Consider the following 72,089-nt stretch of genomic DNA (forward strand, 5'->3'; position numbering starts at 1 on the left):
AATCAATACAGCAAACTTCACTGTTGTCTCATTTTAAGAGATTTCCACAGCTGCCCCAACCTTCAGCCACCACTACCCTGATCAGTCATCAACACTGAGACCCCAGCCTCCACTGGCAAAAAGGTGATGACTCACTGAAAGCTCAGATGATGGGTAGCATTTTTTAGCGATAAAGTATTTTTAAATTAGGGTATGTACACTGTCTGCTTGTTTCTTTTTGACATAATTCTATTGCATAACTAATAGACTACAGTACAGTATAAACTTAACTTTTATATGCACTAGGAAACCAAAAAATTCATGCGGCTTGCTTGCTTGCTGTGGTCTGGAACAGAACCTGCAGTTATCTCCGAAGTTTGCCTGTGTAATCTCTGCCACTTGATATTTTACATGGCCTATCTGAGCTTCATTTTATCCATAAAACGTGATTAACTGTCTTAAAAATATGAACTTCAGGGGATGGTTGAGGGTATTTAAAATCAAGTAACTAGTGTACCCGAAACAGCCCCCCCCCCCGCCCTTGCCCTCTAGCTCTTTGAGACTTTATGCTTCCTTTATTCTTACCTTTTCAAAACCTTAAGGGGGACGGAATGTGATAAGATTACTCATATTTAGATGCAAATAACTGATAAGACTTGAAGTGTACCTGCCCTTGTATATGTTTACTAGGAGCTAAAGGGAATCTTTAACTGCGGAATTTTAGGAATTAAGTAATTTTTGAAGGAGATATTCATTGCTCAGATATTCACTTCCCCATGCTTTCTGTTCCAACCCTGGAAGTGGAAGGCAGTCTGCATACTTAGTAGTCACCACCCAAGTGGGCAGTGGTGACTAATAAGTAAGATGGATAATTTTCTTGGTAGTTCAGTTTTTGTTTCAAAAGGCACCGGGTTTCTTCTGTTTCTTATTTAAGAAAGAAGTGCCTACTCTCTAACTAGGAAGGGCAAAACTCCCAAACAGAATATTATCGCTATCAGTGACATTGGTTTAAACATTTTTTCCACTCAACTAGGGGAAGCACTGGCATAGGAATTAAGGCAGTACCTGTACGGTTGCATTTGCTGTGTAAATATAGAGACTAGGTGAAAGGGCTTTGCTTCCTTAAGGGGAAAGATCACCTTCTTGTAGGAGGTAGAGGGCACAAAACATATATTAAGTTCAATTTTTGAACCCTCCTGAAAGGACTATCATTTATCTTAACCCAGCACCACATGTGGGATCAGCATTCTGAACTGAAACGTCAGGTTTAGACCATGGTTCAGGATTAATGGATAGAAAGCTTTAGGCAAATAATTTGCTACATCCTAGACTTCTACCACTCTTGCTCCATTATAACCATTAGTCTAATAGCTAATTTTTAAGTCAGTCCTCCTAGCAGTCAAAAGTGGCAAAGATTGCTACAAGGTTCATTTTGCAGCTGAGAAAAATAGGCTTGGGTGACACATTACACAAAACAGTGGTTGAAACAGATTCTAGCTTAGGCAGTCTGTTGAAACCAAAAGCAGTTTACATTTTTTAAACTTGCTAAATTAATCAAGCCAGGAGGCCTTTAGACAAAGGTGGCTCTAATGCCATGGCAGTCTATACAAGCATACCAAAATCTCAGCCTGCAAATACCTCAAGGTTGTGAAATTAAAATGCTAAGGACAACCAATCACAAACAGCCAACTAGGCTTTAAGCTGTAGCCAATCAAACAATTTTCTTGCTTTTCCTCTCCCCTTTCTTTTTATAAGTCTTCCTCCTGGCTCCTCTCTGTGGAGTGGTCCTAACTACTTCCTGTTTGGTAGTTTGGCCTGCCCTATTCCCATTGGTTTTTGCTCAGATAAACTCTTTAAATTTTTAATATGCCTCAGTTTACCTTTTAACAAACTTTAAGACCAGATGAAATTTAAGTTTCTTGATCCATCTTATTTCTCTAATCATCATCCACATCTTCAGTTTCTTCACTGTGGTAGGTACTTTAAATGTATTATAGGTTATATAATATTTAATCTTTTAATGTCAGGATTTAAAGGTAAGCATTGTTATCCAGTTTTTATACTTAAGATCATGAATCTCTAAAATTGTACAAAGCAAGGGGTCTGTGCTTATAAGCCCTCCAATCTTTTCTTTTCTTTTTTCTTTCTTTTCTTTTCTTTCTTTCTTTCTTTTTTTTTTTTTTCCCAGCAAAAGGTCTCACTTGTTACTAAGCCAAAGCACTCGCTGAGCAACACTGACAGCAGGAGAACAAGCAATTCCATCTCTCTCAGAAGACACCTGTGGCTGTTCAGACAGCAGTTGTGTGTTACAATTTAAGTGATATGGTGAGGTGCGAGGCCGTGATGCAGCACAGATGTGTGCTACTTCATATGCGAGGCTCCCTATAGACTTGGCTTGGTTCTTCTCCAATGGCTTCTCTTGGAGTTGTTCCTGATTTTATTACCAGTTTTTATGCAAATCCATTGGGGAATGGGTTGATTCTGCTTCTCTTTCTTGGCCAGGAATCTCTTGATCCTGAAAGTCTTGTGAGAAGACATGGTGAGGAGCAAATTCAACTGCACATAGGATGGCAGACAGGAGAAAAGCACAAGCCCCTCAGTCCTTCCAGCCTCCTGTCTCTCTAGTTGGGAATAACTTGAATCATCTCAAGAGTGGAAACTCACTGTCATGTCTACTCTTGAAAATCTTTGGGTGATAACACTATAAATGAAAAGGACACCATGTCTCTTTTGTTTAGGAATATTGACTATAATAACTGCTGGGTAATTTAATAATTTTTTTTCCAACTCTGCTTTTGTAAAGATCAAAAAGGAAATACCAACGTTGACTGTCCATAGTTTGCGTTAGTATAAATGGGTAGCAATGAAAAGAGTTCCACACTACGTGTACGTATGTAGTACATAGGGGTGTACAAATACACCCGAACCCTGTCTGTACTTCTTCCTAGTTTTGTGATTTGGTATAAACTGAAAATAAAATAGTGCCATCTGGTGGAGCTTAGATGATGTGGACGTCACACCTTCAATTTCACTTGACTCAGTTTTATTCAGTTTGATAGTCCACATTCCTGCACTGGACTAGGTGACCTGCAGGGTGTCTGGTCACAAAAATAAAAAAGATATGATGTATGCCCTCAAAGAACACACAATATTGCCAGGCTGCTGGCATGGAAATAGCCAAGGATATACCTTGGGCAGATTGCGGTGCTGAGGGGGACTGTGCCCTAGAGGAGGTGATGCTCTGGGTGGAGGATCCTTGCCTGAGAAGTAGTCAGGGGCAGAAACAGTGGACCAGAGAGGGCATCATGAAGGATAGCACAGAAGTAAGAAAAAACATTGGTTTTTCAGAAAAGCAAGTAATTTGTAATCTTAGAACTTAAAATTTGGGAAGCAACAGAGACAGAAGATGAGTCTGCAAAGTGATCCCAGCCTGGCCCCAGAAGGCTGGCCGAGGTTGCCATGCTGAGAAGATTGCAGGTTACTGAATGTTTCTAAGTGGGGCGGGGAGATAAAGATTTAGTAAATCAGGCTGTTGGCGGAGAACAGGAGGTTTGAGACGGGAAAGGAGGCTGTGGTTGCTCAAGCTTCATTTCCCATCAATGAGGGAGAGGTGGTACAGAGGAAGGACATGTGGTACTGGACTAACATTCACCAAGAACCTCAAATATAGATTTTTGGTATCATCTCCACATGAGATCATACATTCAGACTCAGAAAACTGACAGGTTTGAAAGAATACATTATCAAATGATTTTTAAATTTGTGTTCCAATATTAACTGTATTTCTTATAATACAGTCTGAATATTTTATGTCCTGTAATTATCTCATGAATAGCACAATTTTACATGTATTGAGAGCATTATTCAACTTAAGAGTTTAATATATACTTTATGTTTTACAACTGATTTGGCTTTTCTTTTTTCACTTGTTAATATACTGAAAGTTTTAAAAAGTGAAAATATCTAAGACTTTTCTTAAATTATGGAAGAATCCAGCTAGGCAGTGTTAAAAGGATCAGAGAAGGGGAAAAGAATTGAAAAATATTTTGGAGGATGAATGAGCAGAGATGGTGTGGATGAATTATAAAGATAGGGTAGCAGATGAAGGAGAAAGGACGAATACAAAATGACTCCTAGATTTCTGCCTAAATTTCTCATGGGTGGTGGCACTTTTAACTGAGTCATAGGGTAAAGGAAGATGAGGCATTTTTATGTAGGGAAAAGAGACAGTTCCATTTTGGATGTATAGAATTTGAAGTTCTTGAGAGTGAGTCAGATGGATTTGTCTAGCCTGCAGTTAAGTATGTGGAATGTAGCTCACAGCAGGGCTTTGGCTAAATGTAGACATTTGGGAATTAGCGGCAGAAAGAGAGAATTGTTGAGATCACCTAAGGAGAGTTTGTACTGTTCAAAGAGCAGCAGACTGAGGGTGCCCCTTGGGACTCTCCTTAAGTCTGAAAGACATTTTTATAAGGGCAATTGGCTTCTCTTTCTTGTGATGACTGTGACACATAAAACTATCTTGATTCTGCAAAAGTTTTGTTTAAAGGGAAGGGGGGAAATGCAGAGTAAAGGGGAAGAATTTAAAATTCTGTTAAACGGTCATAGAAGTATTTTGAGTAGAAACATAAAGAAAATAAGGATTCCGGTTAGAGAGAAGGAGGAATAATTGGAGAGCAGGAAATTTCATGGAAGATTTATGAGGCCAGAGCAGAATTCCTCAGTTTTACCATCTTGATTCAGTGTCTTCTATCATTGCCAGAAGAGAGGCTAAGGATAAACTTTTCATGGCAGTTTAATGAAGAAAAATGAAGAATTTGGAACTGGCTTCATTTTTTTCTATTGGTAATAACTGAGCTGATTTCTCAAAATGGGCACACAAGGAAATTATTCATAGTAGGATGAAAAATGCCCGCCAAAGATATCCAGGTTCTAATCACTGGAACCTGTGAATGTTACCTTTTATGACAAAATGGGTTTTGCAGTTGTGATTAAGTTGGGGATCTTGAGATGGGGAGGTTATCCTGGATTATCTGAGCAGGACCTAAACACAATTACAAATATCCTAAGAGACAGGCAGAGGGAGATTGACAGACAGAGGAGAAGGCCAGGTGGCAGAGCAAAATCAGGGCGAGAAATTGTACCCTTTTGGCTATAGAGATGGAGGGAGGGACCATGAGCCAAGGAAAGCAAGAAAGGAAACTCTAGAAACTGGAAAAAGGCATGACAAGGAATCTCCTTTAAAGCCTCCTAAGGGAGCAGAGCCCTGCCTACACCTTGATTTCAGCCCAGTGGAACTGCTTTCAGACATCCGTCTTCCTGAATGTAGGAGAATAAATTTGTGTTGTTTTAAACCATCAAGTTTGTAGTGATCTGTTACAGAAGCAAGCAGGAAACCGAAACAGTATTTTAAACTCATAAAATAATTACTGTAGAGATCTCCCAAGTTATTAAAAAGAAACAAACAAAAAAACCAAAAACGTTTTACTTAAGCAGAGAGATGAATTTTTCTTTTTATATTTTGACAAAGTGCAAAATAAAGCCTCAAAAAAAGTGGGCATAGTTTCAATCTTATTCTCTAGAGAACTTCGATACATGAACTTTACCCTTCAACTGTGAGAGATACATGGTAAGTATAGTTGGCCATAGAGATACGGAAGCAAATTGAGAAGGGCTAAGATTTGGTGCCCAGGACAGGCTAATAATTTGTCAGCCATTCAAATTGTTAATGAATAAATATACAGTGTATTCATTTATTTAATGGGCAGGGTCACTTCCATTTTAGAGTTTAGATTCATTTAAAAAACGTTTCTGATCTCATTTGATCTGAGAGGGACCACTTTACATTTTGCCATAAATAGAAGGAGTTGTCTGTGAGGTCATCAGAACCTTTTTTTTTTTTTTTTCCTGAATTTTCCAGTGATGTCTCCCATACACTTATACATTGGTAACCCAGGTCCTCTAGCCTTCTCCCTACTCAGATTACAGAGTAATGTTAATGGTGTAAAACATGCGGTGCCCTGGGTGTCCAGAGGAGACAGAGGTTGTGCTGGCTGTGTAATGTGAGCTCCGAAAGGGTTGGCAAAGATCCTATCATCTTAGTGTTCCCTGATTGCACTGCGTTGACATCTCCAGCCCTTTCTGGGGGCTACAAGTCATCCCAGCAGGCAACTAGACACATACATACGAACAGGAGCCCTTTATGTGTCAGATAGTATAATAATTAGAGTGACGACTTCATGAACAACTGTCAGGCTTATTTGCACTCCCAAAGTTTTTGATTAGCAGCAGTTTTCTATTCCTCAGAAATGTGTTCTACTTAAAATTATATGTCAAGGTATTTGTTTAGAGTGATAAAACTTGTCCTAAAATGTTAATAACTGATGAAATGGAGGAAGGGTATGTCAGTGTTCATGTTTTGCTTTTTCAATTTTCTGAGTGTTTGACATTTTCAAAGTAAAGTTTGGGGAAAATTGAGAGGTAAGGTGTAATGAATTTCTGAAATGCATTAAATCTATGGGTGAAGATATGTCACTGTTACGTATGTTCTGATCACTGGGAGGCATCAGGATGATATACGGACGACTGATGAAACAATTTGGAGAGAAGAAAGAATTTTCTTTGGCGGAGGGAATGGGGATTCTAGTGTTTCCGCAGAGTACATTTTGTGATACACATCAACTACACACTCATTGGAATCTTTGTATGTTGTTGTATTACTTTTAAAATTCTGTGTTAGTCTAATTAAACAAATCTACAGTGTTGGTGATAAAGATATAATTCAAGCCTGCATGCCAAGGGGCATTGCTGACTTGAGTCCAATTATTGTAATGGATATCAGTAATTATCTAAGATAAAGTTTATTGAGTTTTTAAAACATTAATGCCTCTATAAAGAAGGTAAATTATAATATCCAATAATGAATGATAGGGTCTTACAGTGCCAAAAATGATATGGAAAACAATGTATGATTGCTGAAATATATCATAGCCACATTTTGTTCTTTCTAGTACAAAATCCACTATGTCATCTGCAGATGAACATTCAGGGTTGTAAATTTAGCTCAGTTTTCAAAAGAAAAATCTTTCAAATGTATAAATCATATGGACTGTCAATAAATTATTTTGCCGTGCCCTTAGGTTTTCATGAATGTTGAGGTTTAAGTTCTGGGACTATACTGCCACCTAGAGGAAATCAGTTTTAAGTATCATTTATTTGCAGTGCTTTTCCCAGTTCTTTGTAGATCAAGTTTCTGCAGTTGTGGCTGGCTTACTTACAATGCTTTATCTTTTCCTTCTTTTCTAAGCAAACTTTGAATTCAGTTTCATAAGAGTATCTCATAGTAAAATTTATAGCGCAACATGGAAAAGAGAGATGAAAAATTAACAAAATGCATCCATTAATGGAATAAGAATTTATATCAAGATTAAATTGTATCCTTGTCATTTATTAATGTGCTATTGCAGATTCCATAGTTGCTCTATGAAGCTGGTAATTTGAAAATAATTTAAAAAATTTGAATCAAAATTTTTTAAAGTATTATGTCATGTATTTGGAAGAATAGTGTTGGTACAAAATTATGATATTATATGTGTATGTCTAACAATTTAGGCCTCATTGTTCTATGTCTATACATGCATTAACATGTTATTTATGTACTTTCAATCTAAATTGGGGAATGCATTCCCCCTTAATTTGGAAAACTAGATATACGTAGTCTCATTCTATCTTAAATATATGTTCTCTTAGGGCTTAAACAGAAACATCACAGTCACTAAACAGGATGTATTCAATGTATAGAGAAGAGATTTGTCTTTCCGTGATAAAGGGAGATAAATACAACATGAGTATGGGAGAGATCTATTTTGAGGTCGCCTCACAAAGCTGTGGAAGCACAAAGGAGGCAGACGGTGCAGCCACAAATGAGGCTTCTGAAAGGAAATGTTGCCAAACCCAGGAACTCCCATAGCTATTTGCATAAGTGCTAGCAGAGTTCCTCAGCCGATCTGGCCCTGCACCCCAGACGCGGAAAAGCAGATGAGGCGGCAGATGACTGTTTCCATTGCCAGGGTGTGTGACCCAGCGAACATCCCCCACGTTACTTGCTAAGTAATGAGGAGGGGCTTTAGATATGTTCCACAATTCAGATGGGCCTGCCAGTTGGCCCCTGGGCTTCATTCTGGGTTATCCATACACAGCAGAGACACTCAGGAGGCGATGCAAATGAATCAACAGACAGCACCGAGGTCCCAGCAGCAGCAGGCGAGGTACTGCCTATGCAACAGGGCGTGATGACAGATAATTAGCTGTGACATGCCCCTCGATGGCAGTGGGATGAGAGCGTTCAGTTGGAAACCAGTGTGCAACATGGCTTCATGAACCACGAGATTTAACGTTGGAGCATAAATTCTTTTTTGCCAGACTAGTTTTTAAGGAGGTTGTTGGGAAGAGTTAAGTTTTCAAGATTCTAGGAATGAGAGAACTTATTAAGCACCTACGGCATTCCAGGCATTGGGAGATGTACTTACCATATAAAGTCATTTTTAATGTTCTAAAATTTTTTGTTTTGAAAGAACTGCCTTTCTATTACAGATAAGAAAATTGAGGCATAGAGAAGTAATGCAACTTGTTGAAGGACACATAGCTAATAGATAGAAGAGACATGAGGCCAACCTAGGGCTGTCTGGGTTCAGAGTTGGTCCTATCATTTGCCTACTTCAATCAGATGTTGTGTCCTTTTTTAAAAAGGAATTTAATAGACGGTCCCCCCTTTATCTACTCTGGGTTTACTTGGTTTTACTCAACTTGAGTTAAAAAATTTTTTCTTGTGTATTTGACATTTTTATATCATGCTATTTTTATTTCTTCTTTAAAGTATTCAATTGGTTATTTAAAAAAATACTCTAAAAGACGCTATTGGAATAATTGGAACAATTTTATATGGACTGTATGTTAGAAAATAGTATTTTAACCATGTTAAATTTCCTGAATTTGACAATTGGATTGTGGTTATGTAAGAGGGTGCCATTCTTCTTAGGGGACACACAGAAATAGGGACAAACAGTCACAATATCTGCTATTTACTTTCAATCTTGTTTAGGAAAAATGTTAATCTTGATATGTACACGTGTAATATGAAAACAGAGTGACAAAGAAAATGTGCAAAATGTTGATAATTGGTAAATGTAGGAGACTGTATGCAGGAGTTCGTTGTATTCTTGCATCTATTGTCTAGGTTGGATGTTTTTCAAAGTAAGTTAAAATGAATTGATATTCTTTTTAGCCTTCTATTAGGCCAGTTTTTCTTTGACAGCTTTAGGTGTACATTTGCAAAGTTAGCCATGACTTTCATCATGTGTAGTCGCAGTGACTGAGTGGAGCTGATTCCCAGAGCTGACTAGCCCTTTCACCTTTGTCACAAATTATCAGTGTCTTTGGTGCTGGCGTAATCATCTATTGCATGTGAAACCATTTGGGTGATCTGCCACTCACTCTTCATTTTGTGGCCCGGAAGGGCCTGATGATAAGTGATCGCCATGAAGGAGGATAATGTATACAAGAGAGTTCTAGTCAATAAGAAGACACATTTTTGTCATTATTATTCAGTTGGGAATTTCAGCCATGTGGAGGTTATTAATCTCACAGGCCATTTTTCCACCAAAATGAAAAATTGCAATTCTTCTGTTTTCAAGGATCACATGAACGTTTTTTTAAACCAGAAGAGGAAGAGCAGGTGTCTTCACTGTTCATTTCAGTTGGAGACATTGGATGTGCATAATCAACATTTTGAAATGTGTTCAAAGCTGCCATCTTGTGGTCAGAGTCTGTTCAATTTTTTGCAGATGTGTTAATGAAAGTCTGACTAAATCCAGACTAGAAGGAAAGAATATTGCAGAAATACGTTTTAGCACACGTCAGAAGATCTATTTTGATGCCTACATAAAAAAATACAAGAGTGTATTTCCACGTGTAATTTACTTAATCAATCAATGGATTGATAACAGGTCTTACTCATTTTGCTAAGTTTCTTTTTGAAAGCCACGACAGATTTTATTTATTATTCTTTCTTTCCCTTTTCCCCAAATTAAAAGTCTAACGTTTCCTGTTTCATAGGGGAAAATTAAGGTTAAACTTCTGCTTAGTGACATAAATTTTGAAATCAATCATTCTTTACTGAGATTTCAAAAAAAGTCACTCTTTTCTTTAAAACTTCCTTTCAAAAAGTCAAGATTCATGAAGAACTACAAAGGTCCTCTGATCCCATTTTCCCCACACACTTCCTGGATACAGTATTTTTTCAGCTCTTCAAATTGATTCTTCTGATTTTGCCTCCTTGCTTCTAAACAATATATTTAAACTTTTATTTCTTACCTTAAAAAAAATTTAGAGGTAGCATGTTTTAACACTCTACTGTGGATAATGAAGATTCAGCTTTTATCATAGCCCTGTTCAGTTAACTTTTCCAGCAATTTTCTCATCCTGTGGGTTTCAGCTTAATTTTCACTTTAGCTGACTTTCTTTAATCACCTATCTAAATTAGATGCCACCCCCACCACCAGCTTTTTTTTTAAGGAAAGCACACTGTGTGTTTCTTTCATTTTGCTATAATTATTGTGTATCTTGATTGTTTGCCTGTTAATTGCTGTGGCAATACTCCCAGCTGCCATAATTCCAGATTCTTTCTCTCGTATCCCTTACGATTAGGATTCGGAGTTTATTCAGGATAGTGACCAACCAACCAAACAACAAACCGCCGACAATAAAAAACTCCCTCAATTTTCTATACTCTCCTGCCGTGTGGTAAACATTTTTTTTTTAAATTTATTTATTTGTCGGCTGCATTGGGTCTTCGTTGTGGTGCGTGGGCTTCTCAGTGCAGTGGCTTCTCTTGTTGCGGAGTACAGGCTCTAGGTGCATGGACTTCAGTAATTGTGGCATGTGGGCTCAATAGTTGTGGCACATGGGCTCTAGAGCACAGACTCAGTAGTTGTGGCACACGGGCTTAGTTGCTCCACGGCATGTGGGATCTTCCCGGAGTAGGGATTGAACCAGTGTCCCCGTGTCCCCTGCAATGGCAGGTGGATTCTTAACCACTGTACCCTGTGTGAATCCCTGTGTGACAAACTTCTAATGCAATATAGGCAGAATGTGGGAGGATATCCATTTCTGAACAAAAAGAACATTTCTATGTGGGATAGATATAAAGTCTAGAGATGTAGCAGCTATTTTACAGCACTGACAGTATAAATAAAAAGGTAAAAACCATACACTGAAGGTAGTGGAGAAAAGTTATAAAGAGCCTGTGCTCTTCAAGGCATCATTGTGCTATCTTACTTACCTCAGGCTCTGCCTTTCAGACTTCCTAGTTTGTGAGAAAATAATGCGTTCCTAATACAGTGCATTGGCTTTGGCATTCTCTTTCATTAGATCCCAAGCTCTGAGGCCACGAGCACTATGAAACTTGTTTATATTTGTAGCCTTAGATCAGGCTTTCTTAACCTCAGCACTACTGACCTTTTGGGCTGGATAATTGTATGCTTTCGGGGCTGATCTGTGCCTTGCTGGATGTTTAGTACCACCCCTGGCCTGTATGCACTAAATGCCTGTAGTATCCCCCACCCCAGATGTCTCCTGGGGGTAAATTTCTCTCCAGTTGAGAACGATTGTCTTAGATGATAGGTTCAGTGCCCAGGATATAGTGATAACAGACACTGGCTGTATTAACAAGATAATTAATTAACTGGATGTGAGGATTGGGAGAAATGGTAGAATTCAAGGGTGACTTCCAAGTTTCTCTCTTGGGCTAGTAATTGTATCATTGTATCTCCTAAAAGATGGAGAGGTATGTTCCCATTTGTCAATGTTCCTCTTATACCGTGTGGCCTTTAAGTCAAATAAACACTCCCGATGTGACTCACACCACAGACTTCTGCTTCTGTATTGGTGAAGCATCATACCTTAGCACTTCCATAGTGTTTCTTTCCTCTTTATCCATCACATAGCATCCCCGCCCATTTTATTGGTTGCATTGCACTATTGCCTTATATTGACCTTGAAATCCACTAAAATGTCCTGCTAGTTTCTGTCTTGTTCTACCTTTTAATTTTTCATGTGTGCTTTCAAAGCACGAGATTTTGCATTTTTCCTTTTAAATTTCATCTCTTTCATATCAAGCTCTGTTCTTGGTTTGTTAATATTAGCTCTCTCTGCCCAACTTGATCTTCCATTGGTGGGTTGCGTGTATAACAATTTCAGCTAGGAAATGGCAAAGAACAAAATACATGTTGTGATTGGGTCTTCATGGATTGAGCTCACAACGAATGTCTCATAACCAGTCCTTGGAACAGTTATTTTAATAGACAAATCTTCTTTTTCCCTGCATCCAGTTTTAAAGATTACATGGAGCTGTAAGTGAGCACCATCTCTGAAATCTGCTTATAGGAAAGAAGACAGGATATAACGTCAGAGGGACTCAAAAGTAATAGCTTTTCATTCTTGATTATATAGAGAAGTCCAATCAGGCATTTTTACTCGCTCTATTTAGACTATAAAGCTCAGCTCAGTTTGTGGCATTGGCACGCAATGGGTGCATGCAACAGGAAAGAGTGGGTTTAAGTGGATGCAATGTGCTTTCCAGTGAGTACATCATAATTTCATTTACTATGTTTTATAAGAGGCCTGGAGGACTGAGAACAGTGGAAAATCTCCAAGATTGCAAGAGAGTATTATTTGCAATGAATAATATTGCATATTATAGGAGGAGTAAAGTTCACCTGATCAAGGTAAGTCTTAAGATCTCACAGAGCTGTAAAATAAATAGAAAGAAATCCTTGAGTAAAAGAAAAATAAAGCAGCACATTTAGGGGGAAATTATCAAAGCTATATTCATAAGATAATGGCTGTAAGCTCTCTTAGAGTTAGGATTTGTTAGAATTAACGCTTATGTTTTGGGACAGGCTCTTCTCTCTGCCACGAACTGCTTGATATTAACTAGTCTCTTATCTTGTACTCTGACCATTCCAAACCATTCTTCTTCATAGTTATTTATAAATATTACCACCACTGCTATCTTTCTCAAACACTTTATTTGTGATTGTCCCCTGTTCCCTCATTCTAAATTTGGAATTCAAATAAAATGAATTCGAAATTTCTTAGGATTGCACATAGGACACTGATTTTATTCCCCATTTATCTTTCTGCCCCCCCTCCTTGAAAACCATGCTCTAACCACACTGACCTGCCTTATATTTTTGAACGTTCCATGCTCTTCCTAACTTCTGTGACTTCGCTCATCCCGTCACTTCTGGACGGAATGCCCTTCTCTACTCTTATATTTGGCAAATTCACTGATATTCCTCAAGGCCCAAGTCAAATGTCATCTCAGCTTCATATTCCTGACTCTCCCCTCCCCAAATCCATAGTGTGTGCTTGATATATTGTTTATGGAATGAGTACTTAGTAAATCTCAAAAATATGAAGTGAGAAATTCAGTTTCATTGATATTTATGTAAAAATAAACCTTACATTATACAATAATTTATCTAAAAAGCTTTGCGTACATGATGTTTTAATAAATCAAAATGTACTTGAGAGAACCACCTGAGTAATGCTCTTTGAAAGTTAAAACAATGCTATTATATACATTCTCTTTCACTAATACCTTTTATCTGTTTATCTTGTGTACATAGCCTGAAGATTGCTTAATATAGGGAAATCCAGTAACCAATCAGATGTATATAACTTTAATCGCGCTTCTGTTTTTTGAGTTGGGAATATCAGACTACCCATTTTCTATAGTGTATGATTATTATTGATGTTATTTCTTTTTACTGATTTTAATTAAAATATTTATATAACCAGCCTATAAGAGTTCTTCATTGAGAATATTGTTTCAGTAATACAAGATCAAAAAGAGAAAAAATATTTTGTTAAAAGATAGGAAGAAATTAATGACATTCTTGCAGAATTGTATAGAAAAGGGGGACTGATATAATATTTTAGTATTTTATTTTGAAAATATATAAAACGCTGGTAGATGACAAGACAATAATAGTATGTGAATGAAACGCAATGAACTCATGCTATTTGTAGAGCATTGTGACGCGTATTCTCTACCTTTATGCCTTCCTTGTGGACCTCCCAAAACTAGAAGAGGAAGTGGGAGGTGAAATGTATGGATGGGTAGTTCTTTTGTCAGTGAATTGAGAGGTAGGAGAACACAGTTGCAAGCACAGGCACTATTAACAGTCTTCTAAACAAAGTAAAGCTTTTACCTCTCTAAAGTGTGACAAAGAGTGTGATTTTGTTGTGGCCTTGAACCTTAAACTATATAATATAGGCTGATGCTTATAGGGAAAGATCCGTTTGAAAAAGTTAATTGGGATCCCGTTTGTAACATCACATAATTAATTTAAACTACAAATGTAGCTTCCTTTATATCCATTGGTCAGTGTCAACGAATGGAAATGTATTTACATCTTAACATTGTAGAAATGCCTGCTCATTTTTTAAAAAAAATTTTTATTGAGGTATAGTTGGTTTACAATGTTGTGTTAGTTTCTGGTGTACAGCAAAGTGGTTCAGTTGTGTGTGTATATATATATATATGTATATACACACACACACATATTCTTTTGCATTATAGTTTGTTCTAGAATATTGAATATAGTTCCCTGTGCTATACAATAGGACCTTGCTGCTTACCCATTTTATGTATAGTAGTTTGTATCTGCTAACTGCAACTTCTAATTTATCGCTCCCCCACCCCCTTTCCCTGTTGGTAACCCTAAGTTTGTTTTCTGTCTGTGAGTCTGCTTCTGTTTCATAAATAAGTTCATTTGTGTCCTCCTTATGTATTTTAATCAGGGGTTTACTATCAATCATGATTTTTCTTTACAATATTAACAAAGGACAGCAACTTACTTATATTGTCATATAGTTGGCTTTCAAAACATGCCCCAAATCTTCATACTATCTGCTTAAATACCATGGAATTGGTACAACCTACCATTTTACGTAGATTTGAAAAATAGAAACCATTGAAAATATTGTGACTTTCCCCAGTTCTGGAAAACAAGATCTGGAGCTTTTACTTCTACCATGTGCATGCATAAGGAAGGAAGTAACAAAACGAAAGAAAATACAGTTAGTAACGCAACCTATTATTTTTCAACCGTGTGGTTTTATGATACTAATGCATGAGAGAATATACCACTTGTACTTAGACCACAGACTGATTAGGATTCTGCATTCTTTCATATTCTTCAATATAGTGTTGATACTGATCAGTAAGGAGAGGCTGGTTTGCTTCATCCATCTTGCTTCTGGCACGAATCAGACAAGAAGCACCCACAAAAATGACTGCAACCAGTAATAAAGCAGCAACGACTGCTATGGTAACAATCTCAGAAATACTAAAGTCCCGACCTATTTGAAAAAGAAAATGAGAGCAAAAAATAAATAGTAAAAAGTTGCCACCCCAAATTGGATACCCAAAATGTAGGCACTGTTTCAAGTACTTTACAAAACCCTCATATTTAATTTTTATTGACTTCATTGCCTATTATAGTAACTGGCATCCTCAAAGCACTTCCCCATTTCTCATAATGAGTGAGCCCTATTGGATAGTTATATCTGTTCTAAAGGTGAGGAAATATGGCTCAGAGTTTGAGTCACTTGCCCAAGGTCATTTGGCTAGTAGAAAGTAGAGTTGGTTTTGGAGCCCATGTCTTTCAGGATTCAAATCCTGTGCTGTTTCACTGTACCCTGTTGCCTTTGGTAAGAAAGGGATTTAAAATTGTCAGAAAGTTTTGAATCTCAAAACTTCAGAAAAAAACAGCTCAGAGTATCTCACTCCATCTCTTTTTTTTTAGGATAAATAAATGGAAGCAACATTATATAGTAGAAAAAGAAGGACATATTACACAGGGCTAAGCTCAAAACTCATTCTCTATGCTTACTAGAAAGGTGATCCTTGACAATTACTCTCTCTAAGCCTGGTCGTCCTTATTTGTAAAATGAGGATTTTAATACCTTCCTCAGAGGGTTGTAAGGATTAAATGAAATAGTGTGCTGTGTAATCAGCTCAATACCAGATCAGAGTGGGCTCTCAACAAATGTTAAATTCAGTCTCTGTATCCCCAAATAAAAATTCAAATGAGAGCTTTTAAATTCAAGGAGAAAACTGGATTACTTTATCTCAGAAAACTGTGATTACTTTAAGGGTGACAAATTTGCTCTCGGAAATTTCCACAGTAAAAATACATTTTCAATACTCACTTGGCCATTGAACTTCATAAGTGTATCCCAGGTTGTCTGGAGCAGTAACAAACATTTCCATGTTGGTAATTGGAGGCCAAAATGGTACCATATTGTACCGTCTGTTATGTCCAATAGGGGCATTTTCCAACGGAAATGTGGATATGTCTAAAAATATGTCAGACACCTTGTTAATAGACATACTCAAGCTAGTATTAATACATTACTATGTTCTGAAGGTGACCCAAAGTATTCAAGGATAACATTAAAAATTCTTTCATATTTTACACTGAGTAAAGACATAAAAACATTTCACTACAGCAGAACAGGGAATTGCATAAAACAGAGCTCAAATGCTTTGAGTATAGCACTAGCATGTCATCCAATAGAAAAAGAAAGTTGAAAAGTAAGGAAGTTTTAGTCTTTTCTTATCTATGATGATCATTAGTTTTTTACTTTTAAGTTACAGAAACTAATTTGAATAAAATTTATTAAACTTACTTTTCAAAGCTAAAGAGAAGATTGGACCTGTAATTTGCTGTAGTATCATCTATTTTTTAAATTTGAGAGACACTGTACCTAATGGAGGTTTGTCCTTGACTATGACTATTTGTTTTTAGTATTTTTCATTTTTCTGTTCAGTTAGAGAAATAAATATTAACTTATTCCCTGGATTTTACTCTGTTAGCAAAAAGCACTTAACATTTTGAGTCAAAGTCCGAGAATTCTATTTATCTCCTGCCACCTTTCATCTTTCTGCTTAAATACAAATCACAGGCATTTATATTATTAGTAAATTTCTGTTATCAGAGATAAAAGGAGTGATATACTCTGTGGCGAAAGATCATTCTTTGTTGTTGTTGTTTATATTTATGTTGACACAATTAGATGCAAATGCAGTGTCACAAAACCAGAGTTGGAAGTGGGTTTGGACAGAACATTAGTGGGAATACACTTAGAAGAGCTGGAATATGTGAGAAAGCTAGTGAAGTATTAGATTTTCTATTTGCAAGAAGTATATTACCTGGACAGGCACTGTGATCCTGTGAAGCACAGGAGGGTGTTTTAGCATCTACTCTGAAGAAAAATTGATTATAGAAATGGCAGGTAGTGTTTATATTCTTGTAACTTTAAATTTAGTTACTTTAAAATTTAGTGATTTTAAATGTACTATGAATTAATGATAATTAAGGATTTATCCATTGAAATCTATTGAGCTCCTGCTAGTGCAAGGCACTGATCTAGGCACATGGGGTACAGCATTGAACAGAAGACAAGATTCTTGGCCTCGAGGCACTCATATTAATTGTTTATTAAAGATAGATATTAAAGCTAATAACTTAGATCATTTTTTTAAACTTTCCATTTTATCTTTACTGAATCATCCTCAACCCAGTTTAGTTTCAGCTGCATAAAAAAGTTATGTCCATTAAAATAAGTGGAGGAAAAGAAGAAGAAGAAGAATAACAATAACAACTGGATTGCAATGTTACTTCCCTGTCAGACCCTTCAGTGGCTCCCCATCTCTTAGAGTTAAGCCCAATGTCTTTAAGGATCTGCCCCCCTTTTTCCCTCTGACCTTGTCATCTCCCTCCATTTTCTCCCCACTCCCCACTCTGCTCCAGCCACAGTGGCTCCTCTGTTCCTTTGTCTTGGGAGCATTTTTCTCCACATATTTACACAGTAATCCCTATCTCCTTTCCTGATTTTACTTGTCTACAAAGACTCTCCCCCATCTAATATACTCTATATTTATTTACATACGCTTATTGTCAGTATGTAGTTTCTGTCTAGTTTCCAGACGTGTATGTGTAACAAAAGTTTGTTTTGTTCATTCCTAAACCTATTAATTTCAGTTATTTGTTATTGAAATAAAAGTGATATAACAAGACACATAAATTGATAATTTTATGATTGTAAAATGAGAAGGATGTTGTTTTATAATAAATGAATGGAATTCTTTGGAAAGATTTATTAAGAATGAGTGGCTGTGACGTTGCTATAGCATTACGAGCGTGCAACTATGATTGTAAAGGGTTAGGGAAGCATTATGAAAGTTTAGAATAATACTGTACTCAGACTGTAACACAAGGGTTGTTAATTTCTTGTTTCACTTTAAAGAAACACACTGTAAGTTATAGATAATTCATTATGGTTGTATGTATGTACGTAAATACACATGAAAATTTAGGTGGAACTCCAATTAGTGAATTCATAGAAGATTGATAAATGAATAAATATTTATATTTAAGTCACTTATTTCTTAAATTATTTTCAGATGAAACAAGCTATTTTGACCAACTCATCAATTAATGGTGAAAATCATGTTGGATTAGAGACTTCTACTGTATTCTCTCTCTCTCTCTCTCTCTCTCACACACACACACACACACACACACACACACACACACAAGCACGGAAGTAAAAGACGGATGAATGAATAAATGAATCAGTAGATAGTTAGTCTCCAGCATTATGTTTATGTGGATGATGAAGTAAAGGCACATAAGCCAAAATTTAGAACCCTTTTAAAATGTGAAAATTTATGATATTTTAACCAGTCAAAGCACATTCATTGTTTGAATAGTAATACAACCCTCTGAGCTGAGTGAAGAGAGAGTAGCCTTTAAATAACATTTTAAAGAATGCATTAAAATGAACTTAAAAGAGATTTTCTATGATGTGAAATAAAAACCAACATTAACTTTTCAAGTTGAATAAAATTTCCATTTGCAAGAGGCCATAAGGTAATAAAAATCAGAACTGTGGGTTATGAGTGTAATTTTTCTGTCTTTTGGGGTATCAAAGAAGAGCTCTTTAAGGTTTTTGCCTTCATATTAAAAAGCAACGAGGATGTTCATTGGAAGATATGAGAAAGAAAAATTGGGGAAACATGGTAGTCATCTTTCCGCGGTAAAAAGAAGCGATTACCTTTTTAGTCCTAGTGAATGTTAATAAGTATCATCTTAAAATTACTATTCTGAGAGACTTCTCATCTGCCTTTTCAAAGCGGTAATATTTGGAAATGGCTAGATATTAGAGCTATTTTATCCTATTGTAAAGTGTAGTTTAAATGTGTTGAGTGCTTAGGCTAAAGTGATAACTGTGCCATCTGAACAATTTCCTTTGCTGAGCCTGCAAAAAGCATATGAAAGAGTCTCACCAGCATTGTATCTCCTCAGCCATTCATCAAAGACAGCATCGGTGAAAGTATGTAGGAGGACAAAAATAGGATCATTGGGAGATAAATGAGTTTGTCCCCCTGTTCCGTTCAGGAATAGGTGAGCCAAGTTGTGAAGGCTTCGCACAGCAGGGTCGTACCTTCCTGTGGGGTCGCTGTAGCCTAGATGTAAAAATAAGGGTGAGAATAGCAAAGACCATTACAAATATCTAACTTTTCAAGTCCAAAGCAGTCATTATATTGGGAAACAATTTTTCCTAAGCTTGTCAGGCCAATTTGTACCTTGGTGTAATAGCACTGCTTCTTTGTACCTATGGTTGGTGACATTTGTTTGCTGGGCCGAGAGCTAGGTTAGTTTGAAGCTAGTGGCATGACATTCTAAACGTAGCCTCTAGGTTAAAAATAATGACCTGCAAAGGATACCAGTCAAAATATATAGAACACTCTATTTTGACAAGGCTAACATTGGTCTACATGGAAATAAAGATAGTGGAAAGCTCTAGCTTCTACAAAAACTGCTGACACAATTGCGAAAACACCACTCTGATTGTCCTGGAACTTAAATTGCCAGATGTGACTTTAGTCTCCTATCTTATTCCTTTTGAATGACTGTCAGCGTGTTTATTTTTAGAAATTTATTTTTGTGGAGAAGTTACAATTTCTCAGAGCTCTCTTACCATCTCTGTACTAGTTTTAAATATCTGAAAAGACTGCTGTCAAAACATTTATGGAAGTTTTGAGAATGATCTCTATTCCATATGCATATCTTCTCCAAATACACTTTCACATTATATATATTTCACATATGTATCATATGAATATTCCCATTAGTATATATTCCCACATAGTATATATCTATTACATGCAATATATACACTTCTCATATTACATATAACATGTATATTTCCCATATATACTCCCATTATATATTGTTCATGTATACATATTAGGGATGAGACAAGGATAGATCACAAACAAAAACAGAGGATCTCTGGTGTGGGATGGAGTTATAAGTGTGTGTAGTTAGCTTGGAGGACCAGAGCAGGGAGAGCAGAGAAAGGCTATATATTATAAAACAGAATTAGAATTTGAAATATATTAGCTCGCTTGTACAATTATAGTTATTTATTCATTTATTCTTTTTTTATATGTTTATTCCATTATTTTTTAACTCATCAAACATTTAAAGATTGCCCATAATGTACATGGCAGGTGGTTAGGCACTAATCTTTTCATACATTCTGTCAGGAAATCAGTATAATTTGTCTTTCGATTGGGCATCAGTAAGACACAATGTGCAAATTCTTTATGAAACCACTATTTATAGCCTTAGTTTATAAATACCGGCTTAGTCAAAATGTGGTGATTATTTATTGAGTCATCTCCAAGTCAGTACATCATATGTAGTTATTAAAATTAACACAAAGGCAAGAATGGCATATAATTTTGATGATAAAGGGGAGATAATTGAAAATAATTATCAGATCTATATGTCAGATATCTTAGATCATGGAAAGAGAGATCTATTCCTTTTTGGGGGAGACGGGGAGGGTGGTCTAACATGTGCAACGCTGTGTTTAAGGTAAAATTTGACAATAACAAGTTTATAATAAACATGATTCTGTCCTTTTAAAACTTTAAATATGTATCATGAATAATTTAGAGGTATCAAAATTTATATTACAAAATAAATTATTTTATAAAATAATTATAAATGAAATATAATTTATTTTAGAGGACTTAGAAAATTTGCATTTGAATCTGTGCTCTGTTACTAAATAACTGGATATCTTTGGAAATTCATTTTACTTCTTTGGACCTCAGTTTCTCAGCTTTAAAATACTCTGAATTAAATATCTCTAGATGCTAGTTTGAATTTTTATAGATCTTAAAAAAAAAAGTTTGCAGGGTGATACCTAAATAAAACATATGTCCAAACCAGGCTTTACTAGATGTCAACTTATGTTCAGGATTTTTTATTATATTTTTTAAGAAAAAAATTTAATAATCACTCCGTCTTGAATATTATTTGCCTATAGTAAAATGTGATATAGTTATACACATATTGGCCAACTACCTAACAGAAATTTGAGTTCAAATACCTTATAGATATTTTAACAGAATCATTTCCGAGGGCTTCTCCTATGATAAAAAGAGTTTCAAGGTCTCATACTTTTCTTTAAGAAAGTTCTTTTTTTTGGCGGAAAATTGTGACTATAGCATAATAAACACCCCTATTCACATAAACTCGCAGGACCCATACGGCATTCAAAGGTTTTTTCAAAGAGATTTGAATTTTTATACTTTAGTTTTTCCTGTGACAACTAGACCAGTTCAGAGCACCGATTTCGTTTACTTGCCTTCCACTGTGTTTCGGAAACTGTTCGTAGAATTGGAATAAAAAGGAGGTGTGTCAAATAAAACAACTTCCAAGCACTGAGCGACATCCTGTGGTTCAGGAAGACGTTGCACCATTGGTCTGGCCACATTTCCAGCTGGATTCCTCCTAATTGGCCCACCCTCGGTGCCTGGGAAAAAAATGGGGTATGTGAACATGTATAGAACATTCAGAGAGCTTAGCTTTGCTTTTTAAATTTGTATACATAGCATGTATACTGAAAGACAGGTTTTCCTTGGTAGAAAATTTTTAAAGCGCATATTTACTGGCATTAAAGTGAAAAAACCTAAGTTATCATGTCTAACTTCTGTGAATAGGGAAAATATGTGATTCACAAAATCATCTGAACATAAAGATGACCACAATAACAGATAGAGGTCCTTGTATTTGTTAAATCAACATATGCTTTTTTTCAAGATAACACATTAAAATGAAAATTCCATGAAAAATTAAATTTTGCTAACATAATCTCAAACCTAAAGTGTACACTGAAATCCATATTTCACACACATGTGAAATTTTGTACTTGAATGCTGTCTTTTTCAAGTCTTCAGAGAAATAAAGTTAAAACAACCTTAAATCTCTTTGGGAAGCAGTCTGTATTTCAATCAACACATATTTTTCAGCAATTAATGTGAAAAATATTTGAAAGATTTTGAAGGACGGTAAGATAAACAGGTAAACAAACAGCTGCTATACTAGGGTTAATATGTATCCCTAGGGATACAAATGCCTTTGGGGAGATAGGGAAGAAAGAGAAAGAGAAATAGGGAAGAGAGGGAAGGAGGGAGGGAGAGAGGGAAAGAGAGAGAGAGAGAGAGAAAGTCAATTCTTCCCAATTGGGTGGCTTCAGGAAGGCTTCGTTAGGTAGAGAGATTTGCAAAGAGCCCTGAAGGACTGAGGAAAATTGCCAGAGATGAAATAAGACAAATTTTGGAAGTCAAACATTTAAAGCAGAGGTAATAATAAAAGATGATAAGCTTCTTCTATGCGTAATATAAGCCCCATTGGAGCACAAACTGTGTTTTTGATCACCAGTGTATTCTCCAGTCTTGATCTAGCAGCTTATAATCAAAGCTAAATAGTTGTTTGGTGTATGTTGATTTATGAAAAGATCAGATTGATTGTACAGGAGGGCCTGTTAGGTGAACAGCTTGCCTAGGGTATGTGGCAATGTAAGGGAGTAGTGGATGGCGGGAAAGATAGGAACCTAGACCAGAACTGTTTTATTTATTAGGCCAGTGAAAGAAAAAAGGAAAATAACATTTTATTGAACACATGTTAATGTGTCTGATATGGTACCAAATGCTTTAATAAGATAGCTTATTTAATCCTCACAGTAATTCTTTTCTCTCTCTACTTCTGTTCTCAGATGAAATTATCCATTCCTGTGGTTTCACTTATCATCTTTTACAGGGACACCCATACCTGTACAGCTTTAGATCAGACCTTCCTTAGACATCCCATGCTTATGTCCTCATCTGCTTTCTGGACTGTCTCTCTCCAATATTCCATGAATGCACCAGTATATTTGGTATACTGAAAGAGTTGATTATTGACACCTAACATCTTCCAGCCACTAAAATATCATTTTTGGTTCATCATATGAAAAACATGCTATTTCTTCACAATGCTTCTTAAATCTACTTTCTACTTCACACACTCTGAATTTTTCATTCATTCCTGCATGGAAATCCCACAGGACTCCAATCCATAGGATGTTAATGGTATAATGGCAGAAGTTGTCCGTGTGCAAAGAAATTAAAAACAATCACAGGCAGAGAGAGATGAATGTTTTGGTATCTAAAGATGTACTGACCCTCAATTATATCTCATTCAGCATGCCAAAGTTTTATTCTAATTTTTTTAAACTTCTACGGAATCAAGTTTTATGTACAGCTACTTCTCTTATTCCTATATACAGCTAAATAATCTTCTAATGGTGAAAAATCTACTTAATTTCTTTGTTCTATTTAAAATAGTCTCTAAGTTTACAAAGTAATTTAATATTTTATGCTTAAAAGAATATGTGCAGAATAAATGTTTTGAGTGTAATAATAAAACTAAATTCCAATAATTCTAGTTTTTATATGGAAGAACAAAAGTTCAAAATAGCCAGACATGCCTGAAGAAGAAAAATAAGATGGGATAGAAACTCTGATAATTAAGATCTTGTGTTAGTAGCAAGGGAGATGGTAAAAATAGGATCCAAGGAAGACAACAGGAAGCTTCATGAGAACTGATCCACACAGGACAGAAACTTGACCTGTGGCACAGGTGGCATTCAGACTACTGGAGAAAGGATGCTAGGACAACTGGTTAAGCATTCTCTTTTTGTATTTACTCTGGGAGAGCTGGAAAGAGCCTGTTGGCAGACATCTTCTGTACAGTATCTTTCTTTTATTGAAGGCATCCTCCATGTCACCGTTTGGTTTTTAAGCTTCTGACCAGATTAACATAATAGTAAAAATAATATAATAACATAAAATAATAGTAATAATCATTATATAATAATCGTAACTGTTATTATTATTATTATTTGTGTTTTTTATTCCCAGGGCACTTCCAACTCTTACTGCATATTTCAGATGTCCTAGGGAAACATTTTCTGTGAAATTCCAACACAAGACACATGACCACTAAGCAGTGCTGAGCTTACTAAGAGGATTAATTAATGCAACATTGACATTTCCAAAATAAGAAAGTGAGCAATGCACTGACCAAGTTGTTCAAGGAAAGCACTGGAAAATGTATAGGCCCTTTCTTTTTCCCCTGGAGCACCTCAGATTGCCTTGAGTATCCTAGGTATTAGTGAATATTTATACATCGATTCTCCATAATAAAAGTGGATTTTAGTCTGAAGTCCTTAGTAGAATGAAGGGCGTTCTGGCGGCACATTTAATTGGTTTACCTAATAGGGAATTCTGAATCCTAGTTGTCATTTTGGAACTTACTGTTACAAAGGGTTCCCAGGGTATCATAATCTTCCAAGTATTCGCAGACCACTCGCCATTGAGAAAAGACAGAATTCGGGCTTATGAGAGTGGAATCAAAGTTGCTTCTTGATCCCATCAAGTCATCAGTGCAAATGTCACAGACGTTCCTCCCGGTGGCAAAATTCCAGTAAGGAAGGGAGAAGGAAGGATTCTGCAACATTTCCTAGATCACAGAAACTCTGTTAGCATTCTCTGCTTTTGTGTAAAATTCTCCCTTTGCTTGGTTTACTGCCTGGCAGTCTGTTTCTATTAGTTCTCTTCAGCCACTTAGGAACCACTTAGTGTGTCAGTGGTGTCTGAAGGGCTAGAGGACTTAAATACCTTATTTAACAAAGCCTCTAATTTACAAAAAGTCACTTAGATATTAGAGGGAATGAAACAACCCATCATACAGAAGTTTCTGCAAATGCTTTGGGGAGGTGTCTTCCTTTTCTTTTTTAGGCAAATAGTTACATTTCTGTTGGTTATACAAAAAATTATCAATAATAACTTCTACTCTTTGCCATTTCCACTTCCTTCCATCTTCCTGTCTCTAATTCAAGAATCACTAACTCCTGGTCTGGCACCAGATCCAGCCTTGAGATATGTTATGTGAAGCAGTGCTTTTTATTTTGTTTCTGTTTTTTATTTTAACTGGAAGGACTTTAGGCATTTAGATTCTGGTTTGGCCACAGACTCCAGAGGCTCTTTCACACTTGCCTTATCTGCCTGGGCACTGAAGGTGTTTTACTTAGAGACCCCTATTTCAGAATCTAAACTATGAAGACTCAGACTTCTGCCGGAAACTAATATAGACACGAAATGCTAAACGGAAGCAGGATATTTCTCTGTGCACACTGTTCTTTACACCAGAGACCTAGTTTCCATTTAGAACTGATCTCAACAATTCTAAAAATTCTGGACTCAAGATCACACGCTTATTTTATTGGGTTCCTTTAAACATATATTTATTGTACTTGTTATTTCTCATTCCTTTAGGCCTTTGGGGAGCTATATTTAGAGTGTGGGGTATAAATGTAGGATTGCCATTGTTTTATCTCACCTCATAAGCATTTAGTACATTTCTGCTTTTTTACTTTTAAACCCTTTCTAGGAAGCATTTCCTTGTCCTTGGGGTATTTTAGAGGGTCAAAAGCTTTCCGAGGTATCCCCAGTTATTGTTCTCCAGGGCTTCAGAGTCCTCATTTAGAAGCCATTGTTCTGGTTCACAAAAACTAGTGACAGCTTCTAAGGGATCATTAAGAGTCAGTTTGTGGTTCCGCAGCTGGCATTTGGGAGCTGGAACATATTCATGTGGCATTTCAACTGTGCATTACATTCAGATTGTAATTTGTTGAATCCCTTGTGCTGTTGGGTTTTAAAAATGTAAGTCATAGAGGTTGAAGTTTACCCAGGCAAAACTGAAGGTTTTAGATACGTCCCACCTGCCCTTTCATTTTGGAGTGCCCGTGGGAAAATGACTTGAAGGCAAGAAGCTCTGGAGTCGATTACAAATGACAGATTTATCTACTTGTAATCTACTAAATGTCTTGAAATCGTAGCTATAAAATATGAAGTTCAGAGTATCAAATGAATTCATTTAGTCACTCTCAAACTGCATGTGGATGGGCTACTTACATGTGAATATTTTGTTCTGTATTTTAGTGCATTCAGTCTCTCCCTTCTCACCATTTATTTTCTTGGATAATGCTGGGCACGAGCATACTGCAAGTCAATATGTGAATCTGCCCTTGGATATTTTTAGATTAATTTTTAGGTTGTAATTTGTGGGGAGGGATTCATTGCTGTTATTTCACCTAGAAAGCAGATTCAGTTTGTGAATTTCCTAACTGAGATCTAAGAATTTTAAAAGGGTTAGGGGTTAGGTTGGGGTTAGCAGATGTAAGCTGTTATACATAGAATTGAGAAACCACAAGGTCCTACTGTATAGCACAGAGAACTATATTCAATATTCTGTGATAAACCATAATGGAAAAGAATATAAAAAAGAATGTATAGCTATGTATAACTGAATCAGTTTGCTGTACAGCAGAAGTTAACACGACATTGTAAATCAACTATACATCAGTAATAAAAATTTGCTTTAAATTCATTTAAAAATAACAATACTTTTCTTAAAATATAGAGCAGTTAGTAAAATAAACAATAGGAAAGTATTTATGTTAACAGATACTTTAATATGGCTTTGGCTTATCTGATTAAAAATAAGCAGGAAGTAACTGTGTTTGGTTTGAGTTTCACTTTATGCCAAAAAAGTCACTGCCTTTTAAATTAAAACGAAGTTTGACCTATGGGATGTCGTTAGTAGGTTTCTTTTATAAGCCTTAAAGTGGTAGGGGTCATGGAAAAAATGGAGTTCAGTTAAACTATGACAATAAAAATGAAAGTAATTTTTTTTCATAATTTAAACCCTATACCATATCAGAAAGAATCATCAACTTATACAATGAGCTATGCATTTGGGACTTGGAAGATTGAGCAGTTATACACACTTGCCTCATCCAAACCAGGAGCAGGTATTGGTTTACATTTGAGAATGGAAACATATCAAATGAGAGTCCTTCATTGCAAAGTATACGAGGATTATTTTTTCAATGACAGAGCTGTAGAATATGTCCAGTGCTTTAATTCACACCTACAAATGGCTCAGTGGGCTCCCTCATCATTGATATGACTTTTTTTTCATTTCACAAAGGATAAAGATTAATTAATAAGGAAGTAATTAGCATAGGGAGAAACTTAACAGAATGCCAAAGGTAGATTAATAATGCGAAATCGCTTTGTCATCGCCTCCTTTGATCATTAAGAACACAGTGAATTAATGACCTAGAAACAAAGCACCCCCTCTGTAAAGGATGTGAACATGGCCACGCCTCACGCCTACCTGCATGTCTCTCTCCAGCTGCAGCAGGTGGTACCTATGCCACGTGAGAAACGCTGGTCCCTCGTGAGAGAAATCCACTTCACCAAAGCTTTCCTGTCCTGCTCCCAGGAAAGTCTTTTTGACTGAGTAGTAATGCGTCCAGACAAAGTAGTTGTAAATGGAAGTGTTCTCAAATTGTGGCGTGTTGCCATCGGGCCCCAGTATTTCTTCTGACCTCCTGGTGGCGATGACAAACTGTGGGTGAGTGGTGCGCTTTGCCATGTCTAGGGCCTGGACAAAGCGGTTCTTTTCTTCTGTACTTAAGTCCAGTAGGTTTCTCCTGACTTTAGGGATACAAAGTTCAAACGTGAAAATATCTGCCATGTGGCCATGAGTAGAGAATGTGCACAATCGTCTTGTAACACCACATCTTGTTTACTCATGACTGAGAATTTGCAATTATGCTTTACAAAATACCCCGTGCTAACATCCCTTCTTCAGGCCTGCTTTTTCTCTCTCTTCCCCTCCTTCTCTTTCTCTCTCCAACCTACTCTAGGATTCCTGTGAGCTTTCCTTAATCTTACCATGGACTTTATGATTCTATGATCCTGTTGTATTAATTTCTGCTCATTATTGGCATAGCTCTTGGAATTCTCCACTTTTCTAATGTCATACATTTTGCAAAAACACGGTATGTGCTGTAGCATAGTGGTTAAGACTGGAGCCTCATGCTATGACGCTGCACACATTTCTCTAAGCGTCAGTTTTTCATCTGTAAAGTGCGTGTAAAAATATCTGCTTGATGGAGTTGTAGAGATTAAAGAGGACACACACAAAAAGCACTTAGACCAGAGCCTGGCTCAGAATAAAGGCTCACCCACAACATAGAGAACAAATTTATGGCTACTGAAGGGGAAGAGGGGAGGGATTAGGAGTTTGGGATTAACTTGTACATACTACTATATATAAAACAGATAACAAACAAAGATGTATTGTATAGCACAGGGAACTCTACTCAATATTTTGTAATAACCTATAAGGGAAAAAAATCTGAAAAAAATAGATATGTATAACTGAATCATTTTGTTGTATACCCAACATTGTGAATCAGCTATACGCCAGTTAAAAAAAAGGCTCAGTAAACATTCTGTGGAACTCCTGGTCCCATGTTTGGCATAAAGAGAACAATCCAATACTGCTGGATGTTACTATTTACAACTTTGTCATTTGTTGTTATTTAGGCTGCAGGCCAGGCTGACCTTGTAAAATGGCTGAGCTTGATCATCAGAGTGAGGACCGTCTTTGTGGTCAGCAAGGGTTGTGGGAGACGTTCATGGATTAGAGCTGGACAGATCTCAGGGTGAATTCCAGCTTTCTCATGTACCAGCTACGTGAACTTGACCTTTCCGAACCTCACAATTAACACAACTATCTTGCGAAGTTACTGAAAGGTCCAGTCATCAAGCACCTAGCAAAGTTCCTCGCGTAAAGGGCTGCCCAACACATCTTTTGAAAGGAAACATTATTAGTCAGAAGACTAGAGCTCCAACTCCTTAAATCAAATACATTTCTTAGCCTCTCTGAGCCTCCACGTCCTCAGCTGTGAAAAGTAAGCCTTGAGCTTTATGATTTCTAGGAGTTCTTAAAGTTCAACTGATTCAGGATTCTATTACGTGTGTTGAGTTCCGTGCAGAACTGAGCATCCGCTCACGCACCACTTACTTGTGAGAACTCTCCGGTCACAGGCAGCTCCTCTCCACCCAGGACGGCAGGTTCCACAGTTGTATCCTGAGAAATTGCCATTGCAGTGGCATGTCCTGTTGAAGAAGCGTGTGGGCCAGCCCTCTCGGTCATCTCTGCCATCATGTGGGTACTGGGGGCCGTGGGGGTGGGAGTCGGCTGTCACTGCCTCACACCTGCCCCTCCCCGATGAGGAGCCGCAGGGGTCAGTCCCAGGCCCAGACAGTGGGGACAGGTCTGGGCAACACACGCCATTTCTCAAAGCCTCGATGGTGACACATTCTCTCGGGAATTGAGCCCAGGCCGGCTGGAAAAGAACCAGGGCCAAGAAGGTGTAGCCCAGAGAGAGGAGTTGGCGAGCTTTCATTCTGCTTGAAGCAAGAATGCAGTATAGGCTCTGGTTTTCAGCCCTTTGTGGAGAAACCGAGGCACATAGATAAAAATCAAGCTGAAAAGGAAAGAGCAAAATGGAATTATGTAGGTTTTTTTGTTCTGTTAGAAATGGCACGAGCCCGTTCCCAACCCACCTTCAAAATGCTTTTCATATTTGTAAAACATTTCAAAAACTAACAAAAATAGTGATTTACCTTTAAAAATTTGACAGGTATAATACCTGCATAATTAAATCCCGTCCTAGTCATTTAATTTTCTTCATTTTAAATTTCTATTTATATAAAAAAATACTTATCCTTCATGTCATTTATCAAAAGCACTCATTAACGGGTCACCAACATTAATTACCTTTATCCATGGAGTTGAAAGAAGAATTGGGGGCAGATTTCTAGCAAGTTAATTTCCAGAATTTTAAAGTTCCCTCTATCCTAATGGAGTTTTGGCGGGAATCCACCCACTCCCCATAGAGTTTCTCTCCGGTACCTTGAACTCCTGAGGGGATGCTCTGCTGAAACTCTCTTAGAACTGCGTGTTTTATATTTGCTTGTCACCTGATGTCAGAGCTGTTAATTGCTTGTGGGTTTCTGTCTGATAACTAATCCTAAATCTGTTCACCCAAACTGGGAGGGGCTGGTCCTCTTTTCCACCCTTTACTAATCTCTTTTCACTTCAGTGAGTTTTTCTGCCCTTGAAGTATTTGGTTAGCACATGATTGCCTTCCCACTGATTTCCTTGTGATGCTTAAAGTTTTAAGGAAAGGTCAGAGCCACTAATTTGGAATACAGTTCAGAGAAACTAGAGAGCTTTTGTTTTCATTGCAAGAATTTTATTTTTTCCTTTGATAATTTATCTTGAGAGGATAAAATGAAATCACTTATCTTTTCTTCGTGATAAAGGGCTAGGCTAGTGCTTGTACCTGATGGTAACTTTTGATTGTGTTGCATCTTGAGAACAGATGGTGCCGTTCTTAAAATTTCCAGAGAGAGTAATTGTAGTAGAAAAGGCATCAGACACGATCATACCAACTCACATGACATTGGCTGTCATGGTGCCTGCTGGTATTGACAGTTGGGTACTCCAAATCCCTCATTTCCATTCGGGTGGTGTTCATCTCTGTGGCAAAGCGTCTCAGGGTCATTGCTATGTCTGCTATTTAGAAAATGACCACCATTTTCCTATCTTCTCTGCAAGCGGTCTTAAGTCAGTGGCACTAAGGGTAATAGATTCATGTATTTCAAAAGGAATTTTCCTCTGGAGTTGAGCCCCATACATATGAAGTCAATCTTCAAAGCAAATCTTTAGTTTGCAGTACATAATTACTGTGTAAAAGGTATCAGAATTTGTGATCACAGTTAGCGGTCCTATTTGACTCTCAGCCATAAAATTGTCCAGAAATCTATATAAAGGACTTGGGTATATGGTTACAAACAAAAAGCCAACCAAGGCTATGTCTACAAATTAAGATGAAAAAAATAAGAAGGGATTTCCTGTTCATGGCCCCTTGTCCAGGCCATCAATGTGATTTATTACAACCATGTCTAGCCATGGTTATTAAGATTTGTGTCTAAAAATCTAAAGCATTATTCTTTTAAAATTTATTTTTATATTTTGGTCTGTTTTGTATACATCAATATACTAATGTGAATACATATTAGGATATTTCCTAAAATGTTTTTTAAGAAACACAGCAATCCTGGTTAGGACCTATCCCATGCATAGAGGCCAAAAGTCTTTTTTTCTTTTTTGCCTTGGATCTCTAGGATACTAGAATCACAAAAATGCTATCATCATTACTATATAAGTAGGCTTCAGTGACCAGACTTTTTTTCCCCACTAATACTATATATTCAAGTTGTTACATGTAGCAGTATTTTATGTTTTTTTTTAATGTCAGTTTGATATATCATTGTAAGAATATACTCTCTCTCTCTTTCTGTGTGTGTGTGTGTGTGTGTGTGTGTGTGTGTGTGTGTGTGTGTGTGTGTGTGTTTGTGTATCTCCATTCTCCTATTAATGAACATTTGGGTTATTTTCCAGGATTTTTTATTTAATTTTTTGGTCTTATGAACAATGCTGCTGTAAAGAGTCTTGTGAATGTTACTTTTTGAACATATATAAGAATTTCTTATGGTAAATATCTAGGAAGTGGATTGCTAGTCATAAGATTTGTGAATACTTATGTTAGTTTTAAATTGTTTTCCAAAGTGGTTGTATCAATTTATATTCCCAGCAGTAGTGCTTAAGATTTCTTATTGAATATACAATGGAAAAAAGACAGCCTCTTTAATAAGTGGTGCTGGGAAAACTGAACAGCTACATGTAAAAGAATGAAATTAGAACACTTCCTAACACCATACACAAAAATAAACTCCAAATGGATTAAAGACCTAAATGTAAGGCCAGACACTATAAAACTCCTAGAGGAAAACATAGGCAGAACACTCTATGACATATGTCAAAGCAAGATCCTTTTTGACCCACCTCCTAGATTAATGGAAATAAAATCAAGAATAAACAAAGGGGACCTCATGAAACTTAAAAGCTTTTGCACAGCAAAAGAAATGATAAACAAGACAAGAAGACAGCCCTCAGATTGGGAGAAAATATTAGCCAACGAAGCAACAGACAAAGGATTAATCTCCAAAATATACAAGCAGCTCATGCAGCTTAATACCAAAAAAGCAAATAACCCAATCCACAAATGGGCGGAAGACCTAAATAGACATTTCTCCAAAGAAGACATGCAGATGGCTAACAAACACATGAAAAGATGCTCAACATCACTAATCATCAGAGAAATGCAAGTCAAAGCCACAATGAAGTATCACCTCACGCCAGTTAGAATGGCCATCATCAGAAAATCTAGAAACAATAAATACTGGAGAGGCTGTGGAGAAAAAGGCACCCTCCTGCACTATTGGTGGGAATGTAAGTTGGTACAGCCACTATGGAAAACAGTTTGGAAGTTCCTTAAAATACTAAAAATGGAACTACCATATGACCCAGTAATCCCACTCCTGAGCATATACCCAGAGAAAACCATAATCCAAGAAGAAACATGTACCATAATGTTCATTGCAGCACTATTTACAATAGCCAGGATGTGGAAGCAACCTAAATGCCCATCAACAGATGAATGGATAAAGAAGATGTGGCACATATATACAATGGAATATTACTCAGCCATAAAAAGGAATGAAATTGAGTTAGTTGTAATGAAGTGGATAGACCTAGAGTCTGTCATACAGAGTGAAGTAAGCCAGAAAGAGAAAAACAAATACCATATATGGAATCTAAAAAAATGGTACTGATGAACCCAGTGACAGGGCAAGAAAAAGGATGCAGATTCAGAGAATGGACTTGAGGACATGGGGCGGGGCGAAGGGGAAGCTGGGACAAAGCGAGAGAGTAGCATTGACATATAGCCACTACCAACTGTAAAATAGATAGCTAGTGGCAAGTTGCTGCATAACATAGGGAGATCAACTCGATGATGGGTGATGACTTAGAGGGCCAGGACAGGGAGAGTGGAAGGGAGTCATGGGAAGGAGGGGATATGGGGGTATATGTATAAATAGAGCTGATTCACTGTGGTGTACCTCAAAAACTGGCACAACAGTGTTAAGCAATTGTATTCCAATAAAGAGCTTTAAGAAAAAAGTTTTCTTATTGGTTCACAAACTTGCTAACACTTGCTAATAATAGACTTAATTGACATATAGATTTAGATATTTCATTCATCTTAATAACTAATATGTTTTAATACTGTTCTTATGCTTTTATTCCTTCTGTTTCTTTTATTGTAAATTTTTTTCATATGTATTGCCCATTTTTTAAAATTATGTTTTTTATCTTTTTGCTAGATAGGACTTCTTTATGTATTCTGACTTCTAATCTTCTGTCAGATAGATATATTTAAAATATTTTATTCTAATTTATGGCTTAAGTTTTGCTTTCTTGACACACTTTTCTAATGATTAGTAGTTCTTAATTTTAATGTCATTGTATTAATCTTTTATTGTTAGTAGGATCCATATGTTGTTTAAGAAATCCTTCCCATTCCGCAAGCAGTGAACTGTTTTTTAATATTGTCTTTAACATAAAAAATTTTAAATATTGCCTTTCACATTTCAGTCTTTAAACGCATATGGAATTGGGTCTTGTGCCTGATGTGAATAGGAATCTCAGTTAAAATTTTTATTCCACATCAAAACCCAGTTTTTCTGAGCACCAATTATAGTCATCTGTAATATCACCCTTTCAGATTTTTGTGTATGAATGGATTTGTTTCTGGCATTGCTGTTCTGTTCTGTTGGTGAATTTGAATATCTCTGTGTCAATGTTATATATTCTTTTTTTAAAATATTTTTTTAAATTGAAGTATAGTTGATTTTACAATGTTGTATAAGTTTCTGATGTACAGCAAAGTTATTCAGTTATATATATATATACGTATATTCTCTTTCATATTCTTTTCCATTATGGTTTATTACAGAATATTGAATATAGTTTCTTTGCTATAGAGTAGGACCTTGTTGTCTGTCTCCAAATGACTTCTTTCACTTTAGTTCCTGAGTGATAGTTTTGAAGATGTTACTGTGATGTTTTCTCATTGACATTGAGGCTACTTAGAAGTCTGCTGTCATTCTTACAGTTGTTCTTTTGTAAGTTTTGTTTTCTCTTTCTCTGCCTTCAAGATCTTTTTGTCTCTGCTTTCATAGGTTATGTAAAGAAATGGATTTAATTTTATTTATTCTACTTTGTGTACATTTTGCTTTACATATTTGTAGATTCATAACTGTCAGTTCTGGAAATATTTTAGTAATTTTTCTCTTCGAATTTTGCCTCATCTCCATACTCTGTTTACTTCTTCTGGACCTATCATTAGGCATATGTCCTCATTCTGTACTTCTTATCTCTTAACCTATCTTTTTATTTTGTATAAATTGGCAAGGTTAATGGTTTCCATTAGAAGATACATATAAGTTGTTGTGTAACTTAAAATATTGTCATATCAGTCAGTTGGAACTACCTCAGGTCAAGTGGAAATTGGTTTTATCATTAAAATTATATTAAAATACATAAAGAAAATAATACCCATACTCTTTGAGTCAGCAACTAAGGCCTGAATTTATTAGAATCACAAAACACAAGCTGGGGATTTTATTATTATATTACAAAATGACTGTCTTCCAGGAGGTTATGGACTAGGAATATGTCAGTATCTTTAACAGGCAGTTCTATCACCATAAAATTTGATCTTAAGTCCCCAGGCTCAATGTTTATATTAATAATTTGTGTTGTTTTTCTGTTACTGCACAGTTGTGGGAACAAAAATGAAAAGAATAAGGCAAGTTACATGAAAAGTCATCAGATAAATATCCAAAACTATGTTTGGCAGTTGAGTCAGACTAACAGCATCAATTTTTGCTATTTATCACTTTATCAAATAGTGAGTAAGTTGTGCAACAGGTAAATGGGAAAAGGAAGAGATCCTTTGGGAAAGGAAGAATTATTAAGAAAATAACCTATTATACCTAGAATCGCAGAATGGAGAAGTCCTGATGCCTTATAGTACACAATTTTCATCACATTTTTATAGACCAGTAGGCAGAGATCTTGTTACAGCCAAAGCTGGGTAAACTGGATTGAGCTAATGATGTCTTAACTGCTAGTTGGCCATACTAGATGGCTTTAAGGTATGAATTATTAGATTTCAGAAAAAGATGATTGGATTTTTCCATCTTCCTATAAGTTTAGGAAGCTTATATTTTATTAAGGTTACAATTTACAGGCAAAGGGAAAAAATTCAGATAATTTTTTATAGCAGTCTTTTTGATTATATAATTATACTTACTATGTATTACATAATTCTGTTTATTATGAACAAGATTTCATAGAAAGCAATTTTTTCCTATAAAATGAGTTACTACTTGAATATTTTTCTTTTGTATTGTATTTCTTAGTCAGAAGCTATAAATAGGCTTCCACAAGCTTAGTTTCTTTGTTTTCAAAGGTAGCTCAATGTATCTTCTCTGGCTTCTATGCTAAGATAACACTGTACTCTTGTTTCTATAACATGTGTATAGTACCCCCTGAAAAGTGTATATAATATACTGATATACAGTGCATTAACTTTGCATAGTATTTTATTCTTTCAGAACACTTTTTTTGTTTTTTTGACTGCATCATGCATCTTGAAGTATCTAGTTCCCTGACTAGGGATCGAACCTGGGCCCCCTCCAAAGGAAGTGTGGAGTCCTAACCACTGGACCGCCAGGGAATTGCCAAGAACACATGTTTTTATATCATTTTTTAAACTTTACCCAATCCTGTTTTATTGACAGGGATATTAGAAAATCCTAAAAATTGGTTGGATTTGCTATTCCTAATGTGGACTCTGAACAGAATAAACAGATTAACCTTGAAAATATGATTTTTCCTTCAAATTTTTGTCAGAAAGCTGCCACATAAATATTATAAAAACAAAAACCAAAACAAAAAAACCAAACCCTTAGAAGATGACATACAGGAGCCACTGTTTCTTTCTCTTTGTTTCTTTCTCTTTGTTTCTTTCAAACTGCATCCATCAGCTGGTCTAACAGAGTCTCACTTTGAGCCATTTTTCTCTCTCACCTGCCCTGTGGCAAAAACCTAACTCATCCCCTTACCTGCCATGCTTAATTGCACAGGAGTTTATTTTCCACACAAGATTTTATCTTTCACTCAGCAGCCTGAGAGAGCTTTTTATTACGGATACCTGATGAAAACAAAACCCATCAGTGATTTCTAAACATGCCTAGAATAAAACCCAAGTGCATACAGAAGCCTACATGATCTGGCCCCTCCAATCTCTGACGACCGCCACTCTCACTGCCCTCCCTGGTAAACTCTTTTATTCATTACTTTGTTCCTTACACTTACTATTCCCTCTGCCATGTCCCCAGGTGTTTGTGTGACTTGCTGTGTCATGTCATTCAGGTCTCTGTTTCGATGTTACCTCTTCAGAGAAGCCTTGCCTGAAAACCTCACCTAAAATAGACCTCTCTATCTCTAACCCCATCATTCATTACCCTTTTTGTTTTTTAAGGCTGTCTTATTCATAGTACTAAACATTGCCTGAAATTTTTACTACTTATTCATTTTTTACCTGTTTATTGCTTGTCTCACTCATCAGAAGACAAGTTTTTGTCTTTCTTTCAATACTGCCTGAGAGACTTCTAGAGAGCCATATAGCTGTATTTAAACGAACTAGGACTAGACATCTGACTTATTTACTCTCAGTCTAGTAATTAATCGGTACTGCCACTAAAAGGAATAAATATAACCCACCTCCAGTATTTTTATTAGCTACTATTCATGAACATCTATTATTTCCCTAAGTGCTGTGCATATATTATCTCTCATTCTTGAAAAATATTATTAAAATGTTACTTTTATTCCTCTTCTTCAGGATGAGGAAATAGAGGCTTCTAGAGATTAAAAACTTAAAAAAAATTGTGTAGTTTGTAAGTGGCAATTTCAAGTTTTGAAGTCAAATTAGTTTGGTTCCAAAATGTTTGTTTTTTGTAAGTACTGCTCACATTCTAAAAAAGAAGGCTGGAGAATGGAAAGAATGTACTTTGAGTCATAAAATATACCAGCTTTTCCTTAGTGAGCAGGTGCCTTTGTTTCTGAGTCTCAGTCCCTTATCTATAAAATATGTGTAATAATCATATATAACCAGGAGAGTACAGACTATCGATGCTAGTTTAATAAATAAGTGAATGAAGATAGAAATCTTAAAATAGCTGAAAAATACTGAAATTAATCTTATTCATAATTATCTTAGTTGACACAGTTTATACCCTGCCTTCATTATTACCAAGTATCTGATCAGTTTTATGAGTAATTCTGTGAAACAAGAATTTCAAGCATTGAAGAAAGAGGAAAAGCTGAAATGGCAATCTCTATTGATTGTGGAAACTTAGCAATAGACCACCAGCAGTATACTCTACCACACATACTGACATTATTCCTCAGCTTACAAGTGTTTTCTAACGTAGGAGGCATGTGCAAAGTGTGAAAAGAAAAATACGTCTTTGCTCTTTGACCAAACATTGTGGAATGGTTAAAATGTCATACTCTAACAAAGCTGTTCAGAGCATAGGTCAGGAATCAATGTCACAATACGTGGGCAACACTCCTTGGCCCCTTGCAGAAATTATTGCTAAGATTTCTTTGATGGAAATTAAGTTTTATACAGTAATTTTGCCTTATGGGGTTAGCAGATGCAAACAATTATATACAGAATGGATAAATAGCAAGGTCCTACTATATAGCACATGGAACTATATTCAATATCCTGTAATAAACCATAATGGAAAAGAAAAAAAAGAATTGGGCTGTTCAGAAATACACACATGGGCAGCATATTAACACTTATTAGTAACCACCATCAATGTGCATGTTATATATTCAGAGTGGATGGGATGCTCATATCTCAAAAAAAGGACTGATTCTTCCATCCTAGTTTTTCCTTTGACGTCTTCTGATTGTCATTTATAAAAGATGTAATCAAAAAGCTAAATGATAAAGACCAGAAATTTAGGTTAAATTGAGGAGAAAAAGAATTTCAGGAACACCTTTATTTTTCCAGAAAAATTGTTGATGAATATTAATATATTTAGTGATCATTGGTGGCAGATGATATTGAATATACTCATTGTCCCATTGGATTACATGTTATTAAATTATATGCTTAGTTATACTAAGCTTAGATTAATAGCTAGAATTCCAAAGGCATTAAGGCAACTCAAAGTCATCTGTTAGGCCAGTCATGTGTTTTTGCCACATGGAGAAGCTTAAATTCCTATGAAAGCAAAGAGGGAGAATGTTAGGGCTGTGTTTTTGTGTCTTTGAGCAGAGATTCAGTCAAACATAACATTGCTAATTTAGGGCAGAATATTTCAAGTTGACATCTCAGACTATGTAGTTTCTGATAAAATTTGCTATTAATGTCTTCATTGAGTTTTCTAAACTCAATATTGCAAATACTGGTGTAGGGCCAGTTAACAATAATTCGATTTCTGTTTAGAGAAATTCTCCCTTTCTAAGTTAAGATTAAAGCATTTAAACTGTTTCTTTTACTGATGATTTCTATTCTGCTTGTACAAATGACCTAGTAAGAGTTCCCCACAAAGAAAAATTTAAATACATGTGTGTTAGGTGTCTAAGTCAAAATAATAGAAAATACTTGTTTTGAGAGTGAAATTAAGTAGTGCATTTGTTGTGTAGTTAAAATTAGTGTAGTCATTTCCAAAAATCTTTGTATCTGCACTATAATATTTGTAAAAGATAAAGTTTCCATTATTTTGCAATATTTAAACATATCTCTAAGGTTACTATCATGATTATATCCTTGTATTTAGCATCTAGTGTGTGCTAGAGACTGGAACAAGGCTGATGTTCTGAAAACAACAGGGTAGTACAGCCATCATACTCCAAGTGCTTATGAAATAGTTAAATATGTATGTAATGAGCATATTGGCTCACTTCTTACTTTTTAAACCATATTTTGGAACTATGTAGAAATGAGCAAAATATCAAGTCTATATAATTGATCAATAATGTTGAAAATTTCTATTAGAACTTCTATTATGATATCCATAATATAAAGCATAAGAATAGTGATAGATTTTCTAGCAAAATAAATATTTAAGAACCCATAAACCTTCTATAGTAGAGAAAGTGTCAATTAATACAGAATGAATACTAAACCATTTTTTCTTATTAACTACTTGAAAAAATTCAATGTATGAGATGTAATTTTAATTTATAAACATTATTAATGATAGTTACATATATATACATTATAGAAAATATAAATATAATATTATATATATTATGTACATAGAGATATATTATGTAACATATAATAGTATATATATGTATGTGTGTTTGTGTATATATATGTGTATATATATATAATTTGTGGAAGTGACTGCTTTATCAATTTGGAATTTAGTCTCTGTATCTAATTTTGATGTGCATGTAGAATGGCCATGGAGTCTTATTTCTGAGATACACCTTGCATAATGACATGAGAGAGCCCCATAACTTCTGTGATACACCAATCTGGCGTCATGGGTAAGGTGAGGTTAGAGCCTGGGTAGTGACGCTTCTTTCTCCTCTTCTTTCAACATGATACCTTTTGCAGAAAGGAAGGATGATTGACTTTATATTTTTAACTCTAGTTACAGTTATAGAGAAGGCTCAGACACATAGCTTATTATAATCGTTAATTTCCTTTTCATGTGAAGGATAGATGGATGTTTCTAGTCAGAGTGGTTCTCCTTCAAGTGAGAGAATTTATATTACTTCCATTTTGTGAATCTTATATCTTCACCACATGGTTTCAAAGATCACCCATGCATATGTGCATCAGTATAGTGAAGAGGGAAGGAATATGGATTATAAATAAAAGAAGATTTTTTTTTATAGGCCAGACTTGAAAGTAGCTTTCATCACTCCTTACAAAATTCCATCAGCTAGAAATTAGTCATTTGGTCCCACACTATTACAAGGGGAGCTGGGAAATATCATCTAGCTCTTTCCCAAGGAAAATGAGGAAATAGGTTTGATGATTAGCTAGCAGTCTACATGCCAGTGACCAATCATTAGCTATTTTGAAGGTTCCAGAACAGCCAGCATAATAATTATAAATATGTATTTATTGTTCTAGATGGGAGATCTATCATATTTTTGATATGTAGAGCTCATTAGTGATTCTGTTTTCTTCTCTGGTCCTTTTTTTCTCTGACTTATGTCCATACCACTCTTTAGAAGTGGCCTGACAGAATTCCTAAATAAATGGTTATATCTGATGGGTAAAATTCCTCATATATCAGTCAATGCTTCAACCAAAAAAGAAGAGTAGGAAATTGCTCCCTTCCTCAATGAGCCTGCATCTAACTGTGGAGGCAGAATTTTGATCCTCAAAATGTATTTGCTGAAATGCCTGGTAATGACTATAGAGGAAATGGAAATTTAGTAAAGAGTTAGATCATTATGGATTGATTCATGATCAAAGTTCTTTTTCGGCTCGAGTATGAAGAAAATGTAGTATGATGCTTTGAGATTGTAGTGCTGCTATTGTGCCAAGGCAATACTCAGTGCTTATGTTACTGTTACTTAATTGGAATAGATGTCATGTGTTTGTAATATCATTAAGTGCAAGGTAGCACACTGCACTAATGATGTCATGATAACTGCCTCCACAAGGAAAAAGCACAAAAGGAGATGAGGATCTCAGTGACTCATAAGACAAAAAGAGATTGACTGAAAAACACAAGTAAAATTCAAACCCTAGTCTAGTTTATAAAATTTGGGGGAATTACATGGGCTAGAGAAACCAGGGACATTTCCAAATGTGAGAAATCAATTATTATCCCTTAGTTTTACCTCTGTAAGACAGGAAGTTGAAACCAATGGTTCTTCTCAGTGTTGGCAAAATCACATTTCCCACTTGAAAAACACTTCTGGTCCCTATTCATAAATAATGCAGTGACAAGATTTACAAAAGGTGTGGCTGTCCTGTTGGAACCATTAACAAGACATTTTAATGTCTTCACTAAAATGCAACAAAATTAGTGCTACCAGAAATTAAATACTGCTAACCAAAAGAAACTCCCTGAGATTTGGATTCAACTTCTCTTCCTTATTGCCCACTTAAAGTTCAGTTGGTAATTTTCTTTATTTGGTGCTTATAGAACTCTCACTAATAAAGGACATTAGAAAATTCTAAGACCAGAAAAAACTATTAGCTTAGGTAGTTTCAGAGAAACATTCAAATTAGAGAGGGAAAAGATCTGGAAAACATACCGATCAATTAGAAACAGTATATTCAAAAATACGTGATTGGGGAAGCTCAGAGTGGTTAGCTCATTGCCTTTAGGAGGAGATTATTTATTACTTGTCAACCAAAAGACAAACTTCTAAGCATGTCCCTGACCTGTCATTTTGGTTATAAAAGTAGCTTCAAGTGTAAAAGAGAACTAACCCAAAGCCTCAGTAACATAAATATTTTAAGCCAAGTTAAATTTAAATTATTTTCTATCTAATAAACATACAAATCTCATGTGTAAGAATGATCATGTGAAAACACTTGGAAAGAAGATCTTTGAAATCCTATACAAGGTTGCATTTTTAAAAATTCCTTACCTTAAACATTAAAATTAAACTTTGAAATATGCAGATGGAGAAGTGAGGCTCTTGAAAGACATCATCGTCCCATTTATTAATAAAATAGGATGACATCTATACGCAGTCATGGATCGAGGAAGACCAACCAGTTTTGATGCAGCAGGTTAATTATTTGTCTACATTTCAAATAAATGTTTTTCATTTAATTAACTTCTATAATTTTCTTATTCATGTCTGATTCGTGAGACGTTTAAGCAGTTAAAATTAGGGGATGTGGAGAGAAATACAAAGCGCGATCAGTGCAGAGCGCCTGTGTGTACATGCGTGATTACTGCTGTTGTTTCCTAGAGTCAGCGCTGAGATGTTTAGATGGCTTAGCACCCCTCTCTCCCTCCCTCTTTCTACACAGACACACACACACACACACACACACAGACACACACACACACACAGACACACACACACACACAGACACACACACACACACACAGACACACACACACACACACACACACACACACACACGCACACACACTCCTTACCCTGAAACTTGCAAGGCCCATTTTATTTTGTTATGCAAATTAAATGTAAGTAAGAAGAAAGAGTTCTTCTGTTTGTTTTCTTTTTTGAACCATGAGAAGTTTGAAGCGACAATCGGTTTTGTTACTACTCTCATTAAAGATATCTCCTTCATTTTTAGATCACCTTCCAGAAGTCAGACAGCGGTAGAGACTCCCCTGCCCTTTCCACTTCTTCCCCAGAATCAAAATCTACCGTCTCCTTCCTCCCTGCTCCATCTGATAATCCAAGGGACCCGGACATCAGAAGTTACACCAAAAAGGGAGGGAATGAGGACGTTGAGAGCACCGAAGGGCTGGCGGGGGGTGGGGGGGCGGAGGGCATCAGGGGAAGGATGTGGAGGGTCCTGTAAGGTGGCTGTAGAGGACTAAGTTAGGAGGGTGAGCATCTGTGTAGGAGACGGTGCTCAGATACATGGTGTAGACTAGAGGAGGCACCCTCAATCATGGGTACCCTGTAGACTCCGCGTGGTTGAGAAACATCACTTGACTTTAAGTTAAGCAGATGATTAAAATAAATTCTGTCTTTAACTGGGTGAATTTTATCAATTATGGCTTTTATCTGAGAGCACTCTACCATCCTGCCCTTTCACATTAGAGTCACAGCACAAGGTTACCAATGCTATCAGTAATATGAGTTAATTTTTGCTCTTGATTATTTTGGAATGTTCAGTATGAGGGGGTGGGAGGAAGCAGTAGTCCTCAGGCAGAAATGCACATCCATGGGAAAAAGTGAAGAAAAAAAATGTTTTTTTATGGGTCACATTGAAAAAGTGAGGCATTGTAGCTGGGCATGCTACTTATTACAAGTATTTTTGTGCCTGTGTATTCACATCTATTACTCTCAGCATCTAGAAATTCTTGAGATCTACAAAAAGGCCTTGTTAATGTCAACAGTGACTTCTTACCTTTGTAAAATATTTCTAAGAATTCTTAAGTATGACTTTATGTGCTTATATAGACTCTAGAGAAAAAGCATTTTGTTTATATTAAGGAATGAACTATTATCAGCACTGCTTATTTTATAGTTTCTATCTTTCAAGGGCTCATTAATTTCTATTTTTCAATTTTTATGTTTGCTTTCTGCTTGTTTTATAACTTAACTCTTTATTTAGACTGTTGATAGTAAAGACGTGTGTGGATTAACCATTCATTACGGACACTTTTGTCTCTGTGGACATCCAAATGGGTAGGGAACTGACACTCAGAAAGTTCCTACAATATTGGGGACAAATTTGTAGCATAGTTTCCATTTTATCTTCACACCGACTCTATGAGGTAGATATCCTTACTCATAGAGGTTCATAAAACTAAAATAATTTGTTCGTGTTTGTATAGCAGTAAAGAAGCAAGCTGGGATTGAACACGTTTTCTTATTGCCATTTCCGGCAACATTTCCACAATGTTACAGTTAACCGTGGCTGTATTATTATACAGTTAGAAATAAGCAGGACAGTTGTAGGCAGAGTGTGGGGATGGAGCAAGCAGAGAGGGGATTATAAAAAGCAGTCAACTGATGTCTGTGGGACTGAGAAGTTGGTTGATAGAAGATATGTTTCATTTATGAGCTGTGTTAATGACTTGTATTAACCATTACAGACTATAACCTTTTAATATCAAACTCCTGTCTTACCCTGGGGTAATGTTCCAGGTGCTATTTGAGACTCCTTTTAGTCAGTGGTCATTATTAAACCTTTTCCTATAATTTGAAATGAGCTCTACCAGTAGGTTATTTTCTCATTCAGAATTATAAGTAGGTCAATAAAAATAGAGCTCTATATCCTTTCTGAAGTACTCAATGATTTTCCTCCAACATGCATGAAAAGTTTTAACGAACAAAATAGAAACCTGATGAGAAGGAAAATTAAGCCCAGATACTAATTAGTAGGAAAGATCAAATGGGAAGCAAACAAAACTTTCCTTTTGACTAGATGAAGCATGTTAATCCAGTTATAAAACAATTTATGTTCTGTATTCACAGAATACATATATTCAGTATTCCCATCACTTTAATCACTGAATTTCAAAAAAAAAAAAAAAAAGGTCTTTAAAGCATTCGGCACTGCCATTGTGGCAGTTTATTATTTTTCTAAACATAATGTGTACACTGAACACTTTTACCTGGCTAGTGGATTTAAAAATTTAGCTCCAAATTGGTCAAAATTATTAAGCTTTCTTTTTTTTGCAATTAGAATTTTTCCACATAAAATTATTCTTTCAAAATAAAAGTGACACATATACACAGCAAACAGAATAAAAAGCAAACATTTCTTTTTGTAGTAAACAAACAATCAATCCCCTCCCTGCCCCCAGCTCTACTGTGCCTTAATTTCCATCTCTTGGAGAATAACTTCTAAGAAATTGAAAGAAAACTAGTTGATTATATGTTGTAATTTTCCCTAAGCATTCTTAGCTTTTAAATGTGATCTATTCGTTTCTCAAGTATTTGTTTATTCTTCATTCTTAAAATAATTATGCCTTCTCATTTTTAACCTTATTTTCTATAATTGTTTTTCTTTTTTTAAAAAAAAATAAAGTACAAGCATTGGCAGTGATAGCCACAGAGTGGAGCAAGTTTTAGGAATTGTAAGGACACAGATTTGAGTTCAACAAGCTCAACAAAGATGAAGATCTTTAATAATGAGCCATGAGTCCCTCACTACTGAATGCATTCAAGCTGAGGGTTGATGAAGCTCTAGTGACATCCTGAAAGAGATTTTTTGGACCACTAAGTGCTTAGTTACCTTGCAGATTCTGTTGTTGCTTCTAATATCATGATAACCTTTGTGGTAAAGACGCGTAGGGCTCACACACCCTGTCTTCTTTCTGGCATATAGGGATTATATTTTGGTGCCCCCTTTGTAGCTAGGCAGGTTATGTGACAAGTTTTTTCTATGGATTGTGTGTGAAAGTGAAGTGTATCACTTCCAGGCTGAAGCAGTTAATTTCTGGCGTAGTTCTTACGTCTTTCTCACTTGTGCCTGACAGTTAGGAAGGTGGCCCCTTAACAAAATAGTAGGGCTACAAGATGCAGGCAGTCTGGACTGCAAAGAAGCCGCACGGCATCTAAAGCGATGTTGCATGCATGAGAAATGAACTCTTTTAATGTTAGGAGACTGGACATTTGGACATTGTAAGCACGATATATGTTTAACCTTATCTTGACTAATAATATGCCTTAACATTGAAAGCTATGCTTATTTCTGATCTGGCATCCATGCAAAGAAACACAGTGTCTCATTTAATTACCTCAAATGCTGTGCAAGGTAGTAGTGTCCATTCTCATTTTTCAGATAGGGAATGCTCAGAGGGGTTAAATTACTAGCCAAAAGTAGTTGGTAGGAAAATTGGAATTTAAACTTTGGGAAGGGTTGCCTGATTCATACAGAACTCCCAGATAAATTTGAATTTCATATAACCACAAATACTTTTTTTTTAGTGTACATATGTTGCTTGGGACATACGTACACTAAAACAAAAACAAAAACACCAAGAATAACAGAAGCAAGAAAACAAACAAACAAAAACCTATTCTTTCTTGGTACCCAGATTTACATGGAAATCCTGTAACTTTGTTTACTAAATCTGGCATTCCTTACTTAGTCATTAAGGCACACGCTGTGTCTATAAGTTCATAATCACAGTATACTCTGTATTCTGAAAAGCAGTGTAATTTTTTAACTGAAAGGTAAAAAAGGCATTGCTTATTATTTTTCCAGATTATTCTCAAAAAAAAGTAGATGATTTGATAGGAGTAAAACTAACATACTCATTGATCCTCAACTGACGTGCAGAGACCCAGCTGCCACCACTTGGTCTAAGCCAGCAGGTGATAGCAGCAGTAGACAAACCACAGGGCCCCCACCATGCTGGTATTTGCCTCACTGTAGGACTTTCACCAGTTCATCACATCCGTTCTTGTGGATGCTGCATTGTGTCACATGGTTAAGAAATTAACATAACCCTCCTTTGGATCCCAAATGTAAAAACTTGAAGGAGAAAGTCAAGTTTCCTTCTTGGCTCTCTAAGGTGGAGAAAGATTTAACTGTTTGTAAATTTCACAGAGTACTTGATTTCTCAGTTTTCCAGAAGTCCGGAGAGATGGCAGAATTAGGTTATGTTATTATTTCTTTGTTTCATAAGATGAAGTATTTCGAATATCTAGTTTGAAAGACTCAGAGAGTAATGCTTGTGATTTGTGAGTGACTGGCTGCTGGATTTTTCATATGACTCTTAGTGTAAGAGCATGCTTTCAGGCAGAAATAGTTTGTATTCCTTTCTTCTTTTTCCACTGTAACTCACATGATCTTGGAATAAACCCCATGTTTTGAGGTTGAGATTCAGCCTTTGAGTAGCTAAGCATCTCAAAGTCTGGCCAAATAAGCGTGTCTTTGTTGTGGGAAATTAATAGAAGCAGCTTTCTCTGTCTTCCATTCACATTTCAGCTGCCGTTTAATAACTCCATCTATGGGTCCAGCACTGGGTAACAGACGAGCATACTTACACAGACAAAACAGACGTGCGCTCTATTCTCAAGGAGCTCACACCATTTAAAAAATATTAATTGCTAAAATGGAGGTAAATGACCAAAGAAATGGGCATGTAAGAACATGGAGTGGTTAAGTTTGGTTAATGATTTAGGATTGCTATTTTAGTTGGTAAATTATTGATCATCTATGTGACAGGTACTGTGAATACAGGAAATACAGATATATATGATGCAAAAGTGGTCCTGGTCTCAAGAATCTTGCATTCTAGTCAAAGAACCAGTGTAAATGTACCCCCAACCCCCCCCCCCAACACACACACAAACACACACACACACACACACACGCACACAGAACAAGTAAAAAGTAAATGCCAAGCCCTGACAGTTAAACAAGCAAACACACATAAATTAAAAAACATTACAGGTTGTGATATATGATATGAAGGAAACAGACAAGGGATGGGTACAAGGCTAACAGGGAAGAGCTGGGAAATATACTTTATTTTTAATTAGGAGATCAGGAAAGGTTTTTGTGAAGAGGTGGCATTTAATATAAAAAGTGTTAAAATACTGCTTAAGATAGTGTGTGCCCTTAAATTAAATTTGAAATTATACCCTTAATACACCATCTGTAACATAGGTAATTAATTTCTTTTTATTTTCCATTTCCGCTATAGAGAGAAGACACATATACTTGCATTTACTTGAACCAACTTCTCTAGCTCACAGAATGATACTTACATGCTTACAAAAAGAGCTAATAGTCAGCTGCTACACACCAGCGGAGTTGTTATTAGTTGCTAAAACACTGAAACATGTTACCAGCAATAGGCAAATAGCTTCCCAACCTTCTCATGATTCAAAAACTAACTACAGGGTTAAAGCAAGGTGTATCCATCAGTACATCTTTATTACTGTTGCTAAATAGTTTGAACATTACCCTTGGTTTCATCTAATCATTGTCAAAAACAACAGATCTAAAATGGAATACTGCGGTTGACCTATTTACAGAAGGTCCCTGGAAGGTTTCAAGATGAGGAACATTCAAAGAGCCATGGATACTGGTTATATAATTGTATTGTTGCAAAATTACAATCAGTTTCCTCCAAAACTCTTAAACATCAGGATTTTACATTCACTGACTTAACCTATTAATAATTTTAGTCCTTTGCTCCTCAGTCCTAAAAACAGTCTGAATCCTTTTGACTTTCTCCGTTAATTTGCCATAATGTGTATTTTAACATGTCTTTTATTTTTAACTAAATGACATTTATTATAAAAATGAATTCAGTATTAAGAAAATACTTGCCAATGAAGCAACGGACAAAGGATTAATCTCCAAAATATACAAGCAGCTCATGCAGCTTAATACCAAAAAAGCAAATAACCCAATCCACAAATGGGCAGAAGACCTAAATAGACATGTCTCCAAAGAAGACATGCAGATGGCCAACAAACACGTGAAAAGATGTTCAACATCACTAATCGTTAGAGAAATGCAAGTCAAAGCCACTATGAGGTATCACCTCACACTGGTCAGAGTGGCCATCATCAAAAAATCTAGAAACAAAAATGTTGGAGAAGGTGTGGAGAAAAGGGAACTCTCCTGCACTGTTGGTGGGAATGTAAGTTGGTACATTATGGAAAACAGTTTGGAGGTTCCTTCAAAAACTAAAAATGGAACTACCATATGACTCAGTAATCCCACTCCTGGCCATATGCCCAGAGAAAACCATAATCCAAAAAGAAACATGTACCATAATGTTGATTGCAGCACTATTTACAATAGCCAGGACATGGAAGCAACCTAAATGCCCATCAACAGATGAATGGATATAGAAGATGTGGCATATATATACAATGGAATATTACTCAGCCATAAAAAGGAATGAGATGGAGCTATGTGTATTGAGGTGGATAGACCTAGAGTCTGTCATACAGAGTGAAGTAAGCCAGAAAGAGAAAAACAAATACTGTATGCTAACTCATATATATGGAATCTAAAAAAAACAACAACTGGTACTGATGAACCCAGTGACAGGGCAAGAATAAGCATGCAGATGCAGAGAATGGACTGGAGGACATGCGGTTTGGGGCGCGGGGGGTGAAGGAGAAGCTGGGACAAAGTGAGAGAATAGCATAGACATACATGCACTACCAACTGTAAAATAGATAGCTAGGGGGAAATTGCTGTATAACAAAGGGAGATCAACTCGATGATGGGTGATGCTTTAGAGGGCCAGGACAGGGAGAGCAGGAGGGAGTCGTGGGAGGGAGGGGATATGGGGCTATATGTCTAAATACAGCTGATTCACTTTGGTGTGCCTCAAAAGCTGGTACAAGAATGTAAAGCAATTATATTCTAATAAAGAGCTTAAAAAAAAAAACAAAACGTAAAAGCTGCCTGCTTTGGCCACTTAGGTCCTATTTCTACAAGACTTCTCTGCTCATGAATTAAAAAGGTTCTTTTTCTTCTGATAAAAAAAAAAAAGAAAATTCAGAAAGCAATATTTATGATTTGTCAGTAACCTGCTGCCAGAATTTTCACATGACTTAGAATAAGACCATACTTTCAAACAGAAATAGTTTGTAAAAGATATGATTTGTTATTAAAATAATAGTTTTTATTAGGCTTTTAAAAAACTTCTTTCTTTCTACTCTCTCATTTGAGTCCAGCAGGCTGTTGGGAATCTTTATGTGAACAGTAAGAATTATCTGAAAAAGACTGTTTCACAAATTCAGAGCCAACTGAAGAGATTTCATTTGATTTACTGGCAAGAAAGGAAAGAGAGGGTATCTTTTTAAAGCTGTTGCTGAAGCTTCATTGGGTAAGGGAATGAGGTAGGGTGGGGGTGAGTGGAGGTATGTTGGGGGGATTGTCCAGGGAGTAATGGGGACCCAGGAAGTGCTCTGCAGCAGAGAAACAAGAAGGCATCCAACCCTCACAAGAGTTGGTAGCGTGGTGCACCTCTGGAAGTAGGACTCGAATCACAGGATCCTAACCAAAGTAATATTTCCATACCAAGTATGTGGCAAGAAATGAAGAGCACTGGATTTTGAGAAGTCACTCTGGACTTGGAAAACAAGGATGCCAGCGGTGACCTGAAGAATGCTGCAAATAACACCAGTCTTTCATAAATTCTTAGAAACATTTGTTCATTCTGGGGCTTTCTTTGTGACTATACTAAAAAAAAATTGGTTTCTTACTTATCCAGCCAGTGCTTAAGCCCATCAGATAGAGACAATGAAGCAGGGATATTTTCCCCTTATTCTAGGTGTAGCATTTGAAGTTCAGACTTATAAACAGGTTTAGTCTCCCAGTAACTTCTGCTCTTTTGTGTCATGTACAACATTACAAAGGATAAGACTAGCTTGACCTGGGATGATATTGTAATATCACCTGCCCCAACTTAATCCATCAATTTTTTTTTCTTCATGATTATTCCCTGATTTTATATGTATAGTTTGTCATGCACCCAGTCAGAGCCCTTTGCATGTGTGGTTATCTGAGATTTAGAGGCATCACATATATATCCATATCTTATTTTTTAAAATGTTTTACATTGAAGTATGCTTGACTTACATTGTTGTGTTAATTTCTGCTATACAACAAAAGTGATTCAGTCATATACACGTTGCTGCAAATGGCATTATTTTGTTCTTTTTTTATGGCTGAGTAATATTCCATTGTATACATTGATGTGTACCACATGTTTTTTGTCCATTCATCTGATGATGGATATTTAGGTTGTTTCCATGTCTTGGCTATTGTGACTACTGATGTTATGAACATAAGGGTGCATGTATCTTTTTGAATTCTAGTTTTGTCTGGGTATATGCCCAGGAATGGGATTGCTGGATCATATGGTAATTCTATTTTTAGTTTTCTGAGGAACCTCCATACTGTTTTCCACAGTGGCTATATGATCTTATATTCCCACCAACAGGGTAGGAGGCTTCTCCTTTCTCCATACCCTCTTCAGCATTAATTATTTGTAGACTTTTTAATCATGGCCATTCTGACTGTTGTGAAGTGTTGCCTCATAGTTTTGATCTGCATTTCTCTAATAATTAGTGATGTTGAGCATCTTTTCATGTGTCTATTGGCTATCTCTATTTCTTCTTTGGAGAACTGTCTATTTCTGCCCACTTTTGGATTGAATTGCTTGGGTTTTTTTGTTGTTTAGTTGTATGAGCTGTTTGTATATTGTTTAAATTAAGCCCTTGTTGGTCGCATCGTTTGCAGAAATTGTTGCACAGAAATAGTTTCTCCCATTCTGTAGCTTGTCTTTTTGTTTTGTTTATGGTTTCCTTTCCTGTGCAAAATCTTGTAAGTTTGATTAGGTCCCATTTGTTTATTGTTGTTTTTATTCCTATTGCCTTGTGAGACTGACCTAAGAAGACATTGGTACACTTTATGTCAGAGAATGTTTTGCCCAAATTCTCTTCTAGGAGTTTTATGGTATCATATCTTATATTTAAATCTTTAAGCCATTTTGAGTTTATTTTTGTGTATGGTGTAAGGGTGTGTTCTAACTTCATTGATTTACATGTGGCTGTCCAAGAGACTTTTTCCCATTGTATATTGTTGCCTCCTTTGTCGAAGATTAATCATATCCTATTCTTTAATTAAAATAAATCCTATGATTGTGTTGTATCTTTTCAGCAAACTTGTCATTCATTGAGCTGTTAGTCAATCCAAACCTGAATTTTTTACACATGTGCTGATAAGGAAATCACTTCCCTCAAAATTTTTTTTACCTTATACTTTTGCTTCTGGAGTTTGATTGTCCCTGTTCTGTTTCACTTGCTCAAGTTTGCCAATTTTTATGGCCTGATAAGATTTCTCATAATTCTAACTTATTATTTTCCTGATATTTGTATCCAGTTCTGTGCCACTTGTCAATTTGATTCATAGATTATATGTTTTTATTCAAAATTTGACTCAATTTTAGTAGCTAAAGTTATACCGCAGAATTTTACAGAGTTGTTCTTTCATGTGGACTTTGCTCAGTTAGTAATGACTCATTGAATAATCTTCCAGCCCACAGAAAAGCCATTTAACATTAATTCAGCGCTCATTGTTTTAACTTTTGCAAGATGAAATCATAAGACTATCAAAATGCTATTCAAAATCAGCCACACTATGCCTGTAACATTTTAGTAATCTTATAATAAATATGTAAGGATTAAAATGAAGAATTGTTAAACATTCCCAAAAACTGTGCATGAGTCATTTCATGACAGTGGAATAAAATTTAACTGAAAATAATAATATGGATTATGATTGTAGCTTCTTTTTAAAAATATACATTTTATAGGATGCAATGCCCTCATTGGTATTAGTACTTGATTAAAAACATCCCCATCAATGTAGGGAAAGAATAATAATCATTATAATAGCAGTTATTGAGTACTCTCCACATGGTAGGTACTGTAAAAGTACTTGCAAACATATCTTTTTTTAATTTCCCAGCAATCCTATGGCATAGGGTCTATTACTATCATTATTTTCCGTATGAAGTTACTTAGAGTTAATGGATTTAAATGAATTATCTATAAATAAATGCAGGTAAGCAAAAACAAAACACCCATGAATTCACCTTCAGTTTATTAATGTGGCCTGCAATGTTCATAAATTTTATATATATTACATGGGAATCAGATCTCAGAAATCATCAAATCCAACAGAACTTATTTAATTTGAAGAAAATGAGACTCAAAAGACATGAAAGGAATTATGTTGACCAAGTCAAATTGGAGAAATTCCAGAGTAAGAAAATTAAAACCATTCTACTTTTTTTAAATGGAAGGAAATGCCCAGGGAAAATATACAAAAGGAAATATCTTAATGAATTTCATAAATGCAGTTCTCATGGATGCCTTGATAACTTGGTATTGTTCATTGAGCCAAGTGACGTCAGTCATGTACGCACGCATATGTACAAGTAACCCATGACCTGCAAGACAATGAATACGATATTGTGTTTCCCTCACAAGTTTGAAAGTCACCAGTTTGAACTTTGAAAATGTTGTGTTCTGGTAAGTTCCACAGCACCATATTTCCTCTTTTCTAATTAAATTCATCATGCCACAGAGCCTATTCCATGTGAGGTTATTTGAGATTTAAAGACATTAAAAAGAAAGTAGCACCTTGAAATAAGTGCAGATAGTTGGAGAACAGATTATTAGTTTAAAGAAAATCCACCAACTAATTAAGTGACAGCTCACCTTCAATTAGTTCATTAATTATACATTCACAGCAATTAACTTCTGGGGAATAATTAATGCCAAGGAACAGCTAAAAGATGTACGAAGCACGTTAGTTATTTAAAAGGAATACGGTAAAACTATTTCTTTTTAAACTGATAAATAAACCCATTCCATATAACCACAGACTAGAATGGTTACACTATTGAGTAAGTGGTGTTAAAACGAGACAAAACAAAACACACAAAAGAAACATAAGACAAATATTATGTTGGTATGGAAAGGCAGGTGTAAAATCTGTGCTGTGTTAACTCTGACTTATTTAATGTCTACGTTAAAGAGAAACCTCTGAGATATATATATATTTATATATATATACATGTATATAGCAATGTATAGCAATATAGCAATTCTTGGTTTTCTTTGGAGTTCAAATGTGACCCTTAGTATTTGATGAGAGATTTGGGGACCCTGATAAAGTTAACTTTTATGATTATTAGCAACTTAGCATTCTAAATTGCACTAAAACAGAAAAATGTTGAATTCTTTAAAATTTATTGCATGAGGCTCTAAAAACCCTAATTCCAAAACCTCACAAAGACAGTGCACAAAAACAAAACTACACACAAATCTTATGTGGGAATATATATACAAAAATTTTAAATAAAATACCGGTAAATAAATTTCAGTAGCTTATTAAAATATAATAAGTAAAAACACTGAGTTCTTAGTGAATGCTTAAAAAGTAGACAATCTAATACCTGTTTCTGATAAACATAAACTCTTGAACTAATAACAGAAGATTATTTCCTTAACTTCACCAAAAATGCACATATAAGTCAACAGCTAGCATTGCAGTTAAAAGGGAAATACTTTAGTAATTTTTATTGAAATCAAGATGAGACCATCACTGTTGCTATCACCACTATTATGAACATTGTTTTAGAAGTTCCACCTTATGTCATGAGACATGAATTGGAAAAATATATATTTACCTCCTGGATATAAGGAGATGAGTTTATAATGCTGCTGCTGTGCTCACGGTGACAATGGGGGAGAAAATCAAATTAGATATTTATCTCACACATTATATCAGTAAGAAAAACAAATGGATTAAAGAAGTTTGTGTAAAATATAAATTTCTATGAAAAGAGGTAAATAACTGACTTAAGAATACTTTTCTAGCACAAAGCCATTTTATTTAAAGGAAAATATTTATAAAAATGACAGACTAAACCACACAACTGCACTTACAAATCCATTAAAGATACCATCAGTTGACTAGTGAGAAAATGTTTTGCACAGACAATTTAAATAATAAAAATACACATTACCAGTGAATTTAAGAAAACCTAAGCAATCTTGTAATAAAGTCAATTTCAGATGTTGTTTTTTGACCATTAAATTGGCAAAGACTTTTAAAAACATCTTTAGTAGCCTTGAGTGTGTAATGCTGTCCACATTCATCACAGCAGGTGGACATGTGGATATTTATGAAATTATGAAGAGATTTTACAGAATGTATCAAAATGTTAAACTATACGTGCTTATGACTTAGGACATTTTAAGAACTGTATCATTAGGTAATAATCAAGTGCTTGATAACACATTTATACAAGGCTTTCATGGCGCTTCCTTATTCCAGTGGTAAATAATAAATAGTTGTCCAAAAACAGTGAATAAAAGAATTAATTATAGCAAAGCCATATGAGCCAGTGAGAGATCCCTGAGAGTAAGAAACGTATATGCCTTGTTCCCGGCTGTATCACTGCGTACAGAATGGTGTCAGGAGCATAGTATGCCCTGAACACCCATTTGTTGAATGAATGAATTGGAATGATATGAAACATAATACTCATGCTTGTAGTGATTGATGGAGAGAATAATTAAAACATAAAGCTATATGAAAACCTGATAAAAAATTCTATAGAGAGTAAGATATCAGGTTTTAAAACGTGATATTTAAACTTAAATAAGAGGTATTCAAGAAAAAATAAAATTATTAAGTATCAAAGGGATGATTTTACAGTTTTTTACACTTTTTTCTGTTTTCTAGTTTTCCATAACATACATGTATTGTTATTACTGTAAAGAAAATGTAGCTATAATTATTTGATATTTTAGATGTATACTGAGCCAACCAAAATAAGCACAACTTTGTTCAAGGGGAAATAATGTTTTGAGGACAGGACAAGATCTATCTTGCTCACTTTTCTTTCCCAACGCCTCAGCATGTTGTCTGAGTAGAGTATGGGCTCAGTATTCATGCATTAAATGAATGAACCAGTTTTGATTTTGATGATTATATTTCAGAATCAAGTCCTTTAGGGCAGAATACCTTATAAATATCTTATAATGACTTCAGTATTTTGTTCAACTCAGATTAGAGATAACCTAATATTGATTTTATTTCCATCATTCTTTAAAAAGTCATGTCAATTTAATTTTGCATGATCTTGAATTATTCTTCAAGTTTCACCTTGAAATATTTTATGATTAACAAATAGCCCTCTCTATGATGAGTGGTTTTATTCCTTTCACTAACAGAACCCCTTTGAACCTTCCACATTACTTGCTATCATGATGCTTTTTTCTGTTGTAGTAATTATCATCATGTCTGTCTGTCTCTCAGTCACTTTGATTCCTAACTGTGTATCCATCTGTCTACCTTCTGACTTTTCCAGCCTGTGATCTCCATTTGAAGGAACTACATGTTGTCTTTTTATTCCATATTTTAACACAGTTCCTAGCGTGCAATAGACAATTTATGTTTGCTGTTTTCATCACACAGCAATCAGTGTCTTTCTAATCTATCAACAAATTCTAATCTATCAACTATTCCATCCTCAATAAAATGTTATTCATTCCATAAATAATTTATGTAATTGCGCTAAGAAGGAAATACGTATATGAAAGATTAACAAACAATACAGGAGTGAGCAAGTGTTAAACGGTGTGGGATATACCACAGTGCCATTGAAGATAAGAGGAAATTGTGGTCAGTGAGGCTGGGGTTCATCAGGGCTGGCGTCAGAATGGAGGTAAATAGAAGCGTAAATTGAAGTCGGCTTGCTGGGCTCCAAATGTTGTTTGTTACAGCCTGAGACATTGATCTGTTAAAGAAGTCAAGTATATCATTCAGTTTTGAAAATGAAATATTAATTAGAGTTCACAAATTTGCTTTTAGTAGGTAGATATTAAAGTGTTCAATTGCATCACTGGTGTTGAATTTTAATCAGTATTTCAGAAATGATAAGTGACTTATCTGATGAAATGTTAATGGGACATTACTTTCTTGCAGTGTCCTCTAATATCACAGCTGATCCTGAAGGTGTAGCACCAATGTCAAAAATTAGGGAGTGAAATAGGCTCTCCTATGGGTGCCTATCAAGTGTGGTAAATAACTTCCTCCAGGAAACCATGAACTGAACTATTATTGTATACACCGTATCTGGTACACTTCCTCCCAATCTCACAGTGCCTCACATTGTAACTATCTTTTTTAGACACCTGAATGATTAAAACGCTGATGAAAACCATTTTTCTTTATAAATGTATATTTAAATTTCAATTGATAATTTATGTTAATATAGGAAATTATTTTAGTCAACAGCATCATATTCTGCAATCGGGAACTGTCAATCTTTTCAACACTAATACTCTAGGTATCATTAGTGACTTGTGTGTAAAATTATGAAAAATGATGAAACTTTGAAGTGTGGTAATGTTAAATGCATTTTAAGTGTTTTAAATATGTAAAACTGTGTCAGTGTGAATGAACTCTTTTCTTTACCCTACTAGTAATAGGGCTTATGATAGGGTTTTTTTTTTTTTTTTTTTTTTTTGGCGTCTCTGTTATTTTATAACGGGTCAGAGGTTATTTAGGCCTCATATGCATATTTCTGAAAGGGCAACATGCATTGAAAAAATGTCACTGCATTAATGTGTGCCATTCTTGGCTTCCTTGGTCATGCCCGCTTGTCACAATTATTGCCAAAGCAATGCCATTGTGTGTCCTGTGATTCTCTACCCATGCAATTTAGACCAATTCATTTCCATGTTCTTAAGGTAATTATGTCCCTCCAAATGTCAGCTAAATGACTTTGACATTCAAGATTCGTAACAGCTTTTGAACACCATGTTATCTGTGCTATTTGTAATTCATATTCATGCAAATCCCCAGCCCAGACACATCACACCATCCCATCTGCTAAGAAGGTTCCTACTCTCTTTGACTTTGAATTGTAGCTGGCTAGAGAGGCTCTATACCTTTTGAAAATGCTTTTTAGGTATTTACTGTCTGCATAGATTCTACTACAGGTAGGATATTTCTGACCATTACAAGTGAGGAAACATCAAGATATGTATGTCACCCTGCATATACTCTTTTAAAAATTTAGCAATTAAATTTTTCTTGTGGTAAGATATAAGTAAAATATACTATTATTTTCTTTCTTTAGGTAGTAGCAATAACTTTCCCAGATTATTGTTTGGCTAAGTTTATCTTTGGTTGATTTGTAAAATAAATAAAGTATGTACTTGTAGAACATCTCAATAGAAGGAAAATGTATGGAGATACGTCAAAACAGAGGGACCACCTTTGCATTCTTATGTAACATAGATAAAATGTCTTTGACTGGAAGATACACATGCGCACACACACACACTTGTTCACTGTAAACTGGAGAACTAGTGAAATTATGTGGATAATTGAGGCAAGTTATTGTGCTTGTCCTAAGATCTCTCCTCTAGATATTTTTAAAAGCCTACTTTAATTTTTTTGTTGTTTTAAAAAACAGCCCTTGTGTAATATTAAAAATTAACCTAACAACACAATATCATGTTCATAGATGGCTAACCCTTTGAGAATAGCTCTTTATCCCATAGCATTATAAGCCCCTCAGTGCTTTTATCAGCCATATGAATTTATGTTGGATTAGCTGACCTCTCCAGTCATTCCTGAGGAAAATAATTTCCCATCATAAAATGAATATATTCCTGATGCCATTCACCCGAGAAATATACTTCATAGAATTGCTCATGTGAGCAGCGGCTTAATCACAAATCAATGCTAGTGATTTTGTGTCTGTCCCTGTGAATTACAATTTAAGACTCACATTGGAATCATGCCATTTGCTTCTGATTGGGAAATACAAGGGTCTCTCATATTCCTCAGCTCCAGCTACTTTTAATGCTAATTGTCTCTCTCTCTTAGATGTAGCTTTCCTTTGCCCCAGATCCGTGCAAAGAAGACACTGTTTATGCTACATAGCCTAGATGTAATCGTAATAGAAAGGACAGACTCTTAATAATGGGTTAAGAATAGCAGTCTTTTACACACCAACTCATTTAAATAATTGAATTGTCTAATTGCATTAGACTTCCATCACTCCTGAACTGTTTGGAAATATTTTCTATTATATATTTCAGCTATTGTTGTTTAACAATATTCAGAAACAAGGTGAAAATCAAGTGTTATGTCCTGGATATAATTATATTGCAATAATTAAAACAGACCACCCGGACTCACCTTTAATGGAAGGTCAACACTGTTCAAGAGTTTGCTACTTGACCAACACAAACAATTTGAATCATGCTTTCCAAGAAATCCATGTTATTTAAAGGCAATACAGTCCACAGTACATTTCACAGAGAGAATTTCATTATAGGATGAAAGAAGCATTTGGCTGTCATTACTGCATATTAAGCATAAAATTAGCTTGTGTTGCTAGGAAGGGAAGAAAAATAGTAAGTATTTTAAAAAACACGCTCTTTTCCGGCACTGTCCTAGGTTATATGTTCATAATAAATGTTACCGCATTTGTTCCTCACAATCATCTTTTATGTTTATTGCTGTATGTTTATTACTGTCAGGCGCTGAGTTAGAAACTGAGGATACAATAATAACTAGGCTCTTAGGGTATGGTGCTGTATTTTCATGTAGCGAACAATCAAGAATTGAAAACATGCATGTAAACTGATTATTAGCAATACTGGGTGAAAGAAGGTGCAGTCTGGACATTATGATCCAGAAGATGAGTTGTTCACTTCCATTACCCTATCCCTTTGACTTTTTAAAAATTAAAGTATAATTTAAATACAGTCAGGTGTCTAAATCTTATGTGTACAACTTGATACATTTTTCTGTATATAGTCACCTGTGTAACAACTCCCTAGAGCCATCTATAGAACATTTCTAGCAGCCTGGAAGCCTCCCATATGCCTCCTCCAATTAATATGCCTCTCCAGTTAGAGACTATTCTGAACTCTTCACTCAGCATATGGCTCTGAGGTTCATCCATGTTGCTTTATGAAGCAGAAGTTGCATTTTTTTGTGATTTCTATATAATAATTGTAAACATATACCACAATTTATTAGTTATTCAACTTTAAACAGGCGTTTGTACTGTTTCCAGTTTGGGGCTGTTATGAATACACTTCTATGAGTGGGCATCTTGTAGAGTACATTTGATGCACAGAAGAATGCATTTCTCTTGGGTGTATACTTCAAAGTGCAATTGCTTAGTCATGGGTTATATGCACAGACAGTTAGTGTGATTGCCAAAATGTCTTCCTAGGAAATTATACAAATTTACACTCATACCTGCAATGTGTGGGATTTATCATTTGCTCTACACCTTCCATTTATTTAGGTCTTTAATTTTTCTTAGCTGTATTTGTGATTATTAGTTTAATGGCCTTATATAGCCTTCATTACTTTTATTCATAGATATATTTAATGATGGGATTTTAAATGGCATTTTAAAGTTTCTTTTTCATTTTTATGTCTCTAGTATATAGAAGTGCAATTTATTTTTTATGTATTTTAACCTTGAATTTAGCCACCTCACTAAATTCCCATATTAATTCTAACAGTGGTTTTTTTGTAAGTTCTTTTCAAACTTTCTATGCAAGTAATCAACTCATCTATGTCTTAAGTCAATTTTAGTTCTTTCTTACAAGCTCCTTACCTTTTATTCCTTTTTCTAGCTTTACTGCACTGATAGGGTCCTCCAACACAATATTGACTAGAAGTGGTAATACTAGGCATCTTTTTTCCTGTTCTTAAATGCGGGAGGAAACATTCAGCATTTCACTAATAATTATAATGTTACCTGTAGATTTTTCAGTAAGTATCCTTAATCAGATTAAGGGAATTCTCTTCTATTACTAACTTGTTGATACTTTTTTAAGATTATAAATGGACATTGAATCTTTTTGAATCTCTTAAGATTATCATATGGTTTTTCACTTTTATCCTATTAAAGTGTGAATTACATTTATTTTTTTAATGCTAAACAGACTTTGCATTGATGAGATAAACTCATTATGTATTATAAATCCCTGGATTTCTTCAGCTAATATTTCTCTTTAGGAATTATTTTGCATCTGTGTTCATGGGAGCTGTTTGCCTCTTGTTTTATTTTAATGCCCTTGTCACATGTTTGTGTCAATATTATACTGGCCTCATAAAATGGGCTGCAGTGTCCCTTTTTCTTCCGTTGTTTGGAGGCATGTCTGAGATACATTAGTTAATTAACATATGTTAATTACATATTTGTTAAAATTCACTGGTGAAGCAGTCTGGGGCTTGGATTCTTCTTGTGGGAAGATTGTCAGTTGTGGATTGAGATGTAGTATTATTCAGATCTTCTACCTCTTTGTTGTTTTTTAAAGTTGTGTTTTTCATTTCCTTCAGTTCATCTAATTCCAAATATTTTCTACTATCCTTGTGATCACAAAACATACTGTGTATGACTTCAATTCTGTAAAATTTGTTTAGACCCGAATTATGACCCAGAATATGTTTAATTTTAATAAATTTCCATATGTACTTGAAAAGAATTTATATTCTACACCTCTTCAGTGGAATGTCCATTAAATGTCAGTTAAGTAAAGTTGGCACATAATGTTCAAATCTTCTATATTGTTTCCAACTTTTTTTTTTACCACTTTTCAAAATATGCAAGAAACTTTACAGTTTAATTTCTTTTCCCTGTCTCACATATTTTGCTCTTATTGTCTTATATTTAATTTCTATGCCTATTATACCCTTCAGTTTTGAATAGCATTTCATTGCATATAATATAAAATTATAGATTGTCAGTTATTTTCTTCCAGAACTTCCCATATGTAATTTTTTAATGCTTGGGCTTCTTTAGTTTCTATGGAAAAGGCAGCGGTGAGGTATTGTTTAACTTTTAAAGACAATTTCCCCCCCCCCCTTCTTTTCTGAGGCTGCTGTGAAGGCTTTTCTTCAGGTCTGAAGGTTGCAACAGTTTCATTACAATGTGCATATGTGTTGTTTTGTTCTGCTTATGATTTGCTGAGCTTCTTGACTCTGGGCTGTCTTTCCTTGGTCTCAGAAGTTCTCCAACCATCATTTCTTCAAATATTGCTTTTGCCCTTTTCCTTACTCACCTTTTGATCTCCATTCAGATTCATCCCAGACGTTCTGACCATCCCACATGTCTCATTTTTTTTTTTTTTAATTTCTGTTCCTTTTTTTCCCTTAATCTGTGTGTTTCATTATGGATGTTTTCTATTTTCTGTTGATCTCTTTTCCAATTATTAGTCACGTTTCTCATTGTTCCACTCTGATTTTAAACGCATCTAGTGAATTCTTAATTTCAGATAGTGTGATTTTCAATTCCAGAATGTCCATTTAAAAACTAAATTCTATTTGTTGAAATTCTCCATCTTCAAATATTTTGTTCATTTTATCCTCTATTTTTTAAAGCACATTGGTTTTAGTTCATGTAGAGTCCTTGTCTTCTAACTCTAACATCCAGGTCATCCTTGCATCTACTTCTCTTGTCTTACGTCTTGGTTTTTATTTATGTTTTCTCATCTCCAGTAACTTTTAAAATTTTATTCTAGATATTGTGTATTAAAGAAAACTGGAGGTTATAGGTGCTGTTATATATCACCCGAGAAATTTCTCTTTCCATTTATAGGCATATAAAATGGAGAACTGATAACCTAAATCCAACTGGGGGTTGAACTGTTGCAGAATCATATTGATGCTTTAGTAAGATTCAGTGTATCTCTGTTTCATCCGCCATCTTGCTCATTACCTGGAGGTTTTCAGTCTCCTTAGCCCTAAGATATTAGAGGTAGTCCACTTCTCCCCTTCAAATTTTCTCAGCCCAGCTCTTTAGACCTGTGTGTTAATCAAGGGTCTCCAGAGAAAAAGAACTACTAAGATATAGATACAGGTATCTACCCATCCAGATACAAATATATGTCTATATATGTATCTAGAAAAAGATTTTTTATAAGATATTGGCTCATGTGATTATGGAGGCTGCGAAATCCCACTGTCTGTCCCTCTGCAAGCGGGAGACCTAGAAAACCCTTTGGTGTAATTCAGAAGCCTCATAGCCAGAGAACTGACGGTGAAGATTCCAGTCTGAGTCTGAAGGCCTGAGAATCGAGAGTAACAAGTGCCCCACCTTAAGCAGTCAGACAGAGGGAGAATACGACATTCCTCCCAGCGTGTGTTCTTTTCAGACCCCTCAAAGGTTTGGATGATATCTACCCACTGAGAGGAGGGCCACCTGCTTTACTCAGTTCACCAATTAAAATGCTAATCTCTTCTGGAACACGTTCAGTGGCAAAGCCAGAAACAACGTTTAAGCAACTGTGCATCTCATGGCCCAATCACGTTGACATATGACGTTATCATCACAGCCTTCTCCCCTCATAGTTTAAAAACCTATCTGATAAGAGTCTAGAAGTGTTCTTGAGGCGCAGGACCTCTCTCCCAGCAGGTCTGTGTTCAGGATAAGTACCATGAGACCTCATGGGAGCTCACTCTGGCTTCCCTGTCACCCAGGAAGTCACAGATTTCAGCACGTTTCTAGAAGGTGAAGATGACCATGCATTTGTGGCTCACCCATCGCCCAGTTTCTTACATGAGGCTTTTTTGTTTTTTTGGCACACGGGCTTAGTTGCTCCGTGGCATGTGGGATCTTCCTGGAGCAGGGATCAAACCCATGTCCTCTGCATTGGCAGGCAGATTCTTAACCACTGTGCCACATAGGAAGCCCCATGAGGGCTTTTAAATTGCTAAAGCTTAGTCGTTTCTCCTTTTCCCTGGTAGAATCCCTCTGCCTAAACAAATCCTGATAATACAGCCTATGCCTAGAATTAGCAAATGCCTCTAGAGAAAAATGGATAGAATTAAACAGTTTGGTTTAGAAGGACTCTCTCTAGCATTTTAGGTCAGTTATTCTTTTTAAAAACATGATTTTTGTAATTTATTCTGCTTTTTTCTTTGATTGTCATGGGAACAATAATTGACTGTGACCTGCTATATCTTTCCTGGAGGAAAAAGCCAGATTGATTTTTGTTAGAATAAATGACCCATATCGTCAGTTTGGGGTGGGTTAGAGGAGCTGAATACTATTTTGCCTCATTTCAGTTATTGTCTATAATTACCTGAATATGTATATGCTAGAATCTATGGAGAGGTTTACAATAAAAAGATAAATAGGAAATAATCTCTGTCTGAAGGTAATTATAGTCCAGAGAGGGAGAGAAATATTGCCACTAATCTCTGTTCAGGGTGGTGTGCTTATGAAAGGGTCACCAAATATTTTCTTGAGGGAAAAATGCTTATTAGAGAATATTCCCATGTGATAGTCTTCTTATTGTATGACATTTGGGAAGTTTTTAGAAAACAGCTGGGAGAATCAGATATTAAAACCCCAAAACAAGAAATAAATCAAACCAAACCAAAACCCAAATGAATTCATAAGTTCCCTTCAAGGCTTTGCATGCTAAATACAGAGCGGGGCAAGGAAGATAAGACTGGAACATCTTGTTATGGTGGAGGGCAAGGAAGTACTGACAACAATGGTGAAGTCTGTCACACAGACAAAGGGGTCAGCTTAAAGGGGCTTCCTCCTGCTAAATCAAGGACAACTGGAGCATCACATAACAAAGAAGATTAATGAATTAGAATCAATTCATTAATTAATAAACTGCCAGAAATATTAGAATCCCTATATAAATAGACTAAAAATAAATGTGGGAGAAGGGTGAATGAGTGATCTTGTTTACAGTAGAGTGCCAAGTGCTGACTGTTAAATATGGAAGAAGTGCTGGAGGTGGAAAATCCCCTTTTTGTAACTATCACAGTAAAAATTGGGTCAGGCAAGAATGATCAATAAACACTCTAAAATGGATATTTTGATGAAAAGCAGGATATGTGAGCTTAACGAACCTCTTTCACAGATTGCTTAAAAGCAGGAAGGGAAAAGCTATATAGTAGCTTTATCGGACAGCATGTAGTCAAAATTAATTTCAGAAATAGGGGAATAGGGACAGATTGACTTAATATTCCTCTGAATGTGGTACGTTGAGAAGGACACAGCATCACTTGTGTTATATTCCAGCTGGGAATGTATAACCTGAATCTAATCATAGGGAAACATCAGACAGACAAAATGAGGAACATTCTATTTAAAAAGGAGATCAGGGTAGAGACTATTCAGCGAGAAATTTCAATGTTATATAAGACAAAGAAAGACTGAGGAACTATTCCAGTTAAAGGGAACTGAACAGACACCTGGTCCTAAGCCTGATCCTGCATTGCAGGAAAACTGTAAATGAGATTGTTAGGTTCAGGAAAAACAATTAGCATAGTAGTGTTTGGAGCAGAGGTTAGTCCAGCCCAAAGCTGAAAGATGCATTTGACTCATATCATTTATGTTGAGAATTGATAGAAAACAATACTCTTGTGAATGTCCAGTTACTTGTTGACATCTCTCCTTGATATGATAGAGAGAGAGCAAATTATAAAGCAAATGGGACCAAATTTTAACACTTGGTGACTTGGGTGAAGGATAAATACATGTTATTTATGCTATTCTTGGGATTTCTCTGTAAATTTGAAATAATTTCTAAATTAAAAGTTTTATTTATTTTAGTAAGAATACATAGGATTTTAAGTCCGAAGGATAGATCTTCTAGATCATCTGTGGACTATCTTTGATTAGGGTTATCCACATGCTTCAAAACCAAAAACTCTCTTTTGCAGCGAGTGGTAAAATGGATAATTTTTAAAAGAAAACAAGTAATCATTTTGAAGCCAATATTATAAATAATTGAGGAAAAATGTTTTCTTAGCTCTAAAATTTTACATAGCTTATGGAAGGCAGGCAGTAACTTATGCTTTGTCTCTCATAGTAGTTTACACTTACTGCTGTCTGTTCTAGGCTGTAAGATTTCAAACTCGATGGGAGTGGCAAAGAAAAATCAGTTGATTCAAATAAATGACTTAGAATTTTTTCAGTAATTTTTTCTCACTTTTCAAAGTGTGAATCCTTATTGAGAAATATCTAACAATTGTGACTGTAAAATCTAAATCTTTTAAAAATTAAGTAAAATGCATACCCTTTAAAATGTGAAGCATATTCTAAAGAACTGCGAGGAATAAGACCCATATAAAGTCTCCTAACCCTTCACAACCAAATAGATTTTTTTTTAATTGAGGGAAAATTTTTGACTAACATAACCAGAAGCTAGATGTATGTAATCATGATAATTGAAACAAAATTAATTTTAGGTTCTAAATTATTCAGATAGTTGTCTATGATTGCTACTTTTTTGTCATGCCAACAGTAGTAGGGCTGGCTTTTTAGATATGTATTCTTTTGTCTCTAAGGAAAAGAGTCTGTAATTTATCCAACACGAATTATTTTCATATTAAGAGTAAATTCTTGTGTATGTGCCCTGAAAGTTGAAGATAAATGGATGGAAAATTTTTAGGTTTCAAAAATTTTGGGGTGCGTCAAGGAAAAGGGAAGAAGCTTTGAGAGGTATTGGATCAAAGCCTCTAGTCAAGCTCAAAGCCAGAAGAGGCACTTGACTTTAATTTATGATGAAAATTAATAGAATGTACAAATGTCTTACTAAGTACAAATGCTCATCTGACTCAGTAACTCTCTGATATGCTAAGCTCAGATCTTTTGCTTAAGCTCAGATCACTGTTAAGTACGGCAGAAGAAAAAAACCTGCTTTTTTTTTTTTTTTTTTTTTTTAATGGCTACTGTGTATCTATCACTGAGCTAGAAAGATGATACTTCATTAGTATTTTTTTTTCCTTTGGAGCAAAATTTATCAGGTGAAATTTGTAAGTGTTAAATATATCATTTGTTGAGAATCACCCATTTAATAAACACTATTAATTTTTATGTAACTAAAATTTTCCAAGTATCCTTGCCTTGAATTGGCTCCCATCACATGGAAAACCAGACTAGCTGACAAAGCAGTAACAATGCACTGTGGTAAAGTACTGGGATGAATATATTCCAAGAGGCTGAGGTGAGCTATCACAAGCCCACTGTGACCCTGATGTAGAATGAGTTGCATTGTTTTTCAAGTTATTTATTTACGTATGTTTGTTTCTGGCATATCTCTTGGATAAATTCATCTTATTGATAATATATTTTCAGATCATTTTCAAAGTTATTCTTTGTGTGGAAACAGCCTGGGGCCTTAGATGACTGAGAATGTATTTTATTCTGGTATTAAAATGATACCTTAGCTGAATGTAAAATTCTGAATTTGTTCTCAATTTCCTTCAGTGCCTTGAATATATTACATCATTTTCTTCTTATAATCCATATTGCTGTTGAGAAATCCGTTGCAAATTTGATCTATTACCATTTCTTTCTCTCTGAAAGTATTTGGAGGTTTCTCTTTGTTTTAAAATTCTTAAAATTTTGCTATTTTTATTTAGGTTTTATTCTTCTATATCTTAATTGGCAGTTTACTAGTGTTGGGCTTTTTTCCTATTCTCATGTGTTACTTTTTATTTTGCTTAATTCTGGGAATTTCTGAGTTAACATCTTTTCAGATATTTCACCTTTCTCATTATTTTTCTTTCCTCTCTGTGACTGTCTCTATACAGATTTTGACACTTTACTTCTGCCCACCTGTGTCTTAACTTGACGTTCTAACTTCTTCAACCCTTTCTGATAATTCCTGGGCAATGTCTCTGTCTCATCTTCCAGTTCCCTAACACATTCTCCTGCTGTGTCCATCATGCTATGTAACACTTCTTTTCCATGCTTTATTAAAAATGGATATATTTCTATGCCCTGTATTTCCAATTTTCTTCTTTCAAATGCTTGTTTATAAGTCATCCTACTATTTTCTCTTACTCTTTGAAAGTATTCAGTGTTATTTTAAATCTTGTTCCGTGTGGAACTCAAATTTGGCTTATTTCCATGTTTTTCAGGATGATTATTTTCTTTTGCATTATTTGAGTGGTATGTCTCTGGAGGTATAATCTGAGTTGTCATTTTCCTTGTGCTTTCTTTTCAAATGGAAAGGCCCTTGGATAATGCCCATTTTTTAAGGGTTTACTGAGATCTAGTTTTGTGTGTTGCAGTTGAGGTGGTAGAGGAAGCCCTTGAGGGCCATGAGCAATACTTATTGTATGTCTCTAATTGTCTCACCACCTGGCAGGAATTAGTGTCATATAAGGTTACTCTCCCATCTGCCACCAGAGCAGAGCAGTAGCAAGTGCTTTTTAGCCTTTTATGTAGCAAGGGGCAGGTGATGATCTTCCCAGGGAAAATAGGCGTGAAAGAAAAATGTCCAACCAAAAATATTTTCCCCAGGTGAAGCTTCCCAGTATTATCTGCCCTTCCTCTAGGGCATCTCCAAGAATGGGAGAATCTTCCCTGGAAGATACTTACAGTTTTCACTAGCTTTTCCAATTTTTAAACTTTCATCACATCTTGCAGACATCATTGGAACGTCACTGGGGTGAGGTTGGGGGATGGAGGATTAGGGAGAAAGCCAATAGCTCCTGTTAGTCTGCCATTTTATTCTCAGCAGCATTTCCATGCTTATACTTTTTATTCTTGCTCTATTGAATGTGACCGCTGTGATGAAACATAGGGAAACCACAAAACACACGTAATTTCTTGCTGAGGAACTAGGAGCAACATTCAATGAGATAAAAAAAAAACTGTTATCAACAAGGAGCTTCAGAAATAGTGTAGGGAATTTTTGGTGCACTCTTTCAAATTCAGAGTGGCAGTGATATCTGTTAGTTCACTTATATAGAAATACTAGTTATCTTTTAGACTCACTTCACCGGTAATTTTTTTTTTCATTTAATTCTCCCAACAATTCTGTAAGGAATTTAGTGGTATTATCCGTGTTTTGCATGCAAATAGACTGAAACTTAGAATTTTAAGTTTGTTACCAACATCTAAGTGGCGGTATCAGAACCCAGGGCTCTTTGCTTCTGTATTACTGGTATAACATATTTAATTGCAGATATGGCTGTTTTAATTATCCATGAATCATAGGATTTCAGAGCTGGAGTGAATCTCAGTTGTCATTTAACTCCCTCAATTTCCAAAGGAAAAAAACTAAGGGCTAGGGAAGTTGGGTGAACTGAACATGTTAACAGGCTAGTTTATGCCTTAGTAGAAATGAAATAATTACCTCTGGTCTCCCAGTCAAGTGCTTTTGTGCTCTGTTCTATACCTTAATTTTGTTAGTCCTCCTAGAAGCTATTGTAGAGCAAGCTTCAAGAAGGATGATCCTCCTTTCTATTATTAAAATAATTTATTAACATTCATAGATTTAAAAAAAAATTATCACAGTACATTATTTTGGGCTAAGCGTTATCTTTTGAAAATGAAGTATGCAATTAAAACTTTGGTTAAAGTTATCTAAAGATCAGTATGATGAAATTAAACTTAGCTAATTTATTGAAAGTAGAAAAGCATACTTTAATATTTTAAAGAAAAAAGAAATAATAAAACAAACTTCCTTAAGGCACTTTACACTGGTAAATTAATTTACAGTGAAGTAAATGAATTTGAAATGACAAATTCTAATTATCCTAGAAGTTCTATCATGAAATTCAAGTTATTTTATAGTCATTTCCACTTAAAATGAATATAGATTCATTCTTTTCTTTTATTACTTACAGCACCAAGACCACCTCATTCTTTGTAGGAACAGAAAGGCATTTACCCTACTGCTCACATTCCATGGCACAGTTCTTAATAATCAAGGAGTTTCAAGTATTTTTAAGAAAATAATTCCACTCTTTGGATATCTTAATAGGCTTTCTTAATTATATAGGAATAAAAAAGGAATAGTGTCTATCAAGGTAGATTTTGTTCTTAATAATTCAGTGATTTTTTTTTATGCACTGTCTAACGATTTTGGAACTGGAGGCAGAGGACCAGGCTTATGTTTAAGTTCTGGTATTGATTTCCTGCTTGTCTTGTTTGCCTCTTTATATCCCCTTTCTGTTTCCCTCTACCATGCTTTATGCCCTAAGCCTGTCCCTTATCCTTCGGCTTCCTGTTGGGTTCAGCCAATTCAGTGTGAGGTAAAGGTGTTCATCTCACCCGCTCCTTTTGAAACGCCTGCTCACGTGGATAAGGGACTTCTTTTTACCGAATGCCACATGGCCCCTTCCACACATCTTTTCTCTCTGGATTCTGGTAATTTTTTTCCCCCGAGATGCCTTAAGCCTAGAGATAGTAAGCACTTCCTACTTAAACCTGTGCCTGGTTGATTTCCCTACATCCTGACCTTCATAAATACGCAGGCCCTTTATTTAACTTTCCTCAGTTACCTTGCTCGAGGGTGCCATCTGTTTCCTGCCAGAACTCAGACTGATACACTATCTTGAAAAATCTCATTTGATATTTGAATTTCAAATTCCTCTTGATACAATACACATGATAATGCCCATCACTGAGCATTGTGGAGATGGCTCATCTCTGCTCTCAAGATAAAGTTCAGTTGACAACATCAGTTCAAGGCCTGTGTTTACCTCTCCAGTTTTATCTTTTGCCAAGTTCCCTCGCAGTATCTACACTTTAGCTGTACTGAAATACTTTCAGCTTCCCCATCGCTTCATTGCTCTATGCTTCGTGGGCTATGAACAATTTGCATCATCTGGAAACCTCTCTTCTTCTCATCCTCTCCTCTGCTCCTTTCAATTAAGTCTTCTGAGACTAACTTAGACTAAAAAGTCTATCCTGACTAGTCTCATTCCCAGCCTAAGATGAACTGAATAATTTGTTTCCCTAGTTGTCTTTTATTACACACATTATGGCACTGAATTGCCTACCTTCTTGTCGGTTTCTCATTCTAGAATAAAAACTCCCTGGGTCAAGGACTAGGTGTTACTCACAGGATCTAGCACAATCCTGGTACTACAATGGGCAGTGAATAAAAATTTACTTTGTGGCTGTATACATATGAAAACACAGGCTTTCTTTGAGATTTTTTGGCATTTTCAGAATATTAATTTATTAACTCATTATTAAACAAATATATAAGCAAAACAATAAGAACAAAGATTCCTCATGAATCTACCCTTTGTCACTTGTAATTAATTTGAACTTTACATATCTTTCCAAAATCTATCATTGAGGACCTGGATGTGAGGGAGGACTCCCGTCTCAGGTGTTCTTGAAACATGGGCCAATGAGGCCTAAGCAAATCATCTGAGGCTATTTTAGATTATATCTGCCCCTAGCCTGGCAGTGCTTCAACAAGAAGGGTACACGATGGCATCAGGAAATAAAACTTGGTCAGACTATGTCTCTACTGGTAGTGCTCTTCTGAGAACCAAGCCTATCGTTTATTAACTTTTTTGAATTTTAACAAGATTTAAAACTAAGTTATCTGGATAATTGTCTCATTTCTTCAATTCCGATTTCTTATGAAATTTCATATATTTAGCATACTGTGTGAAATACTTTTCAAGGGGCCTGGAAATAGTTTCTTTGCTGTCTATTGAGTTCTTGTTTATGCTTGCATGAAGTAGATTGAATAAGCAGTGATTTATCATGCAATTTTGATTCATATTCTGGGTGATGCAGAACAAATCTGCTGTGCATGTGAAACTCATTCGACCAAGATTACATTTTTTTCCTCCCAAAATTTAAAATAAAATCTAGGAAATTCCATTTCCCCTTATTTGAAATATGTGATTACTCTGTAGAAGTCTATTACATGTCTGTTTTGTAGATTGTGCTTAAAAATTTCTCATCATTTTAGTAGTGTTATTGGGCAATAAAAACCATCTTTAAAGCTTGGCCATTGGCTTTTCACATGCCTTTCACATCATTTCACATCTTGATTTGAACTCGTTTTCATTTTTTCCCAGAGACAGCAGGAAATCACATTAAATGCACAATAATGCTTGTGTTGTGATAGCAAGTCATTGAAGAATCTTTTAGTAGGTACTTCCAAATAAAGATAAGGTTTCTAGGAGCTGACAAGCATCAGATAACCAAGCATGGCTGTCAGCTGAATTATACATCTCGATCATCTTGTTATTGTATTGTTGAATCTGATATTCACTCTGATGGGTTTTTCAATCAGATGTGACCTTTTCACCATTTGTGACAGAAAAAGGCACACAGCAAAATTACTAAACAAGGATAGGATTTCAGAAACACTCATTGACATTTTAAATTTTATTTTATTCATTTAAAAGAGCTTTCCTGTTACCTAGCTAATGAGAATAAAGGGGTATTTTAATAATTCTTTAGAGTGGGCATATTATTACAAAATTTTTAAACTAACTTATTTTAGACAAGTGAATCGCAAAGTAAGTGAGGACACCGCTTTCCCACTTACCCCTGTCCCATACTGTTGCCATGGGAGAAAATATCACAGGCACAAGCTCGGCAGTGAAATGCAAGACTAGCCTGTTTATAAGACGTGTGCTGCAGGGTAAAGAGAGTGTCCATCCATTGGGGTTGGAACCTCTACACCCCAGTTCCTTAATAGGTCACAAGTTCAGGCTGTCTTTCC

The 72,089-nt window shown here is 35.6% G+C and overlaps 2 protein-coding genes across 3 annotated transcripts; both read right to left on the bottom strand.

The window, feature by feature from the left end:
* Nucleotides 1-2,361: 2,361 nt before the first annotated feature.
* Nucleotides 2,362-2,517, bottom strand: LOC130846417 (60S ribosomal protein L39-like). Its single transcript, XM_057724662.1, has one exon. It carries the CDS (start codon nt 2,515-2,517, stop codon nt 2,362-2,364), a length of 156 nt encoding a protein of 51 aa, XP_057580645.1.
* A 12,602-nt stretch (nt 2,518-15,119) lies between these two features.
* TYRP1 (tyrosinase related protein 1) lies at nt 15,120-30,394 on the bottom strand. 2 transcript variants are annotated; one of them, XM_057722476.1, is made up of 8 exons: nt 30,291-30,394; nt 29,397-29,862; nt 27,696-28,018; nt 24,770-24,974; nt 21,778-21,945; nt 19,400-19,579; nt 16,258-16,404; nt 15,120-15,405 (listed from the first exon to the last, which is right to left on the bottom strand). In XM_057722476.1, exons 2-8 carry the CDS (start codon nt 29,779-29,781, stop codon nt 15,200-15,202), a joined length of 1,614 nt encoding a protein of 537 aa, XP_057578459.1. In that variant the 5' UTR covers nt 29,782-29,862; nt 30,291-30,394; the 3' UTR covers nt 15,120-15,199. The 2 variants fall into 2 exon arrangements, with proteins under 2 accessions (XP_057578459.1, XP_057578460.1); XM_057722477.1 differs by having other exon boundaries at nt 30,156-30,294.
* Nucleotides 30,395-72,089: the final 41,695 nt, after the last annotated feature.

The sequence above is a fragment of the Hippopotamus amphibius genome, chromosome 2 (assembly GCF_030028045.1).
Source record: "Hippopotamus amphibius kiboko isolate mHipAmp2 chromosome 2, mHipAmp2.hap2, whole genome shotgun sequence".
Lineage (NCBI taxonomy): Eukaryota > Metazoa > Chordata > Mammalia > Artiodactyla > Hippopotamidae > Hippopotamus > Hippopotamus amphibius.

What these genes read in the sequence shown, in the direction of transcription:
- LOC130846417 (XM_057724662.1), bottom strand. Translation starts at nt 2,517, where the DNA reads ATGTCTTCTCACAAGACTTTCAGGATCAAGAGATTCCTGGCCAAGAAA.
- TYRP1 (XM_057722476.1), bottom strand. Translation starts at nt 29,781, where the DNA reads ATGAAAGCTCGCCAACTCCTCTCTCTGGGCTACACCTTCTTGGCCCTG. An exon ending in GCTGAGGAGATACAATGCTG is followed by an intron (nt 16,405 to 19,399) that starts GTGAGACTCTTT and finishes ACATATTTTTAG; the next exon opens with ACATATCCACATTTCCGTTG. An exon ending in TTATGAAGTTCAATGGCCAA is followed by an intron (nt 15,406 to 16,257) that starts GTGAGTATTGAA and finishes TTTTTCAAATAG; the next exon opens with GTCGGGACTTTAGTATTTCT.